This window comes from Chionomys nivalis, chromosome 1, assembly GCF_950005125.1.
Source record: "Chionomys nivalis chromosome 1, mChiNiv1.1, whole genome shotgun sequence".
Taxonomy (NCBI): domain Eukaryota; kingdom Metazoa; phylum Chordata; class Mammalia; order Rodentia; family Cricetidae; genus Chionomys; species Chionomys nivalis.
In genome coordinates, this window is record NC_080086.1 from 101695218 (window position 1) to 101767306 (window position 72089).

Below are 72089 nucleotides of genomic sequence, written 5' to 3' on the forward strand. Positions count from 1 at the left end.
CTGTGACGCCGACACAATTGCCTGTTGTCTTTTCATCGGAACAGTGATTTGACACACTGGATATCAGCACAGAATTGAATTAGAGGAGGAGACTGCATGGCAATTTCCCAGCGTAGCTTTCCAAGTCCTCTCCAGCCAATGGTGAACAAATCCTTAAGTCATCCTGGCAGCCTAGCTACCCTGTCCTTAAATCCAGGGCTGGCTCCTACCACAAAGGCTGATGGAACCGTGATGGTTTCGTCCATTCTGTGCCCAGTGATGGCACCCAGCATTCTCAGAAGACATTTGGGAATGAAAATAAAATACTGATGGTCTCAAAGATCAATCACCCAGAGCTGTGTGTCTACCCTCTGACCCAGTCCCATCTTCTCCCATCTTCTTAATCTCATAACATCCTCTGCTAGCCAGGTGCCCTTGGCCAGTTTTCAAGTTGCACAGATTCACCATTTTTGAGTCTAAATATTTCTCCCTTATAACTTGGTAGGTATAGTAGGACAAGTAGGTTAAGGTAGGTCAAGGTAGGTCAAGTAGGGTAGATGTACCAGAAGCACCTTAAAGTTCTGGACTCCCAGCCATGACCTAGTGACCACACCTCTCAGAGTAAACGCAATAACCTGAATTTTTAACATTTGACTGTACCGGGCTCACAATGGATTATCTTACAGAAAATGAGAGCTCAGTCTTTTTCATCTGTCACCAGACTGTTCATCTAGAAAGTTCTAGATTGTCTAGAAGTGGTAATTATAGTTCTGATGCCCATCGTGGTTTTTTGACCACAATATGGATAGCTCATCTACCAGGTAAGAGTAGATACAGAGGCAATGTTTGTATTGGCATTGACACAGATGCAATGTCACTTGAGCTTCACATAGCTAAGAAAGGGCTGTATGTCACACATGCAAAAGCACATGCACACACACATACACACAGGGGAAGAGAGAACAAGAAAGCTAGACAAAGAGATACAGAAACAGACACAAACACACACAGAGATATACATATACACACAGAGTCTTAGCTATGTTTTTGTTGCCTTGATAAAATACCATAGCCAAGAGAACTTGTAAAAGAAAGCATTTAACTTGGAGCTCATGGTTCCATAGCGTAGGATTCCATGAACATTCTGGAAGGACCATGGCAGCAGGAAGGTAGGCAAGGCACTGAAACAGTAGCCAAGAACCTGTATCTTGATCCACAACCATGAGTCAGAGAGAGAAAGACTCTGAGAATGGTATGGGCTTTTAAATCTCCAAGCCTACCTCCAGGGACATATGTCCTCCAACAAGGACACACCTCCTAATCCTTCACAAAGAGTTCTAAAAGCTGGGGACCAAAAATTCAAACAGATGAGCCCATGGGGGGGGGGGGACATTCTCATTTAGAACACCACACTCACATAACACACATGTATACATACACAGTACAGATACACATGCACACTCATACATATATGTATACAGATACACACAAACATAACGTGTGCACAGATATACACATAACTCATCTGTCACTTCAAGTACCAGGCTCTGTGCCTCTGATGTCCATCTTCATGATTCCTTACCCATCATCGTTGTTACAGTATCACATTGCTCATGGACCCTCTTCCCTATTAGACAATAAGTCCCATGAAGCTGGGGATCTTAACTGTCTGCATCTACAGGCATGAAGTGTGGTAGGTACCTAATTGGCTGAATAAATGTCTAAAAGACAGAGAAGGTGAAGCTCAGGAAGATTAGTAACCAACACAGCTACAGAATTAAACACAGGTTGTCAAATGTTGATGCTCTTTACATTGTTTTCAATGCTTTATTTCAGTGGATACCCTTTCTCTTTGCAAAAATACTTGAATGGACATCTTGGCTCAGAATTCTATCTCTAGCTTTACAAAACAAAAGACATCCTAAAATTAGCTCCCTCAGATCTTGAACAAAAGTTAACCTCTGAGGTTAAACTAATCAAACCTGGGTACTAAAGGGGAGGTTACATCAAATTTGGGAGATGGGTTTCTAAGTTAACTATGAGAACATGCCCCAGGCCTGAGTGCCGCCATCATACCCTACATCATCAGTGTGTAGATGCTGTGCCTGCCTTCGCCTTTAACAGTCACAACATTCCAGTGTAGCAAGGTGGAAGGATGATGGTGCTGAAACATAGGGTGATGTGGGATTCCCCTCTGTATGCTGTAAATACCATTGATTAATAAAGGGCTGCTTTGAACCTATAGCAGGGCAGAACTTAGCTAGGTGAGGAAAACAAAACTGAATGCTGGGATAAAAGAGGCAGAGGAAAGAGAAGCCATGGAGCTGCTGCCAGAGACAGACATGCTGAAACTTTGCTGGTTGGCCATTGCCACATGGCAATACACAGATTAATGGAGATGGATTAAATTAGTATGTAAAAGTTAGCCAATAAGAAGCTAGAGCTAATAAATCAAGCAGTAATTTAAATAATATAGCTTCTGTGTGATTATTTCAGGTCTGAGCATCCAGGCGGCTGGGAAACAAAGAAGCAGCCTCCTCAAAACAATAGAGATCTTGCCTTTTTTTTTGTTTGTTTTGTTTTGTTTTTCAAGACAGGGTTTCTCTGTGGTTTTGGAGCCTGTCCTGGAACTAGCTCTTGTAGACCAGGCTGGTCTCGAACTCACAGAGATCCGCCTGCCTCTACCTCCCGAGTGCTGGGATTAAAGGTGTGCGCCACCACAGCCCGGCTCAGATCTTGCCTATGTTGATGAACTACTCATCAAGGGCCAACAGTCAGTGACTATGGAACCAGAAATAGACTCCTCTTTTCTCCTGGCAAAGAAATAAATGGCAGGTGGGCAAAAAAAAAAAAAAAAAATTGTACTTCCAATTTTACTTAGGTGATAATTAGCTGGGAGAGTAATTGAATTCTAATCTCATGCTAGAAGATTGCATCTTATTTATCAGCCTGATGCTCAGCTTTCGATTGTGAATTCTACCTCAACCCTAGTCTCTCTGAACTTAAGTTCCTCTGCCACTGTTAACTCAGCTACCAATGTATTCTGCTTTCCAGTCTGACCCACCATATGGCTTTTGACTGACTCATTATCTCATGGTCATCGTAAAATCATAAGATCCTGCATGGGTAGCAGGATCTTCATTCTGGGGCCCAGGTCCTCCTCTGGGGAAACCATCATAAGCGTTCATTGCTTGTTGGGTAGACTCCTAGTTTGTTTCCTGTGGCTGTGATAATAAAACCAAAAGCAGCTTGGGGAGGAAATGGTTTCACTTACAGGTTAGAGTACATTATTGAGAAGACTTAAGGCTGAAGCAAGGATATTGGAGGAATATTGCCTCCCGGCTTGCTCACTCTAGTTTGCTCAACTACTTTTCTTTTAAAACCTAGGCTCACCTCCCCAGGGATGGCACTGCCCACAGTGGTCTGGGCCCTCTCACTTCAATCATCAACAAAATGTCTCACAGGCATTCCCACAGAGCATTAGGATAGAGGCAGTTCTACAACCTAGGTCCCTTCTTCCATGATGACTCTAAAACTAACCTGCACAATTGGCCCCTTGTCTACTTGACACACAAGCACATCATCATTGAACTATATAAAACCTTTCCTTGGGTATACCTAGGATCTCATGTTAATCTCATAATATAAAACACAGTCCAACTTTTAAAAGTCCCACAGTGCTTGAATTTTTCAACATTTAAAAACCTAAGATCTCTAAAAATCCAAAATCTCATAATTGAGGTCTCCCATGAGAAACAAACAACAACAACAAAACAACTTATATACCAAAGTCCAACAGCATAAATAGTTCAGTGTCTGGTTTACTCACAATCTCCTTGTCTTCAAATAGCTTGGGTAGCGATACATCTCCAGATTTGTCATTTACAGACACACACACACACACACACACACCACAGCTTGTTCCATAAGGCCAGGCCAGCTCTATTCCATACCTGTCACTGTCTTTGGAGATCATCCCATGGTCCTGGAATCTCCAATATTCTAGGGAAGTCTCCACTGCAACGGAGGTCGCATCTTCATCAATGGCCTCTCCTGGCTTCTCACTGTGCCAAACTTCAGCTTCAGTCCTGGGTTCTCTGCTGCATCTAAGGCTGCACCTTTACCAATAGTTTCCCCAGTCTTACTGCAGGGATTTTATTTTTCCACATGGTGTCAAACCTTAGCTCTTCTCCATGACCCCTTCATGCCTTCAATTCAGTATTGTGTGGGAGACCCTTATATATTGCCAAGTTCAAATACCAGCTTAAGATGCAGCCTTGACTGCACTGGACCATAACTTCAGTGTGCCAACTCTGAGGAAATATTGCCGGAAGATAGTACTTCAATGATACTGGTCTCTCCTTCATCACAGCTAATTTCTCAGACCCAGTTAGCCGGCATCCATTGTACCACTAAAGCAAAGGTTCTGTATCAATGGTGATCATCTCTTGTGAATAGAGACAGGTTCTTCAGTCAAAGGCAGAAGAGAAGCCACATATTCTTAATTCAGACTATCATATGAGCAGCCATGATGACATCTTTGAGGGATATTTAAACCTTCCTCTGACATTTCTCAAGCCACGGCTCCCACACATGCATTTCTCTCAGTGCTGTCTTCCACGGGACAGCTGATTACACTCTGAGCACTCGACTTTTCCAGCCTGAAGCTCTGAATTTCCACCAGCCTCCCGAAAATGTGGTCAGGACCGTCCCAGCCGTGTCCCACTCTGTGATGCCAACTTCAGTCCTAGTTTTCTTCTGTTTCTGTGATAAAACATTATCCAAAGCCAACCGGGAAGAAATGATTTCTTAAGCTTGCAGTTTAGACACTACACCAAGAGAAGCCAAGACTGGTACTTACGGTAGGAACCTAGAGGCAGGAACTAAAGCAGAGACTGGAAAAACTATGCTTACTGACTTGTTCCCCATGGCTTCTTCATCTACCTTTCTATACAGACCAGACTCACTTGCCTAGGGATGGGATGGCCCACAGTGGGATGCGTGGGTTGGGCCCTCCCACATCAACTGTCAATCAAAAAACCCACATCAATCAATCAAAAAAATGCCCCAAGACATGCCCACGGATCAGTTGATGGAGGGAAGGTCCCAAATGACACTAGTTTGTGTCAAGTTGACGGAACTATCACACACACAGTGGACACTATGGCATTTCGTTGCCCTTTGGAGGTGTTTTGCAGAAGGATCTTTCTTTCTGTGGTTGAGACTGAAGAGATGGTTCAGGCTTTAAGAGCACTTATACAAACACACATACATACATACATGCACGTATACATGCATGCACACGCACATGCACACGTGCATGCATTCACGGACACACACACAATTTCTAGTCTTTCAACGCAAACTCATTTTTTTTTAATTTTCATGTAGGATGCTAGGTCAGATGATAAGTCTTTCTAAAAGTCCATTGTTATTTAATATGAAAATAACATATACAAAAGAGGTATATGAGACATATATATGAAATATAACTAGCATCATACATCTTTGCTCCCAGGACCCATGTCAAGGGATAGATTATTTCAGATTCTGTCACACCCCCTAGGTACCTCTTCCCTCATCCCAAGGGAAATGTGGTCTGAGTTTTGAATTTATCAGTGGTTTGGGTTCATACAGAAAGCATAAATTAAGAGTTACTGCAGATGTAAAGCTTTCTACATCTGGTGACATTATATGAACGCTATCGGTTTTTACAGGCTTCAGAATCTCATTTTTATGTAGCTGCGAGTGTTGCTCAGCTGGGAGAGCACTTGCTCCTCCATCCGTTCCCTGGGGCCACACTGACTGCCTGTGGCGGCACATACTTGCAATCCCGGCACCCAGGAGGTGGAGGCAGGACCCTCAGGAATTCAGGATCATCCTCAGATACATAGCAAGCTCTGGACTGTATGAGGCCCCTCTAAAGATAAACTGGTTTCATCAGTCAACACTTGTTTTCTTAAGATTTACTGTTACTGTTTCTCCAGGGTTTGGTCAATTTCATTTTGCCAAAGTATAGCATTCCAGCCCTTGAAAAACCACTGCTTACGCAGTCTCCTCTCTGCAAACAAGGGAACGTTTGCTTCCTATCAGTTAGTGTAAACCCACCGATCTGTTCCATTTTCTCAATTGCCCCCTGCTCTCCTGGGTTCATGGTGTTCGGGAAAGGCAGACAAATTTCCTGACTGTTGCCTCCAGTGACTTTTCCCCCTCCTTTGGGTCAAATAATCCTGTTCTCTGAAGTTTTTTGAGTTTTCACTTGCTGACCAGTCTTCTAGTCCCCCAAAAAAGAAAATTCCAGATGCTAAATCAATCCACTCTCCTAAAGTTCCAAAGAAAGCACCCTGTAAAAGGCAAGCAGGGGGCCATGTGCTGGGACAGCCTTGATTCAGGGGAGGAAGCCCCCAAACCTGGAATGGACCGTACATGAACTTCAACCTCCATCTATTTCGAGATGCATGACCTGGGGGAGCGGATGACAAAAGCTGTCAAAAAGTCAGGCAAGGTCTCTCACACCTGCAATCACAGCAGTTGGTAGAATGAGGCAGGAGGATTGCTGCAACCCAAGGTCAACCTGAGTTACAGGGTGGGACTTTGTCTCAAAAGATGAAAAGCAAACAGAACAAAGCAAAAACACTCTCCAAACCTCTGAGTTCTCATCTAGATAATGTCAACAACCATCCCCTCTCACAGGGTCGGAGAGGATAGATTCCACCAGTGTCGGTACCGCCACGGCCATCATGACGTCATTTAGTGAGAGAAGGAAATGCCTGGTGTCGGGGAAATCAATCACCGATGACTAGTGAGGAAATAAAAACCAAACAGGCTGCATGAATTCCTCTGCTCCATCTGATGCTGTGGCCTTTTCTGCAATCCCACTGATTGAGCCTCAGAAACCCATTTTTGGTTTTTCAATGGTAATGATATTGCAAGAGATCCACAGGGCACCATCAGATTAAATTGCTGCCAGCTAACAGGAAAATATCGGTCAGACCACACGCACACCCCTCAAACGTTTCCAGAAATATAACATTTCCACAGCCAAAGCCCTGTGCTAGCCAACCAGAAAGGTGAAGGAGGGGGACACACTATGGGAAAGGGGTAGGAAGAGCCCTCTCTGGGTGAGCCAGGTACTCAGCTGAAGTGCAGTACACACTGCCTCGCTACATCCTCATAATCGCCCCCACAGAATACACATAATTCCCTAATTTAATAGAGAAGAAAACTGAAGCTCTTTGAGTGGAGAATGTTGTTTAAGAACTCCAGTTAGAAAACATCAAAGCCAGGGGAGGCAGGTGGCTCAGTCAGTAGAGAGCTTGCTTCACAAAGGGGAAGACTGGAGTTCGTTCTCCAGCACCCATACAAAACCTTAGGTGTGGTGGTGCACCCTTGTAATCCCAGCACTGGGAAGGCAGAAGCAGGCAAACCCTTGGACTCAGAGGTCAGTCAAGCTAGCCTATTTGATGAGCTCCAGGCCGGTGAGACATCTTGTCTTAAATAAACGGAGACTGAGAAGATGTTTCCTTGGGTCAAGCGCTCACTCTGAAAGCATGAAGACATGAGTTTGACTCCCCAGAACCCATGTCGAGCCATATGTGAAAGTGCTGAAGTCTGTAAGAACCCAGCACTCCTATGGGAGTATGGGAAGCAGAGAGAGAATTCCTGGAAACTCATGGGCCACTCAGTCTAGGGTACACTGTGGCTGTGAGATTGCCCCATCCCAATCAAGGCAGAAGGTAAGGACCGACATCTGAGGTTGTCTTCCCATTGCCATGCACACTGCATGTGCCTGCACTGCGCTCACATATGACCATACACACACACACACACACACACACACACACACACAGGGGAGACACAGAGATAGACAGAAAGAGACAGGAAAGAAAGAGAGTCAAAGCGGAGGTTCTAACTCTGTTAAGTCTAAGCCAGGAGACTCTTGCTCCACACTGTCACCCAAGCTGAACCCAAACAAGCCATGACCAAAGGATTCCACGCTCCGCGCTGGGCACTTAGAACTTCCTCGTCAGCGCTTCCATTTGTTGGGGAAGGCTTGCGTGTAATTAACTTAAGGATGGGCTCTCCATAAATTACACTTCATTCTGCTCCTATATTTGAATAATTAAGTTTAGAACATAAAGACTAATGAAACTAATGGTTAACCAAATTACTAGATTTTGAAAATCATTGATTTTTCTCATTTGCTTGCTAAAATTAATTGATCTCATTTACATATACAGATTGCATCTGCTTTAGCTTTTAGAATATTTATCTTCCAAATTTTTCCACCAAAGTTTCAAAATTCATTTACAAAGGCTCAGCCCTTTTGCAATTATACTCATTTGCATGGAAACCAAAGCTTATTGCTCTCCTAATTATTATTGTTATGATTGTTCCTTTCATTTGAATACAATAGCCCTGTAACTTAAAGAATAAAAATTTTAAAGCAGCCAAGAAGCCTTAAAAATACATATGGAAGTGATCAGCATAACACAATTTCTTCTGGTAAATAAGATAAATAAAAGCAAATTCTCCAGTTACAAAACCCTAAGAAAAGACTTTACGAAATGCCTCATTAACAATTTCTACAGCACAATAGTCGAAGATGCGAGGGCCACACGACACTAAAGGCTTATGCTGTATGAAGAGAAGGTATTTCCTGGAATAATTCATGAACAGGAGGAACCCAGAGGGACTTCCAAGAAATTCAGAAACATAAGGATCCAATGATTGCTGGAAGGAGTGAGAATCCTCCAGCAGCATTATCCAGAGTGCAGGTCACTGCCTACACGGAAGTTTCAACCAGCTTTGCCGCTTTTCCAATAAAATAAAAACTGAATAGGAAATACACTGTGAGAACCATTTCTGGTTGTGAGAACTGCATTTCAGGTTTACCTCCCCAACCCCACCCCTTCTGAGACAGGGTCTCACTGTGTAACCCTGGCTAACATAGAACTCACAATGTAAGCCAGGCCGACTTTAAACAGCCATCCTCCTGCTTCTGTGCCTCCAATTCCCCTAGTACTGAGATGACTGGTCTATACACCACCACATGTAACTGTACAAATGTAAGCTTAACTCATGGATGGACAGGTAGGCAGGCAAACAGGCATCTGTCTGTGTGACAGTGACGGTAAACTGATTAACATGGTCACTGAGTTCTGTTCCTAGTTCTTCACGAATCTGGGAGCCACAGGGAAGATTCCTTGAAAGCAGGTTGGCTAAGACAGCAATCCAGGCAGAAGAGGGAAAAGGCAGGCCCTGGGCATTGGAACTATGGGTGGAGCAGACAGCTTAAGACTTTACCTCAATTCCAGAAGTCACACTTGTGAAAATTCATATGCCTCCTCTAGTGAGTGACACTATTAGCGGGTGTGGCTTTGGAGTAGGTGTGGCCTTATTGGGGAAAGTGTGTCACCATGGGGGCAGGAGTAGGCTTTGAGGTCTCCTGTGCTCAAGTTATATCCAGTGTGGGACACAGACTCCTTCTGTTGCCTGTGGATCAAGATGTAGAACTCTCAGCTTCGCCAGCACCACGTCTGCCCTTGTGCTGCCATGTCCAGTCATGATGATAACAGACTAAACCTCTGAACTGTGAGTCAGCCTCAATTAAGTGTTTTCCCTTCTAAGACTCGCTGTGGTCATGGTGCCTCCACACAGCAACAGAAGCCCTAACTAAGACAACTGATGACAGTTAAATATGAATTCAAGAGTGGTGAGGGGGATTCAAAAATGGCCCTTGGCTTCCAGCGTGAGTGAACACACAGGAGGGGGAGGAAGGTGCCCCATCCAGAGCACATCCGGGGCAGCCTGGAGGCAAGATGACAGACCTGATGACAGACCTGTTTGCTGGAGTGTATATGGTGCACCCAGAGATAATAAAGCCTGTTTGTAAACAACTGGATACTAGACCTAGAGGCAGGCTCAATAAAGGACTGATTAGCAATGAAATCAAATGGTGTCTCTTAAGAACTGGCTCTGTGAAGGGCTCTTTCCGTGTTGCCTCACCCATTCCTCACGGTGGACCTGCAAGAACTGAGATCCCAACTCATAGAGCTGGTGAAGTGGGGGTCTAATTCCCTCATCCGACTCTACAACTTCTCTCTCCGTCACTCCTAGAGTCTGGAACTAGCTTGATCGATGACAAGAGCAGAACCAGAGTGGAGAGCTCTTTCTAAAACTCTATCCCCACTCAGAACTTCCAATTTGCTGGACAGGGAGGTGCCCACATGCTCCTGAGAGCTTGCCCACTCCAGTTTCTGAATGGCAGGCTAGAAACCATGCTAGCTGCCAGGTATGCTGACCAAGCTCCTCAACTGGCGGGAGTCAAGAGTTTCTCCTGTGACGCACACCACAGGGAGATGGCTGAAAGCCCCTTAAAAATGTTAATACCAATGTAATATACAACCCTATGTAAAGTAATACAACCACTGAGACGGTGTCTGGTTATTGAATTTTAAATGCTTCCCATATTTAATACTTTACTATGATTTCCCATGCACACACATGCATAGGCAAACACACACCTCTTCCCAATGGCAAGATGTTCCTGCTAACATCTGCTCCAAGAGTGTGTCCTGGGAGTCTAGCTCTCATCTCCTGTGCTTCCTAGGAGGCATCATCTCCTTCTGTTTCTACCTGTGCATGCTCAGGGCTGGGGTTTAAGAGCCTATGTGAGAGGCTGGAGACATGGGTCCATAGTCAAGAGCACTATTACTCTTGAAGAAGACCTAGTTTGATTTCCAGAACCCATACTTGACAGTTCACAACCACCTAATTCTAACTCCAGGGGATCTGACATCCTCTTCTTGCCTATGGACAGGCAGATGGACAGGGCTACAGGGACACACACACAAACAGAGGCAGAGAGAGAGACAGAGATAGAGAAAACCCGTGTGAATTTGATCTCCCTTTGCCTGTCCCATCTCGGTTCTTATGGATGAGTAGGTCTATCCATTTCTTAAAGAGAGCATTTTTGTTTCCCAGCTGAATTATTTCTAAAAGTTCATTCCCAGCAGTAAAACCTTCACTCATTTTAGAGCAGCCCTCTATCCAAGGCAGCTACATAAGGTCAACATGTTTAAATCTGTATGAAGGTATTCAAAGGCCCATCATGGAGCGAAGACTTGAGAAACTGAAAGCCTGGCCAGGCAATATCCAAAGGGACTGACCCCTAATGCCTAGTAGTCCTCCATCAGCAAGAAACTGGGGATCACGGTTGAAACCCCAGGGTCTCTTGTTTTGATTTGTTTTGGGGGGGGGGTATTTGTTTTCATTTTTGATACATGGTCTCATAATGTAGATCAAGTTTTCTTTAAGCTCACAAAAACCCACCTGCTTTTGCCTCCACCACCCTCAGCCTCCATGGAGTCTCTTAGAGAGAGGACCCACTAATACCCAGCCTGTCTATTGGAACTTTGGAAAGGCGGCATCCTTGAAATCAGGCTCAATAAAAGTACAAGTTGATGCTAATTTTAAGATCTTAAAATTAAAAATACAGAAAGGCCACAAGTAGAAGTAGGGTGCAATTAAACACCACCTGAAGGAAGCTGAGCTTGTGCTGTTTGTTCTCAAGGTAAGATGTAGTTCCTGGAAATCAAGAGAGCTATTCTTCCCATAAGAAATCAGTCCATTAGGAGAATGGCTAACTTCAGGAGTCTGTGCCTGGCCTGTCTCTCCCAGGGTCATGAAGGGGTCAGAACCACAGAACCACCCCGTGTGGGGAGAATGTAACACAAGACGCTGTCCATCGGCAGGGAAAGGGTTAACTGCTAGTCAGTAAAACACATAGCTAATGCCAGAAGCCATGGGACAGCACACAAGGAAAGCACTTAGAAGCATCCAGAAGCTTGAGAACAAATGGATTCCTGGGACCCCATTCCCCCTTCTGCGATTAACTTGAGATGTGGGTCCCCGTCACGAAGTGGGTCCCCGTCACGGATCCTACTCTCTGTGTCCTCCAAAGATTGTTGGTAAGGTTCATTCTATTTTCTGGTAAACGTTCAAACGTCCATCACAGAAGACGAGTCTTCCTTCTTTCATTCGGTCAACTTTCCTGGGAATTCCCTGACTTTGTCCTCTGTGAAGCCAGCTCCTTTCTATGACACTTGCCATCAGGAATCCCCACCCCCACCCCCGCCACTCCCAAGAAGGGGCTCTCAGGATACTACCGTGAGCTGTTGGTCCATTAGCACCTAAGACTCAGGGAGAGGGAGAAGCATTGAGTCTAGTTGTTGCCTAGCGAGCACATGGGACTCTACTGGACAGTTTCAAACCCAAGGTCACACAGATGGTCCTGGTTAAACTCTGTGGAACACAAAACAAAACATAATAACGAATATGGGAGCGATTTGTGAGGAAGAAGGGTGTGGGCAGGGGCGGAGGATGAGTAAGAGGGGTCGGGGGATGGTTAGCCAGACTGGATTATATACGTATATAAAATCGTCAAAGAACAACATTTAATGTGAAAAAGAACTTTGCCTAGCCTCCTTTCCTGTCACAAGACCCCAGGGGCTGTCCCTATGGTTCTCAGAAAATGAAAAGGTCTTGTGAGGAGATGGCAGCCGGAAAAAAATCTGTGCGTAGTTTTCCTGAAAGGAACACCCAGCCAGTGGTCACTTCTGTTGTGTCAGCAACATGGAAGCCAGTGTCCAGACAGCTACCCAGGAGCCACCCTGCCACACCCACATGTACCCCTTTCCTCTGACGTCAGTCACAGCTCTGGATGGAGACAAGATGCAAGGCTCGGCTCCCATGCCATCAAAACACTATGTCCCTTCCTTCTGGGGTTAAGTAGTGGACTCGGCATCTTCTGAGCAGCTACCCTCAGCCTCCGCACGAGCTTTGGAAACTGACTGAATGAAAGAACCATGGTTGTAGCACTGGACATAGTAGAGGTCAGAGAAAATCCCAGGAGGTTGTACCACTCACAGTTGGGCTTGTGAGTGCCTAGTTGGGAAGAGCTTCAGGGCTTAACCTAGCATCCACCTGTTTGGAGCAAACTGGTCACTTTGTTTCCCTACCCTGGTCCACAGGAGCCAACAGAAGAAACAAACAGGTTCAGACTTGCTCTCGCCAGTGGGCAGCAGCCCCAGACTGTGTCCTCATTGCTCCCCTCTATGAAGTGCAGGGTTTTGTTTTGTTTATTTGTTTGTTTTGGGGTTTTTATGTTTTGTTTTGTTTGTTGTTTTGTTTTGTATTTTGCTTTTTCGAGACAGGATTTCTCTGTAGCTTTGGAGCCTATCCTAGAACTAGCTCTCGTAGACCAGGCTGGCCTCGAACTCAGAGATCTGCCTGCCTCTGATTCCTGAGTGTTAGGATTGAAGGCATGTGTCACCACTGCCTGGCAGGGCAGGTTTTAAACTGCAAAAGAGGAAATGGTACTTCCAGACTCATGACAGGAATTTCCATGTCACAGGTCCCAAAAATTCACCATGTCTTTTGACCCGATGCAAATACCTCTGAAACTTGCTCTGTTTTCCATCTATAAACACCGTCTGAACAATCACAAGACATTCCTGAAGAAATCCTAACCTAAAGCAGTGATGTAATCACTTGTAACACCTATGGAACTTGACATCAACAAAATGTGGTTCTCTTCTCATTGGCTGTGTGATCTTGGGTAAGCCACAAAGAACACAATCTTCTGTTTTGTACAATAAGAGGGATGGATGGAGGGAGGGAGGGAGGGAGGGAGGGAGGGAGGGAGGGAGGGAGGGAGGGAGGGAGGGGGGGAGGGAGGGAGGGAGGGAGGGAGGGAGGGAGGGAGGGAGGGAGGGAGGGAGGGAGGGAGGGAGGGAAGTGGAGAGAATTCTCAAAGGTTTTCCTCATGAGACTCTGGTGGCACAATGGCTGTAAAATTGATCTAGAAAGAGCATAGATTAGCAATGACTTTGAACAATCTTGCCTCCCTATATATCATATGTACATGTGTTCTCTATCAGGGGAGAGCACCCGTTGTCCTGTCTATCAGGGGAGAGCACCCGTTGTCCTGTCTATCAGGGGAGAGCACCCGTTGTCCTGTCTATCAGGGGAGAGCACCCGTTGTCCTGTCTATCAGGGGAGAGCACCCGTTGTCCTGTCTATCAGGGGAGAGCACCCGTTGTCCTGTCTATCAGGGGAGAGCACCCGTTGTCCTGTCTATCAGGGGAGAGCACCCGTTGTCCTGTCTATCGGGGAGAGCACCCGTTGTCCTGTCTATCGGGGAGAGCACCCGTTGTCCTGTCTATCGGGGAGAGCACCCGTTGTCCTGTCTATCAGGGGAGAGCACCCGTTGTTCTGCTCTATCAAGGGAGAGCACCCGTTGTCCTGTCTATCAGGGGAGAGCACCCGTTGTCCTGTCTATCAGGGGAGAGCACCCGTTGTCCTGTCTATCAGGGGAGAGCACCCGTTGTCCTGTCTATCAGGGGAGAGCACCCGTTGTCCTGTCTATCAGGGGAGAGCACCCGTTGTCCTGTCTATCAGGGGAGAGCACCCATTGTCCTGTCTATCGGGGAGAGCACCCGTTGTCCTGTCTATCGGGGAGAGCACCCGTTGTCCTGTCTATCAGGGGAGAGCACCCGTTGTCCTGTCTATCGGGGAGAGCACCCGTTGTCCTGTCTATCAGGGGAGAGCACCCGTTGTCCTGTCTATCAGGGGAGAGCACCCGTTGTCCTGTCTATCAGGGGAGAGCACCCGTTGTCCTGCTCTATCAGGGGAGAGCACCCGTTGTCCTGCTCTATAACTCTACCTTAGACCATCAAGACAGGATCTCATTGAACCTAGAGAACCCTGGCAGCCAGCACCCAAGAAATCCTCCTGTCTCTGCCTCGCAAAGTTCAAGGGTTGCAGATATACATAGCTGTAGCTTCTCACATACATCCTTGGTGTTGAACTCTGGGTCTCACACTTGCACAGCAAATGTGCTTTCCTACTGAGCCATCCCTACAACCCTCGTCAAGTATTTCTTATAGCTGTCATTTGGGCTTCAAGATCATACATCTGACCAGAGGAACAAGGAGGAGGAGAGATGAACAGAGTTTAGGAAGGCGTTTTATTTATTTTTCTTAATGTTGAGCCCACACATCTGAGAAGACATAACTTAAGGAAGGAAGGATTTTTGATGGACTAAGGTTAGGCAGTCCATCATGGCCATGGAAGTACGGAGGTTAGGGCTCCATCAATTGTGACAGGAGCCTACAATATCCTATCTTAAATTACCACAGATCAGCTAACCGAGTAGATGGGAAGCAAATCTCTACATCTGGGCCATAACTCAAGACCCACCCCCAGTGCCTCCTTTCTTCCTGTAAGACTCCACCTCCTAATGCTTCATAACATCTCAAAACAGCACCATGCTCTCGGAGCCAAGTGTCCACACACGTGAGACTGTGGAGACAGTTTCACACTCAAACCGTGCAACTGATTGACAGAGCCTGGTAAGTTTGCCCCACTATAGATCCCGTGGCTTAAAGGAAACTATCTGACGACCCACTAGGAAACATCCATGACTGCTCCTATGACTCGAATTAATGTCCTTCCTCCTGAACTAGTTCAGTTCCTGTCTTTAGGGACACAAGGAAACAGACACAAATAGAGCCCACAAGCCTTGACACATATCTATGGACAAGAGCCATGATTGGGACAAGCTCCCTAGGGTAGATCCGGAACTATAAAGATGGACTAGCAGGTCCCGTGTAAGAGTAGGCAGAAGGAATGAGGGAGACAGAGGGGACAGGGGACTTCGGGTGGACAAGCGAGTGAGGCTCATATGAACTCAGAGACTGAAGCAACCAGCATAGAGCCTACACTGGTCTGCCCAAGGTGCTCAGCATATATACTATAGCTTTCCGTTTAGTATTCCTATGGGACTCCTGAATTTGTGAACAAGTGGGTCTGATTCTTTATATTAACTTTTTATTGATTTTTTGTAGATTTCATATCATGCATTCCAATCCCACACATCTCCCCATCTCCTCGCTTCTGCCCTTACAACCTCCTTCCAAAACAAAATTTAAAAGTAAAAACAAAAAAAAAAAAAAGCAAAACAAATACACCTAAGAAGTAATCTCAGTGTGAAAGTTGTAGTGTGGCCCAGTGAGTCACACAGTAGAGCCTTTAGCCCACACATCTTTCCTTGTAAGTGTTCACTGCAGTGAGTCATTGGTCTGGTTTGAGGCCTCTGGCTTCTGATACATTATTAATACTGGGCCCTCACTAGACACCTCTTGGATATCTTATTGTTGCCTTGACACATGGAGGTCCTGCAGCTTTAGATCTGGCCCCTCCATATGCTGCAGTAGTTCATAGATGAGAGGGATGGATGTTGGGGAGGGCTACCTCATAACCCTGGTTCTGGCCCTGTGTGTAGCTGGTCAGTCAGCCCACCAGCTTTTCCTCACTGACACCAAAGTGAGTTCTTTAGCACTGCCCCTGCTGGCTCGCCCCACGCAGCAGGCAGAGAGAGGAGGGGCCAGTTCTCCTGCTCTGGGGCCCTCATCTCTAGCTTACCAGCACTCACAACACCAGGGCCAGTTCTACTGTTTTTCCCAGGTGTGGTGCAAGGCCCACCCTCCCAAGTGCTACGGTTGGTGACGGATAGGGCCAGTTCTTCTATTCTCGTGCCCCTAAGGCCAGGATTCCCACTTGTCACAGGTGGCAAAGACTAGGGAGAAGGGCATATTTCCCTTACCTCTTGTCACCCCATTACATGGGGGGCAACATTCCTGCCCTCTTGCCCACAGGCCCAGCTCACCTGTGTCCTTGTCAACAGGGTCAGCTCTAGGGTGCTGTGCAGACAAGGTGCAGGGCCTGCTCTCCCATGTACTGCCACTGGTGAGGGGGCAGGGCCAGCTCTCCCACTCTTGGGACCCAGGGGTGCTTCTCTCACCTGCTGGGGGGGTCTGATTCTTGTGCCTTCTCTTTGGGGTTTTTGGTTTTTCCGTTAGCCTGACTTGTCAAACTTCAATATGATGGTTTTTATCTTATTATATTAATTTTATTTTGTCATGTTTTGTTGTTACTTCTTAGAAGTCTGTTCTTTCCTAACAAGACACAAAAAGGGATTGGATCTGGTTGTGATAGGAAGTGGGGAGGAACAGGGAGGAGATGAACTAGCAGGACCCAGGCCTTGTGGAGCAAACCTGCTGTTTAACAGCCAACCAGCCAGTTCTCATTCCATTCAATACTGGACCTGGAGTCAGTAGAGATAAGTGTACAATGCAGAGAAAAGCTATCTATAATTAGGCCAAAATATTAACCCACTGACATTGCAAATCTCCAAAGCTCAGCAGCCTTGTGGCTTCCTGGCTTTCCCATCCCTGAAAGCCTACTATTGCTTGTGTCTACTGCTAGCCAGTTGGATAGCCCTTGAAGGCAACAAACACATCTTACCACACCTGAACCTCTAGCATCAGGAACAGGGCTAGATATGACATACCTGGATGAAAGAATGAATAAATCGAGAAAATGGAAATGTCATGATTTCCATGAGGCCTTGAACCTGGCTGGCTGTCTCTTTTTCTCTTGGAGGAGGGGTTTGGACTTTTGAGGCAAAGAAAAGCTAATATCACAAGAGTCCTGAGGACCAGAGAAGAGTTCTGTTCCTCCTCTCTCGTGCCCATCAACCAAGACCTATCAGTCATGGGCAGAAAAAGATATGTACCATCCCCTTGGTTGTAAGTGAAAAGGCTTGAAATGTCCCATCTAGCCTAAAGAATGACCAAGTATCTGTGCCGTTTGACAAGGGAGGCTTTCCTGGTCTGGCCAAACCAGGGCCCCTAAAGCAAGAAAGCAAACGTGACTTGAAGATATTAATACTGGAATTTGGTGCGGACCTTCAATGACACTTTTTGATATAGCCTTTCTGAATTAAGCCTACATTAACAAAGTCTTTCAATTTCTATATTTTGATGTTTTCACATCTTGGGGCCTAGAGGACCCAGTAAGTTCTGACCCCTTAGGCTTAGCCAATTTCTGGAGCTCATCAACAACTCACCAGTGAGCTTCTTCCAAAGAGTTGAACAGTTCATAGGCTGGACACAATGACCTCAGCCACCATCCACCTATGTCCTAGCCCCCAATATCATAGGACATGTGCCAGACAATGCCATATGGCCCAGAGCCCACTTAGAATCTTCAAACCAGCGAGCTTGCAGCCTATTTACTGTGACTCATCAGCTTCTTCCCACTGAAACTATAACCAAGAATCATGGCCTCAGTTTCCTCCTATTTACTCTCTGACTCCTGTCTGAGCCCAGAAGGTCTCATATGGTCCAGCCTCTTCATCTTGGAGTCATTTCATTAGTCACAAGGGTCTCATGTGTGGGCTTTGTCATACTAAAGAGTCAGAGTAGGGAACACAGCATTCTATAGATCAGACTGGTTCTAATAATTAGAATAGTGGATCGACCATCATCAGTAGATAGTGCAACTAACCCATTGCAAAGCCAGCCACAAATAACCAAGAATGATCAGTGGTCCCATGTTCTGGGTTTAACATCACATTGTAAAGACGCCTGTCTCAAAACTGAGCCAACAGTTCTCTGTACACAGGTTAAGCCAACAAGTCCATCTTGTAAGCTCTCACTGTGAGTACCATAGGCTAATGACCTAATATGCAGCTAGCGAGAGTTGGCGAGAGTCAGCCATGCCAGACTCAAGGGCTAACGCACCCCAACCCAACACAAGCACCTCCAATGCACAGGTATTACTAATACAAACATTAATCTTAGAGTCACTCAGTAGCACCGAGATCCCAAACTCAGTGAGGCCCTGCTGTGGCTTGGTAATCCTCCCAGGAGGACACCAACAGACGCCATCTTATGGCCCTTGGTCCTTGTTCAAGCCCTTCCCACCTGTGCTTTCCTGTCTCAGTAGACAACTGATTCAAACATTTTGTCAGGAGTCCCGGGACTCTAAGTAATTTCCTCCAAGTCTTTAAAGGCACAGTCGCTAAAGCTCATGGGTATCTGCCTCTGTCCCCAGTCTCTTCTGATTCAGAGAGTGTATCCCCTCTCAACCTCTCACTCCGTGCTTTGTTCTATACTTTGATATCCGGTCATCACTTCTCTCTTCCAATTATGTGTGTTCTTTGTTGTCTCAAGAAATGCAAGTTTGCCCCCCCACACTTAATATTTTAATGCATTCAACAAACAGTACTTAAAAAAAAATAGTACTTGCGAAAAGTTGAGCTAGTGGTCAAGCACTTAACTCCCTCCTGTCCATTTAAATTTAAAAGAAAAAAAAAACAGCAGAAGCAAACAAAGCCTCTAAGGCCATGACCCACCTGAATAAATGCAGGGTCCTGGGACCCTGCTTAATAGGCTTCCTTGGCTCCCCAGCAGCCACGGTACTGCAAAGCTTCCCAAAGACATGAAGGAAGAGCTACACTTGCCCCTGAGTTCTGGTAGGACCAGCACCTCCCATCTCCTTGACTCATGTCACAGGAGACAACAGTCCTACCCACTCAGAGACCTCTCAGTTCACGTCCACTCAATGTGGATGCTGAGTCAAACTCTCCAATGAGACTGCTTTGAGGTCACAAGTCAGGTAGGGCCATCGACACTTAGGGGTGGTGTCTTAGTTAGGGTTACTATTACTGTGATGAAACCCCATCACCGAAACAAGTTGTGGAGAAAGGGTTGATCTGGCTTACACCTCCATATCACTGTTCATCATCCAAGAAAGTCAGGACAGGAACTCAAACAGAGCAGGAACCTGACAGCAGGAGCTGATACAGAGACCATGGAGGGCGCTGCTTAATGGCTTCCTTTCCACAGCTGCTCAGCCTCGTTCTAATAGAACACAGGACCACCAGCCCAGGGATGACACCACCCACAGTGGGCTGGGCCCTCCTCCATCTATTACTAAGAAAATGCCCTACAGCTGGATCTTTGGAGATATTTCTTAATTGGGTTCTCTTAGATGACTCTAGCCTGTGCCAAGCTGACATAATATTAGTCAACACAACTGAACCCTTGCCAACTTGACACACAACACTTTTTAAGATATAACCTTTCCTTTTTTGGTTCATGCCCAAGGTCTCAGATCAACAAATACCACAAATATAAAACATACTGCCATAATCTTTACCAATTCTCCATAAAATCCAAAACCTCTTAAAAATTCAAAGTCTCTCAAGACTGTGGGTTCCTATAAAATAAAAATAAAAAAATAGGCTAAATATTTTCTTACTTGCAGAGGGAAGAACCAGGCACAGTCACTATCAAATCAAAGCAGAACCACACTCCAACAGTGTAAATAATTCAATGCCCAATAGCTGGGATTTACTCACAGTGTTTCTGGGCTCCTCCAATGGCCTTGGATCACTTCTTCAGTTTCATCCGCTGCAGCACACACAGCTCATCTTCTAAGCTCAGGAAGCCTCCACTCCACTGCTGTTGCACTCTTGGTGGTTGTCCAATGGTACTGCCATCCTCAAAACACTGAGGTCTTTTGCTGCAACGGGGCTACACTTTCCCCAGCAGCCTCTCGTGGGCTCTCCTTGTGGTGCTAAGCCTCAGCTTTTCTCCATCAACCTTTCAGCCCTGGGCCTTCCACTGCTACTGAGGCTACAGCTTCACCAATAGCCTCCCTTGGCCTCTCACAGGGCCAAGACTCAGCTGTTCTCCATGACCCTTCATGCCTTCAAAACCAGGATCACCTGGAGGACGCTTACACTACCAGGTATGGCTGCCAGCACAAGGTACAACTTTGGCCACTCCTGGGACACAACTTCTGCACACTGGCCCTAATCAAACACTTCCAAAAAGACTTCACCTCCACGATGCTGGTCTCTCTTAATCACTGCTAATTTCTCAGCTCTGGCTGACCAGCATCAATCGCCCCAGGAAAGAAAAACTTCCCTTTAGTGGTTCTTATCTCTTATGAATCATAGCCAATTCTTCAGCTCCAGATGACCAGATACCACAGATTCACGCAAATGACCCAGTATCTTCTTTGCTTCCCTCTGAAGCTCACAAGCCAGTCATCCATTGTCTGCACAGCTATCAACATTCCTTATCTTCAAAGTTCTAACACAACAGCTCACTAAGCTCTTAACACTCAATAGCTGTTTAGTCCAAAATTCCAGTGTCCTTCCACAATTCGCCCCAAAGCAACGTGGTCAGGTCTGTCATAGAAAGACCCTGCTCCCCGGTACCGCTTTGTCTTAGGGTTTCTATGGCCATGATGAAATACCATGACCAAAGAAAGTGGGGAAGGAGAGGGTTTATTTCGCTTACACTTCCATATCATGATGTGTTGTTGAAGGAAGTCAGGACAGGAAGGAACTCAAGCAAGGCGGGAGCTGATGGAGAAGCCACAGAGGAGCGCTGCTTACTGGCTTCTGGCTTGATCAACCTGCTTTCTTATAGAACCCAGGACCACCTGCCCAGGAACAGCCCCACCCATAATGGGCTGGAACCACCCCCCATCAATCACTAATTAAGAAAGTATCCTGCAGGCTTGCCTATAGCCCCACTTACGGAAGCATTTTCAAGAAGTTTTCTCCTCTCAGATGACTCTTGCCTGTGCTAAATTGACCTAAGATTAGCCAGCACACCAGCACAGGGGGTGGCGTTGCATTGTTCTTGGTCTCCTTGAAAATATTTACCTTGCCCTTCTGCTTTCTATTGAAAATGTCCCTTTCCTTTGACATCTAAGATATCGCCTTCAAATATCTTCCTGCCTCTCTGGTTGGTCCTTCCTCTCCATTACAGGTTCCTCTTTGATTCCAAATTTAAAGGCCCACACTCCCTCGGGGCTCTTTTTAGTGATTGTCCCTTCTAAACACACTACTTCCAGAAAGCTGTGCAACTGCTGCCCTCAGCTCCTGGTTCATTTGAGACTTTCTCTCTAACCAAATAAAATCTCCTGGCCATGCCTTCCAGTAATGTGTGCTGCTAACCTTCCAAGTGCTTGTGCAGTGGCTGGCTTTCTTTCTCACCTTCGAATACACTGAAATTCCATCTGGTCCCTTTGCGGGACATCTTGTTAGATGTTCCAGCTTTTTATTGTGTACAAACTTGATGCAATAATGTACAACCATCGGAAGCCACACTCGACAGAAAGTGCGGGTCTGGAGACGCATCATCCAGCATCTGCATCGTTAAGTATTTCAAAGGACACAGGAAGAGATGCAGCTGTGGTCTGAAGTTTGCAGACGCAGGCCCTCCCCTTGGATCTGTCTTGAAGATCTGGGCCTTGCAGCTTCCAGAAATGTGAGAAAACTCTTTTATTTCTGAGCCCCTTTGTTGATGGTAGCCAATTAGAGCCAAACAGACTCTAGAAATACATAGCATGATCATCCAGTCTTTCAACAGCCGGTAGCCTGGCTTAGCAGTGCCCAGCTTTGGGAGAGCCCTGTGCTCACAGTTGATCCTCCTCCAGACTCTAGGGATTGCCCCACAGTCACCTACATCGTGGTTGTCGAGTATCTTAGGGTGAAGGGGCTCCAACAGGCCTAAGCGTGACAAACATTGCAATCAGGTTTTGCCTTTTTACTCCTTTTCCTCTCCCTTGCTGAAAACCAGCAAATTCCTAAAGCTAGGCCCCAAGGTCTATTCCCTTATTGAACCACTGACTCATTCCTAAGACAAAACACCAGGTCCAACATCAAAATCCATCATTTGGCTAACATGTTCAATTGGGATTTCCCAGCTCACCGTAACACAGACCCCCTTGGAAACACACTCTCTTGCTTTTCTTGCTTGCTTGTGTTTGCTGCCACCACCGCCTCCCTTTCCCCTCCAGGGTAATAAATCTCCCTTGTGCTAAGAATTTAGTGTTTGGGTATGTCCTGTACTAACTCCAGGGTCTGTCTATATGACCCTTAGCTGAGGCTTTTCTCAGCAAGATGATACAGGCCTTCTCCCTCACACTGGAAATACATCTTCATGCTTGCTCTCACATTTTTGTTCGGCAACTGTAATGTGGGGAGCCGGAAAGAGCCAGAGAACCCAGTCATTCACCAGGTGATATCACCATGTGATACAGTCATCCAACGACCTTGGAGTAACACAGGCAGGAAAAGACAGTGTTCTCACAAATAAAATAGGAACATAAATATGCTCCTGCCATTTCACAGTCGTGAGGATTCACAAAATAGTGAATGAAAGCTAAACGAGAAAGCAAGGGAAGATGACACTCCCCACATCCTCCCCCAGAGTTTCAGAGGGGCAGCAGATCACATTTCCTGCCTGCTGTGGCATCAAACCACACGTTCACATCTTGGTTAAAACCTCAAACAGGCTCGCCCTGCGTGTGTGTGAATCTCTCACAGGAGCCTGAAAGAAGGAAAGCTTTCAGAAACTCAATTATTCTTCATCTAGACCTGGAGCTCAGGTAAAGGGCCGTGATCTCGGAGGTAAACAAACTTGGTTTTCTGCCTGCAATCCTGAAAGCCGCTTCCAGCTCTCACCCTTCCCACCAAGGGCTAAAGACTTTCATCAGAGGAGGTGGCAGATTGCTGAGTGCAATTTCATGCAGCCCACACTCCAAACATCTGCCTTGATTGGATCCGCAGCAGCCATACTCTACTCTCAGAAGACACGGGTACTCATTTCATAGAGCACAGAGGACATCTAAATACGTACCGGGGCCGAGAGTCACAGCTTGTCCAACAGCTGGCTTCTCATCTGGGATGGCTCAGCCACACTCCTGGCATCAGAGCCGGCTGAAACACAACCTCTATTATCAACAGCTGCCGGATACTGCCAAGGAGAAGCATCCCAGGGGCAGGATGCACACCTTCAGCAGCTCTTCTGCCCTCTCTGCCCAGAGCAAATGCAGCAGATCGTCCTCTTATTCACTTTCTTTTTTAAGTCTTTCCTATATATTTCTTTTTTTTTTTTCTGTTCGAGCATCAGGAGACCCTGAGTCTTTGGTTTGGTTGGTTGTTTTTCTTGTTTTGTTTGTTTATTTTTGTGGGTGGGGGGATACTGAGATGGGGTCTCATAGCTAAAAATGACTTTGGACTTCTACTCCTTCTGCCTCTGCCTCCTGAACAGAGGAATGTAACTGTGTGCCACCATGCCTCGTTCATGTGGTACATGGGACAGAACTCAGGACTTAGCACATTCTAGATAGGTAGGTAGGTAGGTATATAAATGATAGATAGATAGATAGATAGATAGATAGATAGATAGATAGATAGATGATTGACGGGCAGATGACAGATAATGATAGATGGCAGATAAATGATAGAGATAAATACATTATACATACATACATAGATGGATACATGGATGGATGGATGGATGGATGGATGGATGGATGGATGGATGGATGGATATCTTCCTGGAGCAGCCTGAATAACTTTGTCATAAATGTTGTCTTTCTTCTCAGATAATAGTTAGCTCTGTGGGAGACAGAAGCCTTGCTAAGAAAACAAAGGAGATTCTAAGGACAGATCTGAACCACAAAGCTGCATAGACACAGACCTGGAAGTGGTTCCGTTCCCACTGCTCAAGCCACTTAGTCCCCAGAGAGGTCTGAAACCTGACCCAGAGACCTAAAATGTCCCCAGCCTCCTCTCTACTGGGCACCTACACAGTGAGGAGTTGAAGGCTAAATACTTGATTCTCACAAAAAGGTGAGGAAAACAAGTGTTGGGGAATATTACGATAAGGTGTGTGACTTTTGTTTATGCTACATTTGTTTAACTCTGTGAAGCTGCGCTACTTTGCCTGTCTAGAACACCTGGTGATCTAGTAAAGCTCTGAACAACAAATAGCGAGGCAGGAGAAAGGACGGTGGGGCTGGCAGGCAGAGAGAATATACAGAAGGAAAATCTGGGAGAGAAGAAGTAGCCAAAGGAGGAGGAGATCAGGGGCCAGCCATCCAGCTATACAGCAATCCACAGAGTAAGAGAAAGATTTATAGAAGTAAGAGAACGGAAAATCCCAGAGACAAAAAGGTAGACAGGATAATATAAGTTAAGAAAAGCTGGCAAGAAGCAAGCCAAGCTAAGACCAGACATTTCATAAGTAAGAATAAACCTCCATGTGATTTATTTGGGAGCTTGGTGGTGAACTTCCCAAAAGAGCCACAAGAATAAAAATGTACTACCACTATGGATAGATGCGGAACTCACTCTGATAGAAGAGTCAGTGGGACAGGACAGAAAGTCCAGAAGAGCTGACTCTGTGTTTCCCTGTGGAACTGCCACATTACCCACGGAATCTGTGCTGGATGGAAGGAACCAGACAGAGAGAAAACTTCAGAGACAGTGTGCCCCATAGAAGTGCTCTTAAATGTATTCAAAAGCATAGTTTCTGAAGTTTGCTAAAAATGCAGATTCCAAGGTTTCAAAAAAATAGAATCAGAAAGTGCAGCCCATGAGTCAACTTTCAATAGCACACCATAGTCAGCGATTCTGACAGAGATGCCACGTGACCTACCAACGATGCCCGTTGTGTTGGCAAAGCCAATAACATAAGGTCAACAGTGAGTTCATGAATCTGCAGAAAAATGCCATCCCCCTCTATCCTATGCCTAGCCTCAACTCATAGGTCACAAGTTGAAGCCAGAGGTAGCAGGAGTTGGTCAGAGGCAGGCAGGAGTCACACCCGTCTCTGCTGGTGAGAGTCCCATCTCTTTCTGACTCCAAGGGTAGGAAGGAAGTCTTCTGGGACAGAGACAAGGTGAGGTCTTTGTTGCTCGTCCAGGGACTTTGGAGAAGGAAAAGCTGATTCCAAGTATTCATTTCCTATCCTCAGTGAGCAGAGTTACAGTAAAGAAATTATCACCGGCCACTGAAGAGTCAGACAGAGAAGTGGTCCCTAGCCTACCCTGAAGTTGGAGCCTAAGAAATGCAAATGGCTCCCTGAAAACTGGGACCTTCTCATGCTGCCCTTGCCCTGATCCTTCCTTTTGCTCATACCCAGTGTCTCACCTCCTCTTTCATTTCCATGCTAATGCACCATCTCCCATCACCTCTTCCCCTTCCTCACCCCCATCCCTGATGACTGCCTAGAGCCTGCAGAGGAGAGGCTCTTCTTCTCACTGAGACACATTATCCTGCCGCTTTAATTACTCTTGCCTTTCTCCTCTGTGACCTGACCAGAGGCCCATACTTCTCCATCCATCATTTTAACAACTCCGCAGTTGCTCATAAGTGTCCCTTGCTCTGTTCATCACCAAAGTACCCGGGGCTTCCTGAATAGCACATAAACTCAACCACACTTGAGAATGAAGGATGTATAAGTATCCCACTTTATAACCTTAGACTAGAGTGAGAATGCTAAAATTTACAAAGGGCAAAGAAGGAGGAAGGGAGGGAGGGAAGGACAGAGACACTGGGAGAATGGCAGAAAGATTTTCTATGCTTTCCATTTAGAAAAGAGAATAAGAAGAAACACTCCTGTCTGGCGGAATGGAGCGTGGTGAGTGGAGGGCTGGAGGGAGGGCGGGCAGGCCAGAAGGGTCCGCAGATCTCTCCCTTGCCAGCAAAGGACTAGTTTGGGATAAAGACTTGTAGTGGTGTCTGAGAAAGGATACTGGGGTCTTAGAGTTTCTTCACAGCCAAGTCCAACTGAGAACTAAGTGTCTTGTCCCGGGCCTTCTATCCTCAGCAGACAAGGGTCTGCACAGTGAAAAGGCAGAGATTGGAAGGTAAATTGCATAACAGAACAGATACCATGTGCACATAGGAGTGAGTCCTTAGCCTTTGTTGTATTCCAAAACTAACTGCTGTATAGAGCAAATTTTATATGACTGCTTCCCTATGTGTATACAGACTCCTATGCCATCCCTTCCAGATTAGCACAGGATGGTCCCATGACTTGCTTTGGCCCACATGACATCAGCAGACATAACACAAGTCAACCTTAGAGGCTGGTTAAGGTCATGTAACATGTAACACAACTACCTTAATATTGGAAATGGGAACCATCTTCCCTAAGAAGCAACCCAGAGGACCGGCAAGAGCAGCTCCCAGGCAGAAAGGTAGACGAGGTCACATTGAACCTTCCTGTGCTAGAGGAGGAACCAGGCAGCATGCGTGGCCCCAGACCCAATGAGCTAGTTAGCCAGGCCAACTCAAGCAGATGGGCATGTAAGGGGGTGGTGCCCACAGCAGCTGAGCTGCAAGCTGTCAGGCAGCGATGGGCAATTAGAAGAGTCTTCGGCAACCCAGAGAAAATAAACAGCACAAAATCAGCATTGGGAGCTAGTAATGACACATCTTTGTAGAACTGATTAAATACCAGCCAAATACCCACAGCAAGCAGAACTGTGATGGTGAAATATTACAGCTATCACCACGGGAGCCAGAATAGAGGCTTTGCTGTGCTGGCATCCGTTAAATATGTATTAGGGTCCTCAATAATCCTAAAGATCCAGGCAAGGTATAAGAGGTATATGAATTTAAAAGTGAAAAGAGCCCTGCTTATAAACAGTGTGATTATCTGTATATTGAAAAACGGTCGCCCAAGACATCCATACCCTAATTCCCAAAATCTATGATAATTACTTTGCCAATTAATCAAGTTGTAGGTGTGGTTAATTCAAGGGTTTCCAGTTTGAGCCGTTATCCTGGGTTATCCTGAGCTTGACCCACTGTAATCGTCGGACCTTATCAAAGGGCTATCAGTACGGAAAAAAGAAACCAAAAGAACAAGAGGCTTGGGTGATGTGAGGCAGGGATCAAGAGCCAAGGAATTCTAGTGGCTTCTAGAAGCTAGACAAGGCAAGCACACAGATTCCTCCAGAGACCCCAGAAAAATAAGAGCCTTGCTGTGCAGCCTAGGGACAATGATTAGATATGACCTCCAAAACGGTAAGAGAGGATATCTGTGTCATCCTAAGCCACCAAGAACATTTTATCACCGTTGCCATAGGAAACCAATATATTTTCTAAAGATATCTCCAACCAACAAGGATAGAAGACATGGCCTCTAATGACTAACATCGGGTAATAATAATTCTCCTGGTCTCTGTATCTCTGTCTCTCCTCTCATTCCCTGTCTCTATCTCTGTCATACACACATACACATTGAAAATGCTACTAAGAGCAGACTAATAAATGTAATAGAAGGTAAAAGTAGAACTTGCCAAATTGTTGGGTCTGTTGGGAAAGTGAATGGAAGAAAATGTGTATTTTTAGGGAGATGCTATATGGAACTGGTGGGCTGAAGCAAACATGCCATGAAAGCTAACTTCGCAAAGGCTCTGTGGCCTCACTGACTGCAAACTTATGTGAGACTTGCATCCAGGGCAGAATAAGTCTTTCTGCTTCCAGAAACACTTTTCCACTTGATCCACTGGAGAAGTACAAACCCCTAAAATCCTGTAAATTCATGCATACTAATTATAAGAAATTTCTTTTCTGGGTAGTAGTAGTGCACACCTTTAATCCCAGCACTCAGGAGGCAGAGGCAGGTGGATCTCTGTGAGTTCAAAGCCAGCCTGGTCTACAAAAGCTAGTTCCGGGACAGGCACCAAAGCTACAGAGAAACCTTGTCTCAAAAAAAAAAAAAAAAAAAAAAAATTCTTTTTAGGAAGAAAGGTAAAAGACTTCCTTTAAAGAATTTATAGATAAAATATTGCTAATCAAATAAATAGGGACAATGCTACTTATAGAGAAATAACTTCCTGCTGACTTCCCTTCTTTGGCTTGGTCTGCTTGTTCCATGCCCAACCACACACAAGGCAACCACCATGACATGTGTTCCTGATTGATTTTACTTATTTATTTTCAAGTTTTATTTTCTTTAGTATATGTGTATGAGTGCTTTGCCTTTGTATATATATGTTCACTACGTGCACACAAGAAAACAGTATTGGATCCCCCAGAACTGGAGTTCAAAGTCAGTTGTTAACCATCAGGTGGGTGCTAGTGATTGAATCTGGGTTTTCTGGAAAAGCAACCATTGCTCTTAATCTTGAAGCCATCTCCTCAGATCCCTTTTTATTTCATTTTAATGAATCAAAAACTAAATTAAAATTCAACACCCACATGTAGGCAGTAGCTACCATACTATACAAGGTTGAAGTAGAGCATTTCCATCAACGCATAAAAGAGCCACAGGATGAGGTTAGCTTATACTTTAGACAATGAAAAGACAGCCGGTGACATTGACAATGGTCACTATGAAGTTTATGAGAACATAGGCTCTGGCACCACACATATAAAGATGAAGGGCATCTCTGTCTTCAAGCAGGCAAAGTTATGGTCAGATAAGATATCTACTACAGGTGCATGATAGTCAATCTTCACCATCAATGTGACTGGATTTGGAGTCACCTAGGAGACACACTCTTAAAAAATTCTGAGAGAGTTCACAGAGATTAACTGAGGGAAGACCCCAAGTGTGATGATCCTTCAGGCTCAGGTGCTGGACTGAATAAATATGGAGAAAGAGAGGCGAGTATGGCCTTCTTAGTTCTTTGCTTTCTGGTTCTCCTAGACACAAGGCATCCCAACGGCACTGTCCCACCTCCATGAACCATGACAGGCCTTCCTTGACATTATGGACCTACCACAGTTTGAGAGCAAACTGAAAGTCAAGTAAATGCTTCCTCCCATATGTTACCTTTTGTCAAGCATGCTGTCAAAACGACAAGAAAACTAGTTACTGTCAGTATTTTTTAAAAAATCACATGAAGGAGAAATTAACCATATCTATTACATAAGAAAAACTTCCAGAGAGGCCAAGAATGGTGGCATATGCTTTTAATCCAGGCATCAGAAGGCAGAGGTAGGAGGATCAAGAATTCAAGGCCAACGTGATTAGATAGCATGTACCAAGTCAACCTGAGCTACATGGGGAGAGCCTGTTTCAAAGGAATTGATTCGTTCATTTTTCAACAGAATTGACAGTTGAGATAATTAATATAGGAAAGAAATTCAAAAAAAAAAAAAGGATTGGATTGGACAGGTCAAGGGGACAGTTAAGGGACCAGGGACCATGAAGTTTGGGAAACAGCACATCCCTTGAAGCGGCTGAGCTTGCAAATGATATGAGGTGAGGGCTGATGGTGGCCCAACAGGACAGCACAAAGGTCATGCAGAACATGCCACAGGGTTAGCATTGTCCTTTAGGACAATGAAGGGCTGAACTGGGTTTTAAATAGAAAGGCAGCGTGGCCAGACCTGTGTTCTAGAAAGGTTATTCTAGCTGCCAAGGGGGAAATGGACAGGACAGAAATAGATTAGCGATAGGGAAAGCAGAGAGGAGTCTGGTCATAAACAGAAGAGAAGTAACCGTTGAGCCAAGACAGCAGAGGTATGATGACAGGAAACCGGAGATGTGAAGGCTGTTTATAGAAAATGGATTAATATTTATTTTTTTTAAAATTCTTCTTATTAAAATATAACAAGTGTAAGATGTGTGATTATTCTGACATCCCAATAGCATATGTTTTGAGAGAAGGTGTTATTGTAATTTTACGATGGGCTCTCGTTAAACCTCACATAAATATATTGTGAAATGCTGAGCACACAGGAAATCTGAGAAAGCCAGCACCCCCAGCTGATCTCAGTTCCCAGCACAGCAGCCCTGGGAAGGGTGCTCGGGATCCAAGCAGACTCCAGTTGTGGTGGAAGACCAAAGCACAGAACAGAAAGGCTGATGGATAGGAAGTCCAAAAAGCCACGTCCTCCTAAGACCCTGCACGGTAACCTCAAGAGTCACGCAGACATTATTTGTTTGAGGCCCAGCTCAGCAACTCACCAGAGCCAGGCCTTTTAGTGAATTGTTGACCTCTCCGAACTGGTCTTCTTCCCTGAAACACAGGCAATACCGTTTGACTATTAAGGTTTTCATGAGGATAATTAATAATATATTGACTGTGATTGTGTGACTCACCTTGGCTTTCCCCCAGAGCACACTGTATCTGGGCAGCCAATCCCCACAGCTCTGGGAAGAAGAATTTGCATTTCATTTTCAAGTCAGTGTCCTTTATCGAATAAAACAAAGATCCTAGAGAGAGTCAAGTATTAGAGAAAGATGAGACAACCTGAACCGTATCCCTTTTCCTGGAGACTCCCCGGAAGATGTGTAGCCACATGAGCACTGAGAACCTGTGGCTTCTAGCAAGTCCTTTAGTAGGAACGTGGCCTGATGTGGTCCAGGCAAAAGAACAGCTCCAGAGTCCCCATCCAGCCTCTTTCTTGAAACAGGGCAGCGCAGCTCGAAGGGAAAGCCTCTGATGACATTGATCCATCCCATAATTCACAGAGCAGTCAGGTCCTCATTTTACCAGAGTTTGGGAGCCACATGGAGAACTAGGAAGAAAGTTGCATGAAGTGTTCGGATCCACCGACGGATACATCTAGAGTTCTTGTCTGCAGGATGTAGACCCTAACAATGCTGATCTCTTGGTACTGCCCAGGTCACCTCCATACAGTGAAAACTGCCTTTAATAGATCACTACCAAGAGCGAGTTTCCAGGCTTCTTTTGTCTTTTATTGGTGTATACTCATTGTTATGGCATTGTGATAATAAAGTCATTCGTATCCTAGAATATAATACACTCAAAAAAATCTTCCCCACATACCTTCACACCCTCTTTTCTCAGCCTTTCTCCTTGTGTTGGTCCCCATATGATGTATACATACATGATTTTGTGTCTATATAAAATCTAGGAACCACAAGTGAGGAAAAAATGCAATAGGTGTCTTTCTGAGACCAATTTATGCTGTAGGGATTCCTATAGTCAGTATCCTTTAAGTTACCCACCCACTTGGGCGTGGCCTCTTATACTATTTATGCCAATGTAAAGCACGTGCCCGGCCTCTTTTCTGGCTGTGGGATGCTGTTGCAGTTCTCCATTCCAGCAGAGGATTGTGATGTGTGAGTCTACCCCTAAATAAATAACCCTCTATTATTCTTGGTTCTGAACTAGTTTGGGATTTCTTTTAAGCGTCCATCTTCAAATTTAATTTACTGAATATGGTTTCTTAAATCCATAATATCCTTATATCAGCATCCGCATTGTTCCCCACCTGCAGTCCCAATCTTCCATAGAGGACCCATCTCACCCCGAAGCAAATGATCCCCTTTAGGGAACATCCATTGCTATAGCCCTTTGTAACAGGCCCATGATATGGCCTCGCCAGGATATACTGACACAACCTGAACTTCATACAAAGATGGACCCCTCGAGTAATTAACAAGAATATATCCTTTATTGGAAGAAGAGAGTTGAAAATGTCCCACGCTTGTCTTCTATACCATTTCTCAGAAATTTTGCAATGTATTCACGTCTTATATAAATTTAATAATCTCCTCTGGGATTTTTGTTGTTGTTGTTGTTGTTTAGAAGAACAGAAAGGCTCTTTTGGCAGCTTCTGTGTGGTTGCTTTCATGTAACTATTCCTTACAACAACCCTATGTGGTCGCTTTTTAGGAACCAAATTGTGTCCCCACAAATCCACACATTGACACCCTTCCCCTACAGATGCAAGAATGTGGTTGTGTTTTAAAAAGACCAAGCTCAAGCGAGACCTCTGGAGCAATTCTTAAGCCATTTGACTTGCGTCCTTGGAAAAAGAAGGGATGAGGACAAAAGAGAAAGACGCCCGGGGCAGCAACCCTGTAAAAAAGGCAGCCAGGGGCCAGCCATCTGCAAACCAAGGAGCAAGCCTTCCGTGAAAGCCACCCTGCTTGCTCTTTGACCATGGACCTCTGTCCTTCAGAACTGTGAGAAAGTAAATGACTGTGGTTTAAGCCACCTCAACAGTGAGATCTCGCGATGGTAGTCCCAGAAACGGCTCAAGACTACCACCTTTTCAGATGAGGAAAACACTCACCCAGCTCACACTTGAATCTGGACACGTACTTACTGTGTAACTTGTGCTTTTAACACAACCCTGTATGGTTTCCCCTTCGGTAAAGCAAGTTAGGTTCCAGGCATACTCTTATTTCTTAAGCTCGGCTTGTGTCGCCGCTCTTCTTGCCACCACCATGATAAAATACCCTGACAAAAGCAACTTAGTAAGGAACAGGTTCGTTTGGGCTCATGATTCCAGTTACAGTCCATTGTGGCACGGAAGTGACAGAAAAGGAGCTTACGGTGCCTGGTCATATGGAGTCTGCACTGTGGAAGCAGAGAAAGGCTGGTACTCCAATGTTCTCCTTTATAGACAGCTCAGTTTTCAAGCAGAGGGGATGGTGCCTCTTAGAGTAGGCAGGTCCTCCTATCTCAGGTAATCCCCCATAGGCACATTCAGAAGACCATCTCCCAGGGAATCCTAGATCTCCTCAGTCTGATAGTTGAGATTAACCATCTTGGTTTGCCTGAAGAAGCTGTCTGAAATCTGTGCCTGTTTCACCTTCCACTCATAGTCCCTCACACCCACTCTGAATTGATGCTCATGTCCAAACATAATAAACACCAGCCTTGACTTTGACTCCATGCTTACTTTTTAAAATGTCTGCAAATCAAATGCATGGATACATCTAGCTCTAATCTTCACCTGTGCGCGTGTCTGTGTATGTCTGTATGTACACCTGTGTATGTCTGTGCATGTCTATGCATATGTCTGTGTGTGTCTGTGTATGGCTGTGTGTGTGTCTGTGTATGTCTGTGTTTGTGTATGTGCTTCTGTATGTATATATATATATGTGTGTGTGTGTTTGTGTGTGTGCGCGTATCTCTGAGTGTGTGTGTATGTGTGTGTGTACATGTGAGTGTGTTGTTTGGTGTTAGAGTATGAAAGAAAAGTGAAGAGGCAGCAGAAGATGCCGGCTTGTGATGCCTTCCCCAGTCTCCTGACCTCCATCAACAGATTTACCATCCCAGTGATGGCTTCTCATTAAGATTTACTAGCTGGCTGAATCCTTGGTGCACATATACTCCCTATAATAACTTACAGAAGGTTGCTTTCTGTGGTTCTAGAGAGCTGTTTCAGGTCCTGGTACCTATAATACAAACAGTCTACAACTGAGCTACATTCTCAGCCCTGAATTTGGTTTTTGTTTAGCTGTACTTAGAAGAGCAGTGAGTGCTATCAAACAGCAAAGTCACCATGCTGTGTCAGTTTCCTGAGACCCCATAGTGGAAGGAAACCTCAAGATCTTCCTGGTCCAACAGACATAGGTCAAAACCCATGTTCAACCCAGATTGGCCCTGGAAACAGGACATGCTTAAATAAAAGTGAGTGTCATAGCAGCTATAGGTACAGCCTTATATACCACACTCATAAACAAGTCCTGAGCGGCACACCAAAGGAAAGCCCACATGTCAGTCCCTGTTTTTCTTCTGAAAAATGTTCATGGAAGTGATAGAAAAATCAGATTTTAACCCTGAACAAAGTAATAGCAATTAGCAACTTCCTAAATTGTATATACCTTAATATCCTTCCCTAGAGGCCTCAACAACCCAGATCAACTGAAAAGAGGACCCAAGTGTGTCCACGGTCCACGTGTTTCACCAGAGGGATCTCCCTCCTCCCTTTCTATCTCTCTTACAGATGTTGGCAAAATGTGACGCAGATGCAAAGTGGAATGGAGCAGACAGGAGAAAGTGTCTCTGACCACTCTGGGGTCATCATACTATGAAGAATCATTCTGATTTGTTCCATCAATATGTCTTAAAAGTATGAAACATTGGGGAAGGGGTATCATAATGCTAGATGTTATCAATGCTGTGTGCTCATGTAATGAGAAATAATGGAAATTGTGTATACAGTCCAGAACCTTTATTTTCAAAAAAAGGAACATGAGGAAATGGTTTCCTAAAAAGCCTTGCTCTCAGGGGGAAAAGATTGACCCAGTTCTCCCAAACGCACAACTGAGATCTGACACTTTGACCAGGACAAGGCTGAAAGCAGCAAGATTCAATTCTATGGAACCCAAGGATGCCCTTGACTGCACTATGCATTATAAACCTTCCACAGTCCAGGCCCATGGACCCACCTATCCTGCTTCCACTTCTGATCTGTGCAACCTTCAGTAAGTTGCTGGACCTCTCTGAACTTGACTTTTCCCATTGCCATAATAACTAAATCCCACAGCGAGAAGACGAGAATAGGTAAAATACTAGTCTGGTCCACTCTGACCTATCTGCAGATGTAAGTTACCAACTTCCTAAATTGTATGTGCCTCAACCTCCTTACTGTTACCGTGGCTTTCACAGGCTGAAACACTGACAAAAAAATAAATAAATAATTATCAAAATCAACATAACAATCTCAGAAATGTGCAAGACACTAAGAAAAGACATGCAAGGGAAGAACAAGATGAGGTTCCTGCCCCCAAGGAGCTTCTAAGAGGGTTTTAGACATAAAAAATTAAATAGGGAATCATAAAAGATTACAATGAGCAAGTTTATCATTTTATGGAACAGTTACAACTAACTAGAGAGTTAGTGGTGCCAGTCAGTCACATGCAAGTGGAAAGGGGAAAAATTACAGCATGAGACAAAACTAGTCCCCTTTGGTGTCTGAGCAAACATGAGAATACCCACATCTCGGGCACCAGTAAGTCTAGGAGCCTGCTCATCCTCTTCCCACACATATAGTCCTGGTCCAGCCTGGCTGAGGACTCAGAGGAAGATTCTGTGAAAGGGTGGTCTCAAACTGGCCTTGGTGGTCACCACTGTAGGTCCAGGGTATGAATCTGCACAATCATCATAGTGGTCACCACTGTAGGCCTGGGGTGTGAATCTGCACCGTCATCGTAGTGGTCACCACTGTAGGCCTGGGGTGTAAACCTGCATAGTCATCATAGTGGTGACCACTGTAGGCCTGGGGGTATGAATATGCACAGTCATCATAGTGGTGACCACTGTAGGCCTGGGGTGTGAATATGCACAGTCATCATAGTGGTCACCACTGTAGGCCTGGGGTGTGAATATGCACAGTCATCATAGTGGTCACCACTGTAGGTCCGGGATGTGAATCTGCACAGACATTATAGTGGTCACCACTGTAGGCCTGGGATGTGAATCTGCACAGTCATCATCATGGTAACCACTGTAGGCCTGGGGTGTGAATCTGCACAGTCATCATCATGGTAACCACTGTAGGCCTGGGGTGTGAATCTACACAATCATCATCATGGTTACCACTGTAGGCCTGGGGTATGAATCTGCACAGTCATCATAGTGGTCACCACTGTAGGCCTGGGGTATGAATCTGCACAGTCATCATCATGGTCACCACTGTAGGCCTGGGGTGTGAATCTATACAGTCATCACAGACCCAGATATGCCATACAGATGTTGCAGGAAGAAAACAGATGAGCACCTCCAAAAACTCATTCAGTTGCAGAGGAAAAGGCTGAGGTTGCTAGGCAACAAAGAGGCATATGCACATGCACAGAGTGCCTGTTCTGTGACATCACTGTCACGCAGGACTCCAGTTGAGTGAATATTCCCCTTTCATAAATGAGGAAACAGGATTGTAGCAGTGGAAAGGATGGTGTGAGATCTCAAGCCCAATACACGAAGGCTGAATTTGAATCTAGGCCATACAACTGTCTCTGTCCAGGGTCTTTGCAGCCCATGGAGAAAGTGGACAAGACATTAAACGAGACACCACTCCTACTTACTCACCCACGGGTGCTGAGTCAATATGGCACAGACATATTTGCATATCAATGTTAATGCAGTAGTATTCACAAGAGCAGATAGGAACCAGCCTTGGGGCACAATTCCCTTAGTGTCCAACAACAGGGGAATGGCATAATGGAATTTCTTTCAGCCCTAAAGAATGAAGCTATCCCATTTCAAAGAAAATGGATGCAACTGGAAAAGACCATATTAAACAAATTAAGCCATTCTCGGGAAAACAAAGATGCTTCCTCTCATTTGAAGTTCCTAGAATTTATATAAATACATTAAATGATGATTCTGTGACATGAGAGCTGAAGAGATGATAAAGAGGAACAAAGGGGTAAAATGGGACAGGGAGTGGGGAAGGAGGAGTGTGTTTGCCTATGCGCTGGAGGGGAAGTGTCCTTATATAACACTGTGTCACCTACAATGAATATATACATTGAAAGTTCTAAACTTTGTAAATTAAAAACAAAACTTTAAAACTCAGCATTTTAATATTTTCTCAAGTATTTAGAAATTTCATAAGAATTAATCAAAACAAATTTAAGGACCCTAAGCAAGCAGAAACTGCCACCAAAGCAGGACAAAGTGCTATATGTTTCCTTACCTTACTTTTTTCTTGGCTCGGAGAAGGGGAGGTCTTACATAGAGGATCCTCCTGACCCTTGGAAATATCTAAGCCAGAGGACAGAAATTCAAAGGTGAAAGAAGGTTCATGGCTTCCTGAACACAAAGATGCACACCCCATTCTCAAATGAAAATGAGAAAGGCATCATGGAGGGTGTCTGGCTTTGTCCTGGCAAGCAGGACTTGTAAAACAAGTCTTAGGGGCCACCAAGAAAAGGAAGGCTAGAAGCCTAGGTCCAGCAGCAAGGAGAGGCTTTCCCTGGGAGGGTGTCCACCCAGGGCAAAAGTGGCAAGAACTGAAGTAAGAATCCAAAACTCCAGGATGCAGCCAGTCAAGACATTCTACCTTGCAAACTATGGCATAAGGGCAAGCTGAGTTCAACATGCCAGGGATAAGCATGCCCTCCCTCCTACCCCCACATCAAAGCTAAGTCATTTCAAATAATATTTTTACATTAGCACATACTTGGAAAAATGGCATCAAACTCAAAAATTTGCATAAATTTTCAAATAAAGCATGAGACTTCAAAGAAGTCACTGTAGGCAAGATCCAGCCAGCAGGTTTATAAGGAGGGATTTCCAAAATGAAATCTGAGATGTGAGATGCATGTGGTGAGCAGCCAGGCTAGAGCTCAAGGGAGAGCCAGTCTGGAACTGGAGTCGGATCCCCACAAGAAATGACATAAGAAACACCTGGCCCCTCGCCAGCAACAGGGACACTGTTTCCCAGATTTGGAAACTTGTCTCACAGGCCAGGAACACCTTCATATTCTAAATATCGCCCCACCTGAGTCCAAGTTGGTGCTCTCTTCTCTGACCACACCAATGTCCTCTGGATGCCACCCAGTTCTCTCCTTCCATCCCTCTGTGCCCCCTTCCTCTCTCCCCTGCCCTTGTGTAGAGCTGCAGGTGTGAGAATTGCCAATACCTGCTCCTTTGATGCTGTTTCTCAAGCCCACAGGGGAAGAACTCTTCATGTTCTGAACTCCAACTTTGATGGAATCACATTTGCAGCTCACATTTCTGGGGACCTGTGAGTCCTCAAGGTCATAGGTTGGAACCCACGGAAACTCTAGAGCAAACAGACAAGAGGACTTGTCCAGATATTGATGTCCTAACCTCCTTAGTGTTTAACCTTACTCAAAAATAATTTGGTAAGTCATCAGTGAAATTACCTGAGTCAAGGCACCAATGAAATTACGTGGCTCAAGTGAGAAGGAAATATGGAACATGCAACAAACCTGCTTAGGAGTTTATTAAGGGGGGTATAAAAGCCTGGTGAGGTCAGTGTGGAGAGAAAGAGAGAGAGAGAGAGAGAGAGAGAGAGAGAGAGAGCTGAAATTTTAAGGGCTTCCTATCACATGCACACAGAAGGATGGCATGATTACGTCATAAGAAAATGATGGAGCTTACATATGTGTGTAAGGGCTCATGCAGGTATGTCATACCTGAATGATGCAACCATGCTGCACATGGATCACGCAGGGTCCATTAAGATTCCCAGGGCCATTAGGCCCTTCTGCCTCACATGCGTGGCCCTGGAACTCCGAAGTGTCAGCCATGTTGTGTGGCTGAATCATTACAATCAGGATAGGGTCCACTGTGTGCTGTGTTAGAAGAATTGGGTTCTAGGTCTGTGGGATATTGGCCCCGGAGCAACCCTAGAGTTTTTTTCCACTCAGCAGCCTCATTTCCTGTCAGGATGTGCATAGGTGTGGGTTACACTCTGGGGGAGGGGGCGCAGCCCTTGTTCTTGCCTATGATGGAGCTACATAGTTTTTCTTTTTAAAGAAATTCTACTGTTAGCCAGACTAGCCTTGAACTCACTACCTAGCCAAGGATGACCTTGACCTGTTCCTCCTTGTTTCACCTCCCAAGCACTGGGGTCACAGGTGTAATCCACCACACCCAGTTTTATGCAAACCAACTGAGCAGCATCCCCAACCATAAAGACTTATCATCTTGTGGTTCTGGCTCTGTAGGCTACAAGTCAAAGGTTCAAGGGAAGGTGGGGCTGCTCATCCTGGTGCTGGTGTCCCAGGTTTCTCCTCTTCTGATGTCATTAGTGATCTTCAGGCTCCTTGTCCTGTAGAGTTGGCTCCACCCATTTTCATGTTCAGGAGTCTTCCCACTGTGTGCTTGTCTCATCTCTTCACATCTACTTTCTGTGACACAAGCCATATTGGGTTGGGGTCTGCTCCAAAGTATGTAGCTCCAGTCTTGGTGCTTTGTTGTGTGTTATCCAGGTCAAAGAGGATCTCAGAAGGTGTGAGTTTCCCGGAGCTCCAGAGTTGAGTCTTCCGGAGTGAAGAAGCAGCCTCCAAGGAGACAAGGGAGTCAAGTGTTCTGGGAATAGAGGAGAAGCAGAGGCGTGACGATTTTCTCCGCCACCACTGGCTTTCCAGAGCACCTAAGAACTGAGAAGGTGTGACCTGCTAGGGTTCCATCAAAGGCAAAAAGGGCTGTAGAGTGCACCCCGGGTATGAGCCAAACCTGTACACATCCAGACAGGAAGTGAGGCTGCCAAGAGGAAAAAGACTCCAGGGTTGCTCAGGGGTCAGCAGCCCATAGTCTAAGAACCCATCTCTCCCAGCACTCAACACAGTGTAGTGGGAGCTGCGTTCCGGCCGCCCTGGCTCCCGGCTCCCGGCTCCCGCATGGCTTCCCACCACCCAGCTAGCTTATGCCCCAAAATAACGACACACAAACTGTATTCTTTTAAACACTGCTTGGCCCATTAGCTCTAGCCCTTACTGGCTAATTCTCATATCCCGATCAACCCATCTCTAATAATCTGTGTAGCATCAGTCTTACCAGGAAAGATTCAGCATGTCTGACCTGGCGGCTTGCTTCAACGCTTCTGGCTCTGAGAGGAGCTGCCCTGCATCTGAGCTCACTTCCTCTTCCTTCCAGCATTCTATTCTGTTTACTCCACCCACCTAAAGGCTGGCCAATCAAATGGGCCAAGGCAGTTTCTTTATTAGCCAATGACCTTCCTCCATCAACACAGCTCAGCATAGGTTACACAGAGTTCTGCTCCACATGATGGCTGTTGTGTGAGCTATGATTTAAAAAAAAAAAAAGTGGATTTCTGTCTCCAACAAATCTCATTTTCAAAAAAAAATAAACAAACCTTGTTCAGCCAAGAACCACCATGACCCAGTGTCCCAGTGCATAACAAACTATAAAGCCAAGAAGTCAAGCCAGGCAGTGCTATTATTTCTATATTGGTGGGTGTGCCCTGTGACACCTGCCCAGTGACAGAAATCACCCTATGACTCCTTTCACAGGGGTCCCTACCGTTAACCAGGCTGTAGCTGTATTAGAAAACAGACTCCCAAGGTAAAGTGACTTTAGACCTGAAATCCTGATCTCCAAATGTCTCCAGCATCTTCAAATTCAGACCCTCATCACAGTACTCCTGTCCTGAAGGTCCCAATATTTCTTCTGTGTCTCTCAAGGGCAAAACCCCCAAACATCACCTCTACCATTTCAGCTTCCTCCACATCTGCCTTGCTTCTGTGCACTCCCCAGTGCTCTCCCTCTGACCACAGCACTGCGAGCAGCTGATGCCCTCCTGACTCCCCTCCTCAACCATTGCCAGTGGTCTGGATCTTTAGCAGGGGAATGCTGTCATTCTGGCTGGAGGAAACTAATCCTGAGGTAAGTTTCATTGGCATCTCCTTGAGTAGACACTGAGAAGATTCTGATATCTGAATTTCACATCCAGATCAGCATTCTTAGAGAGCAAGATGACCTGGTTTTGCTTTTCCCCTGTGAGTCCTGACGAGTCTAACAGAACAGCTGCCCTTCCCCGCAGCACACCCAAGGGAGGCCTCCTTTCCAGTAGGGCATCGGTTTCTCACGAAGTGCAGAACAGTCAGATAGGGAAATGAGTCGGGGGTCTTTTGTTGTTGTTGTTTTGGGTTTGGCTTTTCAAGGCAGGGCTTCTCTGTGAAACGGTCTTGGCTGTCCTGGAGCTCACTCGGTAGACCAGGCTGGCCTCAGACTCACAGAGATCCACCTACCTCGGCCTCCTGGGTGCTGGGATTAAAGGTGTACGCCTCCACCACCTGGCCAAATCAAGAGATCTTAAGGCAGAGACACAAATGAGACCTGGAAGTAGCTGATCATGGGTGAGCCTGGGACCCCACAGTCCATGTCCTTCATTATATTATACAGTAGAGGACAGTGGCAGAGGGAGAGGGAATGGAGAGGACAGGGAACAGTCACAGGGAATTGATGCTCTGGGTGACCTTTGCTGACATGGGAGAAAAATGGAATGATAGAGAAGTAAGGATGGGGTGATTTAAATATTGTACTCTCGTATGAAATCCTCAAAGAAAAATAAAAGTTTAAATTGAAAGTCTAAATAAAATACCCACTCTTTCTTCTCTACTCTTCCTAAATAATATATTACATATTTCAAATATAACAAGGAATACTTACTTGAATTTCAAACATCTCACAGCCCGAGCATGAACAACAGTTAATAATGGAATAGAGAGAGAAGACAGGATACCAATCACATCATGAAGTTTGAAGACAAAACCAGCCTCAAATACAAACAAGCTAAATCCAAACTGACCGTGGGGGGGGGGGGAGCATAGACCCATATCCATTAGCCTGGAAATCTCATATGGAGTGTTTAGGTTCCAGAATTAAAGGCACCAGTTGGGAATATCACCTTCGAGGGGAGGGAAGAGCATATCCATGGCACCATTGCACTGGTGGGCACACCTTGCCTGGCAGGTCTACCTGGCAGAGTGGTATCGTAGCTCACGGGGTTCACAGCTGAATGGGGCCTCTGATGACTTCTCTCGCTCAGCAGCCAACACACCACCTTCTGACACTATGAAAGCTAACCAGAGGGAGGAAGCTTCCAGCTCTGCTCCTGCTTGACATCTCAGCCCTGAAACGAGTGTGTGTTGTCTTCAGCAACAAGGTCTTCTTATCCAGTGCTGGTAGGCAACCCTGGGCATTGCCAGTAGACTGTACGGTGGGTCCCTGATTGACAGCTTATAGGGCATTATCATGCCTGGCAGTAGGAATTGTGTTAATAACCATTGGCGTCTGGGAACGGCATCACCTACCTATGCGACCTCTTTTTGTTGTGGTTGTTGTTGTCATATTTTCAATTAGCTTGCAAAATGGCAGGTTTTATATGGATTTTCAGAATGTGCCTGCCAGCTGTGTTAGCCAGTCCTTTCGTCACTGTGATAAAACCCCTGAGAAACCTGCTCCAAAGGAAGAAAGGGTTTATTACAACTCACAGTTCCTGCGCTCTGAATCCATGGTCTCTTTGCCCCACCCCTGGAGGCCTGTGGCAAAGCAGCAAGCGTCATAGCAGTGGGAGCTGTGCTGGGACAAAGAAGTTCGTCACACAACTGAGACAGAGACAGAGACACAGACCAAGGGGAGCCTGAGCCAACATACACCATTTAAAGGCTCATCTGCTTCTTTTAGCAGGGAAGAGAGGGGGAAAGGCAGCGGGGGGGACTGCTATCTTGCAAGCTAATTAAAATTAATATGAATCATCTTCATCATCAACAACAACAAAAAGAGTTTTCAGGGTAGAAAGGATATTTCTGGTGACTGCTGCCTCCAACTAGGCCTTATGTCCTGATGGAGCACTTTGCAAACAGCTTACCAGTGACCTACACAGTTGACAGAGTGAGGGGTGGCTGTCATTATGCTCCAATCAACACTCAACTAGAGGCCTGCACACGTAATCTTTTGTAAAAATAAATAAATATTGATTTGGATTAGTGTGGATGGGTGTCTGCATATGTATAGGTAATGTGGTAGGGTACCCACAAAGGCCAGAAGAGGGTATCAGATCCCCTGGACTTACAAACCATTGTGAGTCACCTAATGTGACTGCTGCCGGGGATTGAACTCATGTCCCCTACAAGGGCCTTGTAGCCTCTGAGTCATTGCCCTAGGCCTCACGTAGGCCTTTTTATATTCAAACCTTAACATCAGCACTTGGCAAGGTCCCCAATGCAGAAGAGGCCATCCCATTCACATACACTGAGAGAACAAAGGAACGCACGCGCAAGCCATGAATTACAACTAATGGCGCAATAATGAAAGCGAATGAAGGAGGCCCTAAGAGCACAGGACAGGGGCCTCCCACCCACTAGGAGAGGCAGAGGAAATGCAAACAGCAGTGCTGAGCTTGGGAGGTAGCCTAGAAGATGGAGAGAAACTGTTAGGCAGTTAAATGGGGCCAGTTTCCTCTCTGCCAGCCTCTGCCCCCAGGTGTTAGAATTAAAGGTGTGTGCCCCCCATGCCCAGCTTCTGTATCAGTCACACTTCCTTAACAAAGTCACTAGCACCTCCTTGGTGGTCCCACCCTCAGAATCCTCTCAAGTTCTAACTACCTCCCAAAGACCTTGCCTACAAGACAACAACAAAGTATAAACTCTGAGGTCCATCTCCAACTCATGGCCATCGGGCAACACATCAAACCAGAGCAATGAGGCTTACACTTTGCACTATGGAACACACTTAGGAAGAAGATCTTGCAGATAAGACTGTCTTGTCTAGACACGGGACATGAAGGAGACCGTATATCAAGAGACCTGACAGGAGGTGCGGCTTGCCCATGCCCACGCCTTTCAAGTCAGACTCCAGCCCAATGAGACAAGGTGTCTCTCTTGCCCTGTGCATAGTGGTCTATTTATAAACGTTTGGCATTTTGGAGACCAGCAAATCTGTATTTTCAAGCACGTTTTTGTCCTCAAATATATATTTCATGGAGCACATCATATTTATCCACTCCAGCTTCATGTACACTTTGGTCACTAATATGGCCTTCCATGCCTCCCCAGTAGGCCCAAGATATGTCTAAGAAGTTTCTTAAGCTTAGTTAGAACTCTGTGGAATTAAAAAAAAAAGAAAGTCAAATTTTGAATTTGGCTCAATAAAGCTTGGTTTAAGTTTCAAAGGGTGTGATTATTCCCTGCATCCCTAAATCTCCCTGCCCAAGGTGGGGCTTCCACTTGGTTCAATCAAACAAGCCAATGTCTCCATGGTGGGTGTGGTCCTTCAAGAAGGGAGTTTTCCTCCCAGGAAGAGGACAGTGCCTTAGCTGTCCATCACAAGCTGGAAACTGAAGCAGGAGGTAGGACTTCATGGTCAAGAGCACTTGCTGTATGACCGTGAGGACATGAGTGTTGGTGCCAGCCCCCACATGATAAGGTAGGCATGGTGTCTTTGCATGCGTAACTCCAACTCTGTGGAGGAAGTGGAGGGTGGAGACGGATTGTTAGGGCTGGCTGATGGCCTGCCAAGCTGTAAAACACAGTTCCGCGTTCAGGGACAGATGCTGCCTCCAAGGACTAAAACAGAGGGTAACAGAGGGCACCTGGTGCTCCCTCCAGCATCTACACATGTACACAGGTGCTCGCAAGCCTCACACATACATCACATGTTCACACACATAAACACATACATGCGCAACAGAAAAGCAGCTAGAGTAAGAGAGAGAGCAAGCGGGAAGTGAGGTGGCTGAAGTAGCTGTGAGGAACCTGAGGAAACCCCATCCAGCAGCAGCTGCTGCTGCTGCTTGGGCAGGAGCCAGTCCTCCTGCATGGGCACATCTCAGATCACAAATCTTTAGGACGGAGAGGGATAACTGAGATCGTTTGCTCTAATATCTACCATCTGCACAGCACTTTGTAAGTGATTACTCAGACCCACAGAACCCCGCAGCTTCGGTAGGAGAGGTGCTGGAAGCAACATGCTGATCTGGGGCCAAGGCAAAGGAGGCTCAGAGAGGAGATCCACACCACCCGCCATCACACGGTCACACTGGTCATGATGGCTGGACTCAAAGGCACAGCCTTGGCCCTCAGTCTTGGGGACTGAGAGTGACCCAATGTGACCCACTATGTCCCAGGGCTGACTAGGCCAGCAGAACTGAAGCTGGTCCAGCTTCTTGGCTGTCAAAAACATAAAGAGGTGACACAGCCACACTCCCTCCCTGTTGGCACCTTTCCTACTGACTTGACAAGCTCTACAAACACATAGCAAACAAGATCTAGAGTGTCTGTTGTGGGGGATGTTCTTCTAAATTAGTCATGGAGGGAAGAAGATCCATTCTAAATATGAAGACCCACAGTTCCATGGGCTAGAGTCTGGCCTTGAAGAAAAACAAGGAAGCCCGCTGAGTGCCAGCAATCACTGCCCTCTGCTTTCTGTGAGCATAGGGTGATCTCACACTCCTGCCTCCATGCCTTCCTGACCACGATGGATTCTACACTGGAACCCTTCGCTAAGTTGTTTGTCAGTTCATTCTGTGAGAGCAGTGAGACCAGCAACTAACACGCAGCCCTCTCAGTGCCCCCTGTCTGTTTGAGAAAGAAAAGTTAGGAGAGAAAAAAGCTGATCTCTTTTCCTGCCAGTAAAGACCCTTTGAAGAAACCATCAACAGATCTGTTCTCTTCCACATCCGCTCCTTCTAATCCTTGAGACCAGCAACCCTTTCCCCTCAAAGAAGAAACTGAGGCTCAGGAAGGAGATTCATAGTCTGTCAATGAATAACAGAGTGAAGAGCTAAACCCAGGGACTCAGAAGATGGCTCAGTTGGTGTAAGCACCTACATGAAACATTAGGGCCTGAGTTCAACTCCCAGAACCCTTGTAGAAAGCCAGGCATGGCCTCCTGCATGCCTGTAATTCCATCCTTGGGAGAGGTGGAGACAGGAGGATTGGTGGGCTTGCTCACCACTAGCATAACTCTGGGTCCAGTGAGTGACCCAGTCTCAGGGGAATAAGATGGAAAGTGATAGAACAGGACCAAGCATCCTCCTGTGGCCTCTGTACACATGAGACGAGATAAGCACGCCCACATATGAAAACATCACATGCTCACACATGTATGCACACCCACACCTGTAAACGTCACATTCACACACATATATGCACACACACATGCAAACATCACACTTGCACACATATATTCAGGCACACATGCAAACATCACACTCGCACACATATATGCACACCCCACACTTGCAAATATCACACTCATATACATATACATAACACATAAACACACACCTATACTATACTCACAAATATACACATACATTCATACACACATACACCATTCACACACAAATTCCACATTAAACACATATACACACTCGTGCACATATATGCATACACACAAAAGAATTAAACTTGGCAAGCAACAGGCTCTTTCCACTAAGCCCCACCAATGGCACTTGGATGCCATCCCACCAAGATAACCAGAGACAGAAAATGGAGCCTGTAGAGGAGAAGGTTTGCTACAGCCTGCACTTAATATAAGGGACTACTGTGCAACCCACTGGTATGGTCAAGATTTCTGAAAAGTTGTAGAAATTCTTCCATGTGATGAACAAGACAGACCGGGATCAGGATAGGCCCGACCTAGAACAGGGTCTGAGGGCTGCAATGTAGATGCTCGAGGGAGGCTAGCTCATCATCTCATCTCTCTCAAGTCTATACACACTAAGCTATAAATCTAGTGGTAATCAGTACCCGGGAGGTGCATTCATTAAAAAGTTATAATTCATGAAAGGCCCCCATTACTTGATAATGTATCACCAATGCTTATGAATACAAGAATTAATTACATGGGCCCAGATGTTAAAAGAATGTTTTAATTTCTCAAGTGCTTGATTTGAAGCAGCCACCAATTTTACACGGCATTAGAATAAGACAGTGCTGTTGTGCACTGACTGAATGATTTCCTTAGCAAGCAGCCATCCCTGATCCATGACTTAGTGTTCGGTAATTTTCTATGCTGAGTATTTCATTGAACAAGCACAATAGCTACCAAGGATGGACATCATTATCAAGATTCAAAACATTAACAAGAACTGAGGCTCAGTCATCAATGGAACCAAGGGCACTAGAATCATTGAATAATTAAGTAGATAAATGTGTCCCTGAGATGCCACCCACTTTAATGACCCTTGTTTCCAAAATGAACCCCTGGTCCTTCTGACTTAACAGAATTTCAATGACTGGGAACTTGCTCCATTGTAAACAGACTTTCCATGATTTTCTTTTGAAACGTAGAGATATGTTTGACTCTCAAATCTACATACACACAAATCCATTCATTCCCATTGTTTGTGTTTCTCAGCTCCCCTTTAACCAAAACAACCAGAAACAAATCTTCCTCCACAGTGAATAGCCTGAACATAGAGACAGATTCTCGTCCTGACAGGGAGGACCTGGGAGCAAAGGGAGCAGAAAAGTCACAATAAAAAATATTCATGTTGGGGGAATATCATTTTAAGGCGTGTTGCTTTTGTTTATGCTGCATTTGTTTAGCTCTGTGAAGCTGTGATTCTTTGCCTGTCTAAAACACCTGCTGGTCTAATAAAGAGGTGAATGGTCAATAGTGAAGCAAGAGCGAGGAGAGGCAGGGCTGGCAGGCAGAGTATAAACAGAAGGAGAAGCAAGGAGGCAGAGGAGAAGCAAGAAAAGGAGAAAAGAGGATGCTAGGAGCCAGCCACCCAGTCAGCTATAGAGTAAGAGTGAAAGTAAGATGCACAGAAGTAAGAAAAGAAAAAATCCCGGAGACAAAAGGTAGATAAGAAAAGCTGGCTAGAAACAAGCCAAGCTAAGGCCAGGCATTCATAACTAAGAATAAGCCTCCATGAGTGATTCATCTGGGAGCTGGGTGGTGGGCCTCTCAAAAAACCAAAAGAGCAAAAGAGTAAAAGGTCCCCCAAGAACAAAGAGTATAAAACAACACCCAACAACAAAATATTCAAGTGTAAAAGGCTGGCCCTGTATAATTTAAGTTTCGAAGATATTTAAAAAGTCTAGTAGCATGGTTTTGTTTCCTATAATAAATATAGTTTGTTTCCTTTTGTGATGAGAAAATATACCCTACCAGCATTATTCAAATTATAAGTGACAGTTTGGCTGGGTATAGAATTTACGGGTGGCTGTCTCCTCCCAGTGGTCTAAACATTCCATTAACAGTTCTAAATTAGTGTTAAGAAAAGAATAGAAAACTGCCTGATCTCCTCCCCCCTCCCCCGCCATTGAATCTTGGGGTTTTGCTTTGTTTTGTATTCTCTCTAGTAAATATCTCAGCGTACTTTTGTCGTCCTTGGACTTTGATCTGTTCATCAGAATGTTGGGGTGTATTAAGATATTTTTCTGATCTAATTTCTTATAATAGGGTATTTCTTGATAGGTTCACAGTTCACTAAGAGTCCCCTATGCCAATTCAGGCGATTGCTGATGACTGACTCTTCAGGCCCAGCATTTACACATTCTCTCCTTGGTATTGTTATCATCTTTAATCTTATCCTTTGTCATTTTTCTCTCCACCCATCAGATTTGGTTCTCTGCAGTATAGTTGTGCATAACTCTGCATTTCTATGCTGTTACCATGTTTTCTTACATAAATTTCCGGATTCTGTTTCATCACTCCACTCCAAAAAAAAAAAAAAATTAGTAATGTAAAATCCAATGGAGTATCTTGGGAGACAACAAGTAAAATCCTAAAGTTTATGTGTAGGAGTAAATCATTTTAAAATAATATTTTCATTCTTTGAAAGTTTCATACATGTATAATGTATGCTTAGATCATCACCATCCACCACTACCTCCTCCAAATCTCCCTAGTATTCTACCCCATCTCCCTCACAACTCCGAGCCCCCATTTTTTATTCCTAGTAATAATCCCTAAGTCAATAAATTGTCATGAATAAATGGAGTTATGGAAAGAGAACAAGGAATTGAACAAATAAAAGGATAGGAACCAAGCAAACAAAAAGATATTAAAATGAATTGGAAAGCCAAGATAATAAACAGAGTGTGTATAATCCTATTTATTGTAATACAGGCAAAGAGAAGAACTTCTCATCCAGAGGACAAACAATCCCAACAGCAACAAGGAACTTTTTGACAAGACATACAGAAAAAAAACAAAAACAAAAAACAAAAAAAAACAAAAAACACCAGGCCGAATGGTATAAAGATGTAAATCAAGTTTACAGACTTAAAATCTTGGCTTACTTGATACTATGCTTTGGCTTAAATATTTTTAAAAATATATAAATATTTAAGCAAAATGAAGACTATTGGCATAATACTCAAACTCAAGAGGACTTCAAAAATATCTCTTCAAATGAAAACCTAAATATAAAACTGATAATTCAACTGTCTGTGAATCAGATGGAAAATAAGCACCTCAGGCAATGAGGGAGGAATATGAAAACTGACCAGAACCACAAGAAAAGTAGATGCAGATATCCAGTTGACTTACTACGGCATTCAGCTGCACTGTGTCAGAGACTCTGAGTTAAGGAGGCTGCACACAGTCCTTTGGATGTGAGTTTACTCACATGTTATACTCTCTATGCATTTGTGAGCTGTAACAACGAATTTGTGTGAGACGTAGAAGGTTAACCTTCACAGAACCTTCTGGGGACTGCTTGGGAAGGAGACAGAACACAAACTGAGAGAGAATCACTGTGCTCAGCAGTAAAAGTACAATGTGTAACTCTAAGCTCAATGGTGAGGAACTGCCCCATGGACAGATGTCATCAAAGACTGTCTCAGTCAGTGTTTCCATTTGCTATGGTGTAAAACACCATGATCAAAGCAACCTGGGGAGGAAAGGGTTATTTCATCATATAGCCCATCGTCCAGAGAAGTCAGGGCAGGATCCTGGACGCAGGAGCTGGTGCAGAGGCCATGGAGGAGTACTGCTTATTGGCTTGCTCCCCATGGCTTGCTCAACCTGCTTTCTTATAGAACTCAGGACCACCAGTCCAGGGATGGCACCACCCACAGTGGGCTGGGTCAACCATCAATCAAGAAAATATAGTATAGGCCAATCCTTTGGAGGCATTTTCTCAATTGAGAATCCCTTTTCTAAAATGAGCCTAGCATGTGCCACATTGACATATAACTGGTCAATACATTCAGATAGATGAGGGGGGGGGGATAGATAGATAGATAGATAGATAGATAGATAGATAGATAGGAGAGACAGATAGAGATAGACAGATGACAGATAGATATATAGGTGATGATAGATAATAGATAGATAGATAGATAGATAGATAGATAGATGAGAGACAGAATTTTCTTTCATATATATATATATATATATATATATATATATATATACACACACACACATATATATGTTGAAGAAAGAAAAATCAATGTAAGGTTCTTAGATGCACTCCAATCTTGGTCATCTGCCCTTACCGTCCTTAGTAAACAAGACAGCTAGAAATTCCCTGGAGGAACTGGGCAGTCAAAAACTGATTCAGCCCAAGATACAGAAAACATGCTGTGTGTCTACCTCTCTTGTTCAAAAGGAATAGAGTTGTGAGCTATTCTTACACAATTATTCAGCATTATTTAATATTTAGCAAAGGGGCTAGGCATCGTGACCCTTAGCTTAAAAAAGGAGAAACTGAGGGGAGGGCTATGCCATGTCTGCAGTTTCCTGCCATGCAACCCTAGGGAAGGAGATTGAGCCCCACCTTGGCGAGGGGCGGGGAACTCACCTCCTTCTTTGGCAGCCCAGTTGCCAGGTGGGATCAGAGTAACCAGCTCTTGGTCTCCTCCTCCTCCTCACAGCTGATCCAGGCTCAGAGCAGATTCTCATCCAGGGGTCAAGGGCTTGTGTACAGTCACAACTAATGTTTGGTATAAAACGTTAGCAGGCAGGCACTCTCTTCCAGAATCCACATGCTCTTACTACCTCAAAAGACCTTTTCCTGGGCAGAATAGGCAAACTGCACAAGGAAGCTTCCTCCTGTAATAGCACCATGCATAAAGCAAAACTCACTTCTGGCTGTGTTCACCTCCTTATCAGGGCAGAATTGCTGGGCTAATCATCCTCACAATGGGACTCAGCTTCTCTGGGTACAAATCTAAAGAATTAGACAGGATACTGTCGCTGTCTTTCCACTCCAGGTTCCCTAGGCACCACAGTTTAAGGAGAAGCTAGCACGTGCTTAGAGAACATCCGGGGTCAAAGGCACCAGAAGCCACATAACGATGATATATGGCCAGAGGAACCAAGGACTGGATACCAGGGCACGAACGACAGGAGAGATGGCTGGTCCCATGGTTAAAATAACAATTAAGACTCTCTTATAAAAGCTACCACAAGCTTTATTCCAGGCTCACTGCCCTGCTGAGACACGTAAGAACTAGCTGGTGTGTAAGTATAAACGCCCTGCATGGCAGGAATGACTAGACTCTAAAACAGTGGTTCTCAACCTGTGGGTCATGACCCCTTTGGGGATCAAATATTTCACAGAGGATGCCTAAGCCCATCAGAAAACATACTTACATTGCGATTCATAACAGTAGTAAAATTATAGAGATGAAGTAGCAACAAAAATAATTTGATGATTGGAAGTCAGCACGACACGAGAAACTGTATTGAAGGAAAACAGCATTAGGAAGGTTGAGAACCCCTGCTCCAGAAGGATCCTTTGGTCCCCTCTTTGGCTATCAGATTATTAAGAGACCCCAAGAAATCAGAATTACCCAGAACTCTCCTAGAAGAAAAAAACGTGTAAAGCCTTGAGGGAACCCAACGACTGGGGGCTTGTCTCCTAAAGAAGGACTCACAGCTTGTCAGAGGCAATGCTGGGCCCCTTAGTTGTGTGTCTCTCTTGTTTTTAAACTCTGTTCTCGCATTAGAACCAAAGGTAGGCAGGTGGGTGGGGTGGGGCTTTCCCCTCTTCCCAGTGCAGCCTCATTAAATAAATCTGCTTCCAATTTTCACTATTTGAGGACAGGTAGCCTAACCTGACTTATGGGAGCACATGTCGTACCCCTACCCTGGTAACATGAGGTGCTTCCCTGGCTCCCCAGATGACTCTGGTCCTGGCAGGTGATACCCAGACCCAGGTCTTGTTATCTGAAAGTCCTCTCATCATCCTCCCATGGATTTTGAGGAAGATGAGGTGCACCTTGTGAAGTGTGGCCCGTTGGATGCTTCAGCCCCAGCAGACGCCACCCCCAGCCTAGGGATGCTGATGTGGGCATTGGGAACATCCCCCACCATCTCCACCCAAGGGATGCTGATGTGGCTGTCCTTCCTCGCAAGGAGTGAAGGCCGTGGAACATTCCCCACATTCAGCACTTCTTCAGCTCTCTGGCTCTTTCAGCTGAGGCTGGGGTGTTAAATGTACAGTTTCACAAATTAATTCTTTGAAGACTTCCTCCTGTCAGTTCTCAATGCACTGAGCCAAGGAAGTCACTCGCAAACAACCGAATCTTCCATGAGAGCCTTCTTAATGCAAGGCGGTCTTCCCAAAACCTTCTGTTCAGCAAAACTCACCAGTCATATGCAGGGAGTCTCAAAAATATTCACTTTAATGGGCAAAATGATAATGTCATTGCACCCTGGACAAGAAACGTGGTTGAATGTGTTTTCTGGGGCAAGGGAGAGCACTGAAGATGTATACGCCTGCAGTTTGTTGCACGTGGGTCTATGATTTCTCTCTCCTCCCCAGCCTCAGTTCAGCCCTCACCCAGCCAAGCAGCAATCTGGTGCCACACTGTGACAAAGTGCTGTTCCTGGCTAGGCTCTCTCTTTCCCATAACTCCCAGCTGGGGCAGGAAAGGACACAACTCAACTCAGAAGAGGACAGGCTGTCCCCAGAGACACAAGGTAGCCTGGAACATCCCAGGCTGGGAGCTCCTGCTACATCCCAAACTTGCTCTACCAATTTAGGCAAGTCATTGTCCTCTCTGAGACTTAACTTACTGGTTGAGTGGCAACAATCTTATTTTAAAAACAGTTTGAATCTGATAGAAGAGAAAGTGGGAAGTACTCTACAACACATGGGCACAGGAGAACACTTCCTACATACAACCCCAGCAGCACAAACACTAAGGACATCATTGAATAAATGGGACCTCCTGAGACTGAGAAGCTTCTGTAAAGCAAAGGACACTGTCACTAAGACAGAAAGGCAACCCACTGACTGGGAGAAGATCTTCACCAACCCCGCAACTGACAAAGGTCTGATATCCAAAATATACAAAGAACTCAAGAAATTAGACCGTAAAAGGTTAATCAATCCAATTATAAAATGGGGCACTGAGCTGAACAGAGACTTTTCAACAGAAGAAGTTCAAATGGCCAAAAGTCACTTAAGATCATGCTCAACTTCCTTAGCAATCAGGGAAATGCAAATCAAGACAACATTAAGATACCATCTTACACCGGTCAGAATGGCTAAAATCAAAAACACCAATGATAGCCTCTGCTGGAGAGGTTGTGGAGAAAGGGGCACTCTCATCCATTGCTGGTGGGAATGCAAACTTGTGCAACCACTTTGGAAAGCAGTGTGGCGGTTTCTCAGGAAAGTCGGGTTCAACCTACCTCTTGACCCAGCAATACCACTATTGGGAATATACCCAAGAGATGCCCAAACATACAACAAAAGTATATGCTCAACTATGTTCATAGCAGCATTGTTTGTAATTGCCAGAACCTGGAAACAACCTAGATGTCCTTCAGTGGAAGAATGGATGAAGAAAGTATGGAATATATACATATTAGAGTACTACTCAGCAGTAAAAAACAATGACTTCTTGAATTTTGCATACAAATGGAAGGAAATTGAAAACACTATCCTGAGTGAGGTAAGCCAGACCCAAAAAGAGGAACATGGGATGTACTCACTCATATTTGGTTTCTAGCCATAAATAAAGGACATTGAGACTATAATTCGTGACTCTAGAGAAGCTAAATAAGAAGGTGAACCCAAAGAAAAACATATAAGCATCCCCCTGAATATTAACCTTCATCAGGCGATGAAAGAAGACAGAGACAGAGACCAACATTGGAGCACTGGACTGAAGTCTTACGATCCAAAGGAGGAGCAGAAGGAGAGTGAGCACGAGCAAGGAACTCAGGACGGCGAGGGGTGCACCCACACACTGAGGCAATGGGGATGATCTATCGGGAACTCACCAAGGCCAGCTGGCCGGGGACTGAAAAAGCATGGGACAAAACCGGTCTCGCTGAACATAATGGACAATGAGGACTACTGAGAACTGAAGAACAATGGCAATGGGTTCTTGATCCTATTGCATGTAATGGCTTTGTGGGAGCCCAGGTAGTTTGGATGCTCACCTTAATAGACCTGGATGGAGGTGGGTGGTCCTTGGACCTCCCACAGGGCAGAGAAACCTGCTTGCTCTTTGGGCTGAGGAGGAAGGAAGACTTGATTGGGGGAGGGGGAGGGAACGGGAGGTGGTGGCGGGGAAGAGGCAGAAATCTTTAATAATTAAATTAATTAATTAATAAAAAAAATCAGCAAGGAAAAAAAAAAAATAAAAAAAAAATAAAAGGCTTTGTGGTAAAGGTAGTAAAATGTGAAAAGGATCTGTGAATTGAACTCTAGTAAAATAAAGGCAATTTTCTGATTTTTCTGGGAGTTGAGGAGTTCTATGAGAGAATGTTTTTATTTTCAGGAAATATATTAATGAGTGTAGAGGCCAGGGGCATCAAGTCAACAACCCACTCTTAAATGGTTCCACAAAAAAAAAAAAAAAGTTCTCATCAATGTTCTGCCTACTTGTCTGTAAGTAGAAAAGTATGAATAGTTGAGCTCACATATGAATGTTAACTCAAATGGCCACGGTGGATAAATAAAATACAAAATATAAAAAAAAAAAAAAAAAAAAAAAAAAAAAAAACAGTTTTTAAGGAGAACCAGCTCTTGAATTAAGTTACCTTTTACTCCCAGTTTCTGGGTCTAGCAGAATGTGGAAGAAAAATAAGAGCGGTCTTCATCAGAAGATGCATGGACGTTCGCGATAGGTAGTCATTGTAAACCTTCCCAGGGCTAGGGAGGCAGAGACAGGTGGATCACCTGTGTTTGCTGTCACTCAGCCTTCCCGAATCAGAGAGCGACTAAGAAATGGTGCTTGATATGGACTTCTGACATGCATACACACACACGCACACGCGCACACACCTCCACGCAGGCATCATGCACACACCAAAAGAACATGCATAATTTCCCTCCACAACATCCCAAAGGAGGGATAGCAAATGACAAAAAGGGAGTATCTGAGAGCTAATTTGTAAACTTTATTAAACTTTTCATTTTCTCCTTGTTCACCAAATAATGATTGTTAGCCTTCTATTTACCAAGAGTTACGCTGAGATCACAGCCGAGCTTAGTTGAAATCTAGATTCGCTGAGACCCGTTTGTGTAATTTCCAAACATAGGCCTCAGAGCATCTACAAAATCACACAATGACCCCTAATATATTGTCTACACTAGCGTCATCTCATGTGTGCTCTCTGCATGGTGAGTAATGGCCATGTTGTTCTGAGGGAATAACACTTCAGCCAAGTTTATTGTTAGCGAGTCATTTGTACTTAGTTAGGAAACCAAGAGGTCATTTGGAAATGTGTGCATTGAAATCTCCCATACCTTGGCTGCACACCAAGCTATTCATTACTGCACAATGTCTTTAAGAATGGGACTAATCAGGTTACTATGTCACGGTGCGGTGTGTAGACTAGAAGTTTGAGGGAATGTTCCAGCTTGTGGTTGCTCTTCCACAAGGAACAGATTAATCTAGTCCACTAGAAGGAAAGACCACCCAAGAGCTAACCATGCAGGTGAGGTGTGAAAACTGCCTCATAGTTGTTTTTCTTCCATAATGAATGTAACTAATTGACACATCTCAGAAAGAAAAAAATAAATAAAAGCATGACAGAGCCATGGGCCAATGCATTCAATTCCTATTCTAGGAAATCTGCGAATTGATTCATTTAGGTTCAATTAGCCAAGACGTTGCAATACAATACAGTAGTTTAGAAATTGTGTAAGACCAATTGTTTTCATTTCTTTGTCCCTACATAGTCAGTGGTAAGTGGGAGGCTGGGTCTGGGGTTGGGAGGACATTAGCAGACAGCTGTTTCTGCATAGCACAACCCAGGTGACAAGTAAAATGAACCTGTGTGGGCCTAGAAGGAAAAAAATCACCATGATGTGACTCTTCATGCCAGGATGTCACCAGATCACCTCAGTCCTCATGGCTACTTAACTTCTCTAACCTCATGTACCCAGTGCCAGTTTGTTAAGGCCTAAACTGGATGGGATCAACCTAGCCTCTCTCTTCTTCCAGTGTTCATTCAGCAAAATATGCTTTTAACCATTCATTTGTTCAGAGATCATGGGGAGATCCTGACTCATAGGAAACCACACACACACACACACACACACATTGAAGAGTTCGCCGACCCCACCTCGCCTCATCCACACACCAATGTAGATGTCATCACCAATTGTATAATTATTTGCCTTATTTTCACCTTAATGTCCAAGGCCCACCTTGTTAGCAAGTCACTGTGGTACAAAAACCCAGGATTGTCTGACTACAAACGTCTTGGATGCTCAGTTTCCCTGACTGCCGCAGATACCTGAGCATGCCCAGTACAGGAGCAGCCTGTTGAAGGCAGAGCCTTTTTAGCATTGCTCTCAGTTGCCCACCTAGACGTAGATGGTAAGATGCTAAGCTAAATCACCCTGGTGGTATCTTACAGGTTATAGAGAAATCAAGATAGAGTTGAGTTGGAAGTTTTCTCTCTGCTGGCTGGCATCCATGGTGCCAAACGGTGCTATGTGGGCTTCTGGGGCAGCAAACATGTAAAATGTGTGCTACGATACCAACACGCTAAGTGAGAAAACCCACTGGTATGATAGCGGCACCACTGTCTCAGGTATAACCGACTGCCTTGGGATTAGATTTGAGGTCTAGTCTGCAAGAAGAGGTACAGACCTGGTTCCAGAAACCTAGCCTATGACTGGGGGGGAGGGGGTCACGGGTTCTGAGAGTAGGATGGGGCTTGGAACATGACACACTTCCATTGCTTCCTTAAGTGAACAAGTTGTCAAACTGCCTTCTAAATATTTAAAACTAGAGAAACGCAGCTCTCAGCCTGAGGAGAAAAGGTACATTTAGGCAAAGAGGAATGGTTAGTGCAAAAACTTATATTCAGTCCAAGTGCTAAGAATTAGTGACTGATGGGCACTGAGCCTTAAACAATACCTGTGAGTCACACAAGGCCTCACCGGAGTTCTTGAAACATTGCACAAGGGACGGTGAAGAGAATTCAAGAGCTGAAGAGTGGGGACGAGCACCATGAAATGCTATTGTTCACACGTGACTTTGTGATTGCAATCATGGAACATGGTAGCTATGAATACCAGCACAATAATCGTCTGTAACTTTGCACCGCATCTAGAGGGGATGCCCAGGAGGCCACATCCCCTCCTGAGGTTTGGTTCCTGGTTGCTGGAGAAGGGGTGTTATTTTTTCGGATGGTGTAACTACTGAAGGACTAGGTGAGAAGAGGAAACCCGAGGAAAGGATGCCAGGATAATGGGATGTGAATATAATACAGTACATGTGTATGAAGCTACCAAAAACATAAAGAAAACACAGCTTGGACAGTGTCTGATGCAGAGGGCAAGCATCGTTCCCTGGAACTCCGTGAGCACCCGTGTTCTCACACTGCTCTGCAGGCTTTAGAGCTGGTTCCCACAGCATTCACCAAAGTGCTGGTATCATCCTCATTCTACAAGTGAGCAAACTGGGGAGCATAAGGAACTGCCCCTAAGGGGACACACCTAGGAAATAGCAAAGTAAAGATTCAAACTCAGGTCCTCAGACTCCAAGCCTGCATTTGTAACTTCTACGCTCTACCAACTTAAGCATGCCTCCATCAGCATCAGGAACCTTCTGGCGAGCTATCATTTCTCACTAAACGGAGTCCATATGCTAGCCTCAAGCTAGGTCTGAGAACCCAAGGGTTTACGAGATGACGTAGTCCTTCTGACACTAGAGTTTGCAGGAGAGTGGGAGAGGCAGGCGTTGCAGAAGCAAGGAGCTGTAAAGGGAAACACATAATGAGAACAAGTGAGAGACAAAGGGCAAGCATCATTTCCACACCAAGAGGTCCAGCAATCCTCGCCGTATCCACAGGAGATTCAGCTGTTCAGAGAGACACCTTGCCAAGAGGGAGGAGACAGACTCTGCCCTGACAGCCTGTGCATCCCTTAGTCTAAATCTCAGCTGGATCCCTGATGGGCCTTGTGGCGCTGAAGTTGCTACTTAACTATGAGATACCTTTGCCTGTGATCATAGAAAGCTAAAGCCTATAATACCAACCCTGGGGAGGCTGCAGGAGAAGCGTGAGTTTGTAGCCTGGGCTAAGAAGGCTCTATCAAAGGAGGAGAAAGTGATTTATAATAATAGTAACCTCCTAGGGTGCTGTGACCATTAGAAACAGCATGGAGGGCTAGGGAGTTGACTCAGTCTATAAAGTGCTTGCTACACAAGCTGAAGGACCTGGACTGCTCCCTAGAACCTTAGCTTGAAAAGCCAGAGATGCTCATAAGAATTTAATAACCCTGTACTGCGGAGGCCAAGACAAGTACATCTCCGAGGCTCCCTGGCCAGCTAGCCTAGCCTATGTAGCAAGGTAGGGCCAATGAAAGACTATCTCCAAAAACAGTGGATGGCACCTGAGGACCAGCACTCAAGGCTCTCTTCTGGCCCCCATCACAAACACACACACACATACACACAAGCAATTGCACACACATGAACACACACATACATACAACTGCACACACAGAAAAATAACACTGAGATTATCTCCACTTCCGCCCATTTCCTGAAAATGACATAAGCTTATTCTTCTTTATGGCTGAAAAAAATCCAATTTTGTATATAAACAACATTTAAAGCAAAACTATCTGGGTAACGAAGGGAATTGGTGGCAGGGAGAGGGGTGGGGGCAAGGAGGTTTATGAACTGTGGGAAGCATGTGCTTAAATGACATAGACAGAGAGAGAACAAAAACATCTAGGAAGAACCTGATAGGGGTTTGTTTTGCATTTCTTCTCTTCAGCCCGATCAGTCAACCTAGCCTGGTCACCAACCTGGTCATTAACCTGGTCACTAGCCTGGTTACTAACCTGATCACTAGCCTGGTCAATAGCCTGATCATTAACCCGGTCACTAGCTGGTTACTAACCTGGTCACTAGCATGGTCACCAACCTAGTCACTAGCCTGGTCACTAGCCTGATCATTAACCTGGTCACTAGCCTGGTCACCAACCTAGTCACCAACCTAGTCACTAGCCTGGTCACTAGCCTGATCCCTAGCCTGGTCACTAGCGTCATTGCAAATGAACTGAGACTACCCAGACATCCTCATTTCCCAATCTTCTCAGCCAGGAATGTGACACACTCAATGTGTCTCTGAGATAAACCTGATCTGAGTAATAGCTGTCTAATTCAGCACCTGGATGTTGGGTGGGCAAACAAGGGTCTGGCTTGTCAAGCAGTCTACCAGTCTAGTTGACTCTGCCATAGTGACAGGGGAAATATCACAGATGCTTGGCAAATGAAACAATGAAATGTGGTCTAGAGAGCATTCGCCATGAAGATGGCTTGCTACTCTTCCAGAGGACTCAGGCTCAGTTCCCAACACCTATAACCATGCTCACAAGTGCCCATAACTCCAGCTCTGGGGGATCTGGCTCCCTCTTCTGGCCCTCATGGGCAACCGTACACACAGAATATACTCATATAGGCACATACACATAAATTTGTTTTTTTAAAAAAGAGGTTTCTAGGTATTTACACTACTGGACCCTTTTCTCAGAGATGAAGCTGGGACAAGTCTAGTCTCTAACTCCCTGATGGTTGAGACCACTCAAAGCAAAATGGGGCATGGTGTTATTCTTGTTTAAAGATATAGTAGTTGGGAACCATCCCACGAGGGGCAGCCAGTTCCACAAGGGGCCGCTCTTGGCCACCGGGGGGCCTTGGCGAGTCCCCTGAGGCCTTGGCTGCTCACCTTGGCAGGTGGGAGACCATGGTGGGTAAGAAACAGACAGACATGCCATGCAGAGAAAGGGTTGGGGTACAGAGTTTACTTAGTGGGTTATGGAGGGAAAAGGAAAGGGGTAAGGGAAGAAGAAGGAAGAAGAGAGAGAGGCAGAAAGAGAGCAGAAGTTAGCTCTTCAGAAGAGAGATGGAAAGAGAGAGCACGCAGGTGGAGGAGGAAGGATATCTGCTTCCCTAGGTGGAAGGGGAGGGGTTGGGAGAGGGCGGAGCTTGTCTCTTAAAGGGACAGGGTACCCAGGTAACAGACCAGACCAGCAGATCATAACACATGGGATACCAGGTGGTGAGGCTTCTGCTCACACTGCCACCCTTGAGCTGATGTCCATAGCAAGCCTCACAACCGACCTCAATTGTGTAGGGACAATAAGATGGAAAATATACAATTCTGTTGAAACACTGAAAAAGTAAGAGGTCATCCAAGAGCAACAAAGACACCAGAATAAAAAACGCTCTGTGCCTGTTACTGAGCCAGGATGGAGAGGAGAGTTCCCAGCAAGGTCTTATCAGTATGGCGGCCCACCATCTTCACACTCCTTTATGAAGAACATCTCTGATGATGGAGGAAGGTCATTTGTCAATAAACAAACTGCCTTGGCCCATTTGATAGGCTACCCTACCCCTTAGGTGGGTGGAGTAGACAGAATAGAATGCTGGGAGGAAGAGGAAGTGAGCTCAGATGCAGGGCAGCTCCTCTGAGAGACAGACGCCATGCTCTCCTCTCCAGAGCAGACACGATGAAGCTCTGACCCAGGATGGACGTAGGCTAGAATCTTCCCGGTAAGCGCACCTTGGGGTGCTACATACATGAACAGAAATGGGCCAAGCAGTGTTTAAAAGAATAGAGTTTGTGTGTCGTTATTTTGGGGCATAAGCTAGCCAGGCAGCCATGAGCCGGACTGTGGGAAGAGGCCCGCAGCTCCCCACTACAGATGGCCCCCAACGTGTGGACAACTGAATCCACAGAAAGCTTGGAAAGAATAGAGTAAAACATGTTTTCTTGGTAGCAGCAATTTCTTGGGTCTGCCCTGCTTGCTAGAAGCAAGCAAGCGCTCTCATCTAAGAGAGGCTTCCTGACTCAGCTTTAGCTGCAAAATCCTGCAGCTCATTAAGAGTTCCTGCCAAGAAACACTTAAATGGTATTGATAAAAGCTGACTGCATGCTTGTTTGTTTTCAGCCGTAGCAGGAAAAAAGTTGTGCTGTTTTAAAATGCCGGCTTTCTGGGCCGTCCTGCCAGGGCAAACTCTGATTCTTTGAGGCAGGAGGGCCAGCTACAGAGAGAGCATTTGAGTGTTGTAGCTTGTGTGCTGGCAAGGACCTTGAAACGCCACAGAGTTGTGGTGATAAACATGGCTACAGCCGGTACCTCTGCCATGAGGCTGGAAAGCTAAGGAATGGCCTGGATTTAGCTGGCAAAGCCACGGCTTTAATCCTACCCATATTGCTCAGTAATTTAAAGGCTCGTGTGGTCAGAAAAAGAGAGAGATACAGTAAAGAGAGATTCAAAGACAAAGAAAATTTCTAAATTGTTTACAGTGTGTTAAAAGTATATGCAGGCTAAAAGTTCTTAAAAAAAAATAAGGAAGAAAGCAGTTGGGTGTGGTAGTACACACCTTTAATCCCAACACTTAGGAGACAGAGGGAGATTGACCTCTGTGACTTCAAGGTGTGGTAGCACACGCCTTTAATCCCAATGCCTGGGAGGCAGAGACAGACAGATCTCTGAGAGTTCAAGGACAGCCTGGTCTAAAGAGTTATTCCAGGACAAAGATATACAGAAAATATAAAACAAAAGTAAAAGTAAACAAAATAGAGTTAAAATAAAGCTGCACAAAGATGGAAATTACCCAGAGAATCTTGATACTGTATGCTATTATGCTCTCTTTGAATTGTTTGAATGCTGAGGAAGGAGCAACAGATGCTAAAAGATATTTGTTTATAAATGTTGCTAAACTAATCCAAGATAGATATTTTCAAAATACCTTGACTTCAGAATTTGGATCTAAGGATATGATACTTTGGAAAAGAGATTCTTCTTTTGTTTTCACAGAGAATGAGACTCTATGGATTGCTTCTTCGATCCCAATATGGTATGATAGACCACGTCCTCCTGAAGGGTTGCTGTGAACACCCTTAAAAAATTGCTTCGCTCAACTGCCAACTGAGATGAACCTAGCACACAGGTTATACCATGAAAGACCTGATTAACAGCGCCCCCATTCAGCAGGAAGCAGTTGGGAGAGAAAAAACTGCGCCCATGTTCCCATATATTGTTTATAAATGTTCTTTTACATTTAAAGGGGGAGATGATATAGATGTGAACAATTTGCATTGATATGAATCTTGGTTTACTGATATTAATTTAAGGTCAATTTTATTATCTGTATATGTATTTCTGATATTGATTAAGGTATTGTGATTGTGTAGTTCACTTAAAAATGTAATGTCTATAGGTTGTTAATGGATAATTATCAATAATAGTCAAGTTTGTAGTCATGTTAGTTAGATTTTCTAGATGTGCATGCATATATTTCAGATAGGCATTCATCATATCTTTCAAAGGCTAGAGAATATGGTATTTTAAATGTTTTAATAACTTAGGGTTTTTCATGACAATGAGACACTCTGCTCCTGGCAGCACCAATCTACTTCAAGAAGAAGATGGGCATCGAAGAGGATCCTTATGGAGTTTGATAGCCATTTGGGCAAGAAACTGCTCTTGCCTGGACTATTTTATAAACTGGACACAAAGAACCCGCAGAGAGAGGACTGCTGAACTTGCCTAAAGGTGAGATGATCTTTCGGGGTTCCTGATTCATGAAAGAGTCAGCGAGACATTCTGCAGGACACAGCAGATAGTGACTGAACTGCCTTTAAATTTCCTGCTTCATGGAAATGTCTCTGGATACTATGGACCTTTAGGCCGAAGATGGATGCCCCAACGGTACAGAGGAACTTTGGGTGACTGTCCAGGCAGTGAGATGTCTCTGTCATTTCTAGAGTTTAGAAGTTGCTTACTTTTTGTTTGCTTAGGTAATATTGTATTCTTCTGGAGTCTTTGATGGAGTTGAATAATAGATAGATAGTTATAGTTTTCCTTAGTTATGATAAAGATAAAATAGATGTAAATATTGTAATTTTTACTTGATAACTGTTTTCTTATATGTAATTTTGCTATGTCAAAGTTAAAGCCTTCCTTTTTTTTGTTTAAACAGAAAAAAGGGAAATGATGGAGGAAGGTCATTTGTCAATAAACAAACTGCCTTGGCCCATTTGATAGGCTACCCTACCCCTTAGGTGGGTGGAGTAGACAGAATAGAATGCTGGGAGGAAGAGGAAGTGAGCTCAGATGCAGGGCAGCTCCTCTGAGAGACAGACGCCATGCTCTCCTCTCCAGAGCAGACACGATGAAGCTCTGACCCAGGATGGACGTAGGCTAGAATCTTCCCGGTAAGCGCACCTTGGGGTGCTACATACATGAACAGAAATGGGCCAAGCAGTGTTTAAAAGAATAGAGTTTGTGTGTCGTTATTTTGGGGCATAAGCTAGCCAGGCAGCCATGAGCCGGACTGTGGGAAGAGGCCCGCAGCTCCCCACTACACTCTGATGCTAAGGATGCTGGTGCTCAGACCTCTACACATTTCAGGGCCTCAAGGATCCGCTCCCATGCCGTGTCCTTGAATTTTACACTCCATTATGCTGGCTATCAGTGGGAATCTTCACACCAAAATCAAAATCAATGCTCATCAAAGTTGTGTGGAGCGCGTCAGGTAGTATCACTTCAGGCTGTGTCCCTGGATCTGCAGCTCAATAACAGATCACGGGCAGTACAGAAAACTATGCCCTAAGTAGTCACAAAGTGCTTACCTTAGCTTTTCTTTGTCCAGATGAAAATACCAACTGCCATAATATTTCCTGAGCACGAGCGATGTGCCTACCATCATCTCCTACCCCTGCAGCAGCTCTCTGAGAAAAGGAGACTGCAGCAGGAGTTTCTAGAGGGATATGGGTTAGAAGCACAGGACACTTGAGCAACTTGTCAGCTCCACTAAGCCGGTGGTAGAAATCCCTTCTAGCCCTACTCGCTTTCTCCTTTACCTGGGCAGGTAGCAAACTCAGCTCTCCATCTTTATAAAGAGGATCTCTGGCACTAAGTGTGTTTCCATCACCAGTACACGACACTGGCTCCCCTTCAAGGGAACACGTATCCTCTGTTATAAAACTGCACATGCCCTTAAGTGGGTATGCAGCACGGGATGGGTTCCACAGCCACGGAGACTCAAATCTGCACAGTGAGGAAGAAGCAAGCTACAGTGTGGTGTGGAACCCTTTGAGGCCTATGATGGTGAACCAAACCAAGATTGCAAAAAGCAGAAAGCAGAGCTACCCGCCCAGTCCCAGACAAGGCTAACAGCCGCTATGGGGGAAGACGGGAGGGGGAAGCCTCGGGTGAGAAGGCTGTGCTATTTCTTCCTGGCCTCACAGCCACATAACATGAGGCCTTTGCTGTTCAGCCCCATGTCAGCTAAATAGGGGCCCTGGAGGCAGTCTGCCCTGCTCAGCTAGAGGGGAAATCATCCCACAGAAGGCTCAGTTCCACCTGTCAGTTCTGGTTCCAGAGACAGACAGCCCTTCCCTGTTCCTCTGCTAAGTGGCAAAGCCTCGATATTTGACAGTTTTTGAGAGATGGATTAAGACTGACATTCTAAGCATGAAAGCAGGGGAAGTTACAAAGCAAAAATAAAACATAAAATAAAATAAAGAAAAGCAGATTCAACCCTGGAAAGACACAAATCACCACGTGTCTAGAAACTAATTCACAAGCAAGGGCTGGGAGGGAGAGTGTAGGCAAACTGCCTGCTGTGCAAGCCTGGGAACCTGGAACCCCAGCCCTGAAGGGTAGAGACAGGGGGATCCCTGGAGCTCCTTGGCCAGCTGGTCTGGCTGAATTGGTGAGCTCCAGGTTCACTGAGCAAGCCTGTCTCAAGAAGCAAAGTGAAAAGGAATAGTGGAAGAAAATGTCAACCACTGGCCTCTATATGTGCACGTACTCATTCACATCTGTAAGCACACATGCACATGTGTGTTTGCGTGCGTGTACATGTGCGCACACACACACACTAGCCAAGTAAAAGATAAGATAAATGGAGAACTGCTTGCAGCTTAGGCAATAATATGTCGATAACATTAACACAGAAGGATTCATACACTTGATCTCCAATGCACATCTTTTCGTAAAGGGAAAAATCCTTACTTAACAAACAGCCATGGGACATTCCTAAAACGGTGGTCCTGATTGGTAATCACAAATGCAAATTAAAATGGGGGGCCATTGTTTTCACCTGGTGAATCCTTTTGGAGTATTGATTTGGGGGGGGTGATGCTATGCAGTATCCTGGAGAGTCCTGTGCTTGTATTGATGCTACAGATGGGGAAATTCCAGGAACACATCTTGCAAGAGGTACCCAAAGCCCTAGCACTATCTTCTGCAATCTTATGGTTCATTTCTGGGACTAGGAAAAGCATCAGAGACATAGAATAAGAGATTTACTTCAGAATATCTGATATCATAGGCAAAAGAAGAAAACCAACCTAGACAACAAGAAAATATATAAAAATGCAGAATAGGACTAAATAAGATGTGGTGGGAAAGATATAATAGAGCATTTAAAAGTATCCTATTTTCAGGAATGATTTGATGACATCAGAAGCTGTTTGTATCCATCAAAAAGACAGACCTTTTACCACTCTTAAAAGTAAGCATTGCCTAAGCAAGTATTCACACATGCAGTAACACATCATTCCACTGCTAGTGAGATGGAGAAAAAAGAAACGTTCTAAGCTGTGTCATTATCTCAGAATGGTGCATTATAGGAAAGTTCTATGCATTGCCCAAATTTTCCAGACTAGCTTACACACACACACACACACACACACACATTTGTACCACCAAAATGTCTTTGGAAAAAAACAAATAAAGCAGACTGAAAACTTTGCCACAAATTACTTCTCTTCCTGCATCTACGCCCTGGGGCAGGGACACACCCACTGACCACTGATGCTCAGGTATTCCTTTGCCAGCCTTAGCACCCACTTCTTTGGGAATGCAGCAGAGATGGGAAGCAGGCAGTGCTCTGCGACTCCCTTGGGACTCCAACACCACACTGGGACAGCTGAGACATCCAGTATCACAGACTGAACAAGTGCTGAACAACTCCCTTCCTACCAGGAGACAGTCGTTGTGGGAATACCCCAGCCACAGTGTGCGTTTTCTTTCTATGGGGGCTGTTCCTTCAGAAGACCCTGATAAATACACCTTGTCTAGCAAGATCACTCCATTCCTGAGATTCTTGTTGGTGTACACCACTTAGACAGACCCTCCTCGGGATTTCAGCTGGTGGATTTCATCCAAGTGAGACTTGGATTGATCACAGTTTTGGGGGAGAATTAAAGGGGAGAGTAATAGGGAGAACCAAGGCCCCACTATTGTGCTCATCTTGGGGTGACATCAGAACTAACCACCCACCTCTTCCATAGTACCTAAACAAATCTCCCTGGTGGATCCAACCAGGAAGAAGTTACAGCCCTTGGGGTTGATGGATGCTGTTACCTGGTTACAGGTGCCTGCTGGAAACCAAAACCTCCAGATCCTCACTGGAGACCTAACATAACAGGGATCCACAAATCTCCCCATGGTTCCTGGGTGACAGGGAGCAGGCCACTCTTATGTCATTTCTTAGCTCCCGGGCTTTGTAGCTTCCACTGCATGCTCACCTGGGAATACCTGTGTCTGTCTTCTTAACGCCTCCCCTTGGTCAGGGACTCTTGGAAGTGTCTGTCTTCTTAACAGTCCCCCCAACACCCTGCTGCTTTGGTCAGGGACTCCTGCAGGACAAAGTCCATTTTTACATATCTCTGTACATATACAAAAATAACCCTTATTGTCTGACATAGCGGGTGGGCGACAGGTGGAACGAAACGCCACCTTCATGTGTATGCCTGTGTGTGTTTGTACACAGGTACACACATGTGTGTGCAAATGCATGTGGAGGCTAGAGAATAACCTCAGGTATCTTTTCTCGGATGCTAGTCCCCCTTGTTTGGGGAAGATAAGGTAGCTCACTGGCTAGAACTTGCTGAGTACGCTAGCTAGACTGGTTACCCAATGAGCCCCATTAATCTGACTCTTTCTGCTACCCCACTGCTGGGATTAGAAGCATGAGCTACCATGCCCCACTTTCTTTCACATGAGTTCTGGGGTAAAACTTAGTTCCTTGTGCTTTTCTGACTGAGCCATCTCCTAAGTCTTAAGGATACTTTTTTATACCACGGCTCTCATGTTTCTGGAAAGTCTGACCTTAAATAACAACCAGAGTCCTGAGAGCTAATATGGAGTCCATAGGCGGGAGTGTCCCATTGGGACCATCACAGGATACAACCAAACAACTGCCCAATTTGGGTAGCTAGAGAGCCAGCAAAGTTACAATATCACAGTTGGTCAGTCCACCTGTGGTCGGAAAGAGAAAAAGCAAGCTGGCGGGTCCCTTTCCGAGAGATCTGGCAGTGGGGAAAATCAGATCTGAATATAAGACTCCTTTCCCTGCTGGCCAAAGCTCTCCTTATTTGGAAATCAAAGCAAAGAGGTCAGCAGGAGGCACCACAGCCGATGTGTAGGGTTCTGTCTGCAGGGCCTAAAGCCCTTCAGGCTCTGGGGTTAGAGGACAGAGTGGACATAGAGAGTGTGGGATAAAGGCCAGCTCTCTGAATGTCTTTCCTCCTGGGCCAGAAAGAACCTGGAGAGGAGGCAGCCAGGGAACAATTGGGAAAGGGCTAAAGCCACCTGGAGTCCGCTGTGCAAAGCCAGTAGGCAGCCAATGAACTGTTGGCAGAAGAGAGAGAGAGAGAGAGAGAGAGAGAGAGAGAGAGAGAGAGAGAGAGAGAGAGAGAGAGAGAGAGAGAGAGAGAGAGAGAGAGAGAGAGAAGAGGTCAGTAGAGCCCTCCAACCCTGCTCGGTAGCAAGCATCATTCAATTCGATCTTCCAGGAATCTGCTGACAGACACAAAGTGGTTTATTTGACTTTCTGCCTGGGACCTGAAAGGACAAGCCCCTCCCAGAGAAGGAGAGGAAGGGGTTGAAAGAGGAAACCACAGGAAGTCACGGCCTCAGGAGTGTTTGGCGCCATCTGCTGGTAAACCAAGGAACCACACATGCCTTTTGAAGAAGAAGGCTGATTTTTAAGAAGTGGTGTGATACAGAGAGGAAAACAGAACCCTTCTCATCTCCGGGAGCCAGCTCTGCCACCCTGAACGTGGTATCCCCGCTACGAAGGACTCATCCTGTAATGAGAATCTTGGGTCCAAAGGGGATGGTTAATTTGCCAAGAGCAAGAATGACCACTGCACATTCACAATTCAGTAGCTGGAAGTATTCCTGGAACATCACTTGCTGACTGAGTGGCTGAATAGGGTTGAGTAACTGGTCCTTTTGTCGTCTGCCTGCAGGAATCCAGCAGAATAGGAAAAAAGCAAATGCAAAGATGTGGAGAGTAGCTGCGGTGGCAGGTGGCTGTCGGGATGCTGGGGGCATCGCCATCCCTCCTCCTTTGTCATCTCCGACATGACAAACACTTCAAAGCCCAGGGTTGATTTCATTCCTTTCTGACCTCTGCCCATCGCTCAGCTGTCCTAGAAGAGCTGCAGAAGGGAGAGAGAATAGATCAAGCTGGCTAGGCAGGTATCAGACTTCTAAGATCCTTGAACCAGTCTGAGGTGGCAGGTAACAGGCCACCACAGAAGGTTGCGAAGTGGCTTTGAGAATCTAATAGTTTACACCAGCTGCTGCATTGTTTCCTGGCTTGGAGCAAGACCCTCATTATCTTAAAAATCTCAGCACACCTAGCCTTTGCTGGGCCGTATTAACCCTTCCACCCAGCCCCTCTTCACCTGCCTTCCTTAACCCAGAGCCTGTCTACAGGTTGGTCCTTTGCACACGAACGAAACTATAGCTACTGCCTTGGCCATGGTGTCTCTTCACAGCAATAGAACGGTGGCTAAGATACTCACCCACCCCAATTAGCAATCAAGACAACCCCCCCCAAAGACATGACCATGGCTCAAGTAACCCAGTAAATGATCTTGATCATTTTCTCATTAATACCACTTCCTGGGCAATTCTAGGTTGCATCAAATTGACAATTAAAAGTAACTTGCATACTACATAACTGAGATTTTTCTACTCTGCCCTATGACTCTAAGACATTGCCATGTCCCCTCCAGGAAGGGAAGATGGCACCAAACATTACTGAGCATCAACAACACACTTATGGCTCTACCGGTACCACCCTGCTTCTGGGCAAACATTTGCATTCTTTTCTGACAGAGGAAGAAAGAAGCTCCGAGGAAAAGCCAGTGGCCCAAGAACCTGCCGCTGCCAGTAGGCATGGGGCTCTCTTCAGGCTTGTGGCGCAATGATCCTGTCCTCTGCCTACACTGTTCCCTGAGGACTGGAGGTGAAGACCACAGGCTGGCCCCCTTCTGATGTGGGATTCTCCTCTGTATGCTGTGAATACCATTGGTTAATAAACTGTCTTGGGCCCCCCTGCGCAGAGCAGAATAGAGGTAGGTGGGGAAAACTAAACTGAATGCTGGGGAAAAGGAGGCAGAGTAAAGAGAAGCCATGGAGCTGCAGCCAGAGACAGATGCTGAAACTTTGCTGTTAAGTCACAGCCACATGGCAATACACAGATTAATAGAGATGGGTTGGTTTAGGATATAAGAGTTAGCCGGAAATGCGCTTAAGCTATTGGCCAAACAGTATTGCAAATAATAGAGTTTCTGTGTGGTTATTTTGAGTCTGGGTGGCGGGGAAATGAAAAAGCAGCCTCTTCTTGGAGGCTTTCTCTTTAAATGACTCCATTGCAACCCCTACCCACACAGGGGGATGACATTAACTCTGTTGAAGATTTGTGAGTTCTTCCACCTATTCAAAGGGACATAGCAGAGAGGAAGGTGGCATATCTATTGTTATCCACTCTGTGACAACACATGTTATGTGCCCTAAAGGACCAGGAGACACTGCCTGTTTTATTCTAGGTATGGGGACCTATGCTGCCCACACCTGAACAAAAAGGCAGTTAAGGCTGATGGTTAAGTATGTTGCTAGTTTCCACAGAGCTCAGAAAAGACATAAAGGCAAGACCATATTTTGCTACCTGTGAGACAAAGTTTTAGGCCAGAAAGCCCTTGTTCCACCTTCCTGGCCAGCTCTGTCATGGCCCTCACATAAATGCCTTATGTTATGAGTCCAAAGATTCCTGTAGCTACAGAGACATAGGAGACTCCTGGTGCACGGGTCTCAACAGAACACACAGTCCAGCCACACAGCGGGAACTCGCATCCACAGAACAAAATCTCAACTGTGGCAGAGGTGTTTGCCCTGTACTTTTCAAGCATTGGTCCAATAAAAAAAAATTGGGATGTGGCTGGTGGGACTCAGGTCTTCTGTCTCAGACACTGGAGTTCCAACAGAGACAAAATGGATCAAGTCACCTGGTCACAGGCAACTTATTCAACCAGGGAGAAAATAGATGAAATAAATAAATAAAAATAAACAAACTGAGAGAGAAAAATCATCAGTGGTATCAACCACTGGTGAACCCTGAAGGCTATAAAACCCAACCTGCCAGGCAAGATGTACCTACTGGAGCAACCGTGGCATGAAAGTTACGGGGTAACTAACAACTCTGCTTGGATTTGGGCCTGCTACAGACGAAAGAATTCGTGCCCACCACTGTAAACCTTGCCAAAAACCCATGGCTTGGGAGATCATAGGCCCTTTGTTTTACTAAATACATACATTACCAAACTGCCTTGTAGTATTTATGTTTATGCTTTTAGATAGATTAGTGTTGCTTTCAGCCTTGGCCAGAGAAGCATCTTCTACAGTGGGCATCGGCTAATGCGGAGAGTCAGAGCTAGCTTAATCACTGAGAATAAGTGATTATTAGGTGTTCAGCCACAAATGGGACACCGATAGCCACACCGTGCCCACCCAAGACAGGGTCAGTAATGCTGCCGAAGAGACCATGGAAAGAATGTTAAGAGCTCGAGACCAAGGGGGCGTACTCCGAAATGCTGCTGTCGTTCGGATATGATACAGCTATTGCATCTAGGAACTCGCTCCATCTATGTTACCCACATGGGAGAGGCTATACAAGAGCGAGACAACAAGACCAGTCAGCATTCCATCAGGCAGCACTAGCTGAACTCAGTGGCTTCAAAAAAAAGGTAGGGAAAGATATGGAGTTAGTGGGAGGCAGGCAAGCCGTAAAGTGGCTGAGGGTTTCAGGGAGGAATGAAAGGGAGTTTGGGAAGCAGATGTGATCATTGTATACATGTTCAAACTTGTCAAAGAATCAATAAAGATGTTTAAAGGAAAAGAATGGCAGTTAGTCTCTGAGACTCAATGGCACAAAAGTGATGTGCATTTGATAGAAGTGGGCTTGGACTTGTGGATTCTGATTATGTTTTAGGTTTGTGAGATGAGTTAGAAAGCACTCTGAATGCTGGCCGGGACCATGAGCCACACACAGTTCCAAGCCATCCCTGAGATCTTGAGGAAAACCGTTTGTGCAATAGTAGACTGACTTGCTTAAGCTATGATTCTCTGAAGGTTGGAGACATTTCTCAGAGTTTCCTTCTACTTGGGATATTTTCAAGCAATTGTTGCACAAAGATGAAGCCCACTGTAAAGTGAGAAGCATCCATATGTATAATATCAAGTTATGAGTCCTGTGGGAAAGTCATGCTGCAAGAAGAATGGCTACTACAGGGTGAGGCTCTGGAAATACAGCCATGATGGAACAGGTTTCTGGTCCCCTCTGAGGAGCTCTTTGGCAAAGCAGTATTGGGTGATGGATGTCCTCACTGGAACCTACATACGGAAGGCAACAGAGGATGCTACAGAGAGAAGGGATCCATATACTTCCTTCCCCATGGGTGGAACCCTGGAGCCTGTGCCAGTCAACAGATCACTTGCATCAAGCCATTTC